General features: G+C 40.2%; 2 protein-coding genes and 1 long non-coding RNA gene across 5 annotated transcripts; 2 read left to right on the top strand and 1 right to left on the bottom strand.

Annotated features, from left to right (window-relative positions):
* Nucleotides 1–13,007: 13,007 nt before the first annotated feature.
* On the bottom strand, nt 13,008–30,588 carry LOC119890694. Of its 3 annotated transcripts, none has more exons than XM_038702068.1 (11): nt 30,379–30,583; nt 29,982–30,239; nt 29,703–29,889; nt 27,932–28,094; nt 26,224–26,317; nt 25,436–25,504; nt 25,134–25,220; nt 24,840–24,967; nt 24,329–24,467; nt 23,936–24,006; nt 13,008–13,510 (listed from the first exon to the last, which is right to left on the bottom strand). In XM_038702068.1, the coding sequence occupies exons 2-11, from the start codon at nt 30,184–30,186 to the stop codon at nt 13,466–13,468; spliced, it is 1,188 nt and encodes a 395-aa protein (XP_038557996.1). In that variant the 5' UTR covers nt 30,187–30,239; nt 30,379–30,583; the 3' UTR covers nt 13,008–13,465. The 3 variants fall into 3 exon arrangements, with proteins under 3 accessions (XP_038557996.1, XP_038557995.1, XP_038557997.1); XM_038702067.1 differs by lacking the exon at nt 13,008–13,510 and adding an exon at nt 14,612–15,508 and having other exon boundaries at nt 30,379–30,588; XM_038702069.1 differs by lacking the exon at nt 13,008–13,510 and adding an exon at nt 14,612–15,396 and having other exon boundaries at nt 30,379–30,582.
* Nucleotides 30,589–31,567: 979 nt separating this feature from the next.
* LOC119890700 (cytochrome b-c1 complex subunit Rieske, mitochondrial) lies at nt 31,568–37,486 on the top strand. Its single transcript, XM_038702082.1, has 2 exons — nt 31,568–31,835; nt 36,370–37,486. The coding sequence occupies exons 1-2, from the start codon at nt 31,625–31,627 to the stop codon at nt 36,978–36,980; spliced, it is 822 nt and encodes a 273-aa protein (XP_038558010.1). The 5' UTR covers nt 31,568–31,624; the 3' UTR covers nt 36,981–37,486.
* A 20,748-nt stretch (nt 37,487–58,234) lies between these two features.
* Nucleotides 58,235–61,372, top strand: LOC119890704. Its single transcript, XR_005442283.1, has 2 exons — nt 58,235–58,264; nt 60,917–61,372. It is a non-coding gene; the product is annotated as an uncharacterized LOC119890704 (long non-coding RNA).
* Nucleotides 61,373–72,089: the final 10,717 nt, after the last annotated feature.

The raw sequence follows: 72,089 nt of genomic DNA on the forward strand, positions 1-72,089 counted from the left end.
CTTTGTTATCAGCTGCCAGCTTCTGACATGACTAATGGATGCCACATGGATACCTTCAGCTGCAGAAAGGCGCAGGAAAACCAGAAACAGTACATAGAAACCATGTCTTCTCTTGGTCCACATTCTTTAATTATAAAGTGCTTATATTCTAATAAACTTTGATCATTTGGTTGAAGTTTCTTAGAAATTACTTCTAATGTATTCATAATTTCCACAAATGACATGAAAATGAATGTCCCATTGAAGATAATAACAAGGACACGTTCCTGTAGAGAGAGATGGCCTAAACCATTCTAATACTAATAATGTTGCTCCATCAGTCTGTTTGTCCACCACTGAAATTCAATACCTATTGGCTGGATTGTGATGGAAGTTTGTAGAGATATTCATGGTGCCCAGACAATGAATCCTACTGCTCTTCTCTGTATTCGCATTACAACCTCATAGAGTTGCTAAAATTGCTTTAGTCTCTTAGATATTCCAGTGATTTTGCACTGAAAAAAACAATGAACATTAGAAAATCCCCATGCTGCTACATTTTCACATATCTATATTGAAACTGAAACCTTAGCAGACTCCATAGTTATGCCTATAAATTCCTGCCATTTCAAAACAGACAGACATATTTCAGTAGGTTGAGGCAGCAGATGGTCTTCTGCATCTGCTGGTTTTCTGAAAATACAAAATGCATGCTCCAAAGTTTTGTATGGAGTTATAAACCCTTGATAGTTTGAAAAACGTGCAGCTCATCTGTGTGGAGGCAAACTTCAAAGAACTTGATGTAACCTCTGAGAAGCCAAATGTAATTTCTGAGAAGCCATTCACACAAAGCCATACCTGCCTTTTATTACCCATGGTTCACTGAGGCTCCAACAGCAGAGATCCAGACTCATCTTTATTTTCTTCTTTACTTGCCTGCAGAGTGGATGAAACTGGAGGACATAGACAAAGAAATGTAGAAATAGTGAGTGAGACGGCAAACAATATGAGCACAAAAAGAAAGCTTCTGAAATGCTCCTTATTTTCTCTAGTATTCTAAGGAGTAAATGCCCCACAGTGCTTTGCTACAGCAGTTAGATCATCTGAGTCCATGTCAAAGTGCAATTACTGTAGTGCTTGCCTGCCGGTTTGGTCACTTAAAATACAGTATTTCACAATGTACAGAAACACTGTGGTGTTGAAATGCAATGTGGCCACCAAGCCATTTTTACTCATTTAAGCCTTTTCAAAACTCAATGCAGTGGGATGATTTGCACCACATTATTTTCAGCTACATTACAGATCCTAAGCATAAGAAACCTGCTGGATGAACATTCAAATCTTCATAAGGTGGGGTTTATTGCAGGTCTGTTGTACTGGATTGTACTGGATGAAGCTGTCAACTCAGTGTACAGCATAGTCAGCCATGGGAGAAAAAATTCACAGAGGGAACACAACACAAAACTGTTGTAGTAAGTGTAATAATAATAATAATAATAATAATAATAATAATAATCTGTAAGCATTACAACAACAAAGTAAAGAGACAAATACTATGAGCATGGGCCATCAACTGTAATTGACAATGATGAAGCAACTAAAATCTGGGACATGCCAATTCAAACTGAAAAAAAAAAAAACAAGGCCAACAGACCTGTCTGTCCTCACTGAAAGTAATGCCTCTCTGAAGACCACAGAAGAACTCTCCAAATATTAAGATCTGGAGATAGAAATTGAAATAATGTGTGGGATGAAAACCACAACAATCCCAGTGATAATAGGTACTCTTTGTCTGGTGACGAAAGGGATGGAAAAATACACCAACAAAGTCCCTGGTAACATTAAGATACAAGAAATCCAGAAGATCATCCATCAAATAAATCCATCACACTCTCGTTGCAGCATCAAGTCCATGGAATGGACTCAGCTCTATGAGTGAACAAAAACAATTGTAGTAATAATAAAGGTTCATAGAAAATGAAAAAATAACTAGAGACCATTTAGTGGTGGCTGGCACAGAAATGCTCACAGACTGATTTACCCTAGCTGTCACAACGACATAATGCAAGGATTTGGGCAGGGACCAGTCCCAGTAACCAACAACATATGTTAAGTTGGCTTTTATGTCAGCAGCCATACCAATGTAAAGCCTGCTACTGCTGAATGGCTGAATCTAGGCAGTTGGGTCTGTATTTGCAGATTGTGAATTTGTGGGTCATGTTAAATTTGTAATTTTGTCCAATGTGTTCTGTGGAGATCTGTAAAAAAAATTACATATATATATATACAAATATCACACAACCAAAAACATGTATTTGTGTTGTGTAAAATCATATCACAAAAATACAGTGCAATTTACAAATATGTACAATTAACTCTGTACGCACATATTTTAATTTCACATACGAAGTGTTATTTACGCATTCGTGGGTCTATTTTTTGCGGATCATATCCTGTCAATTTGCAGGTCACGTTACATTTCTGACTACCTTTTTATGTTGTTTTTTTTTTTTTTTTACAAATCTTCACAGTACACATTGGACAAAATTCCACAAAAATACATAAAAAGGAAATTACAAATGTAACATGACCCACTAACTGAGAGAAAACAATCTGCAAATGCGCAAAAACTGTTTTGTGTGTAGAAGTCACTCTGTATTTTTGTGGATATGATTTTACACATAACAAATGTAAAAATACAAATTTGTAGATAGTGATATATTTGCGCATCACAGTACACATTTGTGGATTGTTTTCTGTGGGATACAAATATCATATAATAAGTCTTATAAAATCCTCCAGCAGTTTTTCCTCTGGTTCTAATAATAAGATCCCAATGTAATGTGCTGCAGGAGATGCATCACCCAGGTGGGTGCCACACATCAGCAGAGGTAGTGTGGGTACATGGGGTCAGCCAACCTAGGGCCCCGACTGGGAAGGGAGCCCCTACATCACATTGTCAAACTCAAGGCCCGCGGGCTGAATCCGGCAGGAAAGGAAAGTGAACACGTTTGTGCTTCAAGGAGAGAAACCGGTAGGCTAGGCTTTTGTGTTTTGAGGCAGTGTCCGTGATGAAGGAGTAGGCTACAATATACGTTGGCATTTTTCCACTCATTAATTGGATGTATGCCCTCTGCAAGCCGTTTGTTTTATCGAATGCCACATCTGTTGTTTTATTATTAGTTCTGCCCCTCCCGTCTGTGAAAAAGTGAAAAGTTAATGTAATAGTTTGATGATATTTGTCTTTGTTATGTACATGAAAAGTACATAACAAAGATTGATGGAGTATTATGGGTTTCTAATCCTGATAAATCCATCAATTTCCGTTATAATAACCGAGAAATGTGCTTGCTTATATTTTTGCATCTGATGGGTTAAATGTCCTTAACCATAATGCTCTTGTGGCCCTTGGTGAAAATGAGTTTGACACCGTGATTCATAAGGTGTAGCACACTGCATGTAGTTGCGCTACACTGTTAAAATTCAGCAGCTCTCATCAAATGAAACAGTCCCTACTCCTGGTTTCAATGGTGAACCACCACAAGAATGACAATTACCAACAAAAACACTATGTTCTAATGAGACACGTTTTAATAAACATAAATCGTAAAGTAACATTTGTATGTCATACAAATGGTAAATTGATGCATCATGGGAATTCTGGGGGGTACAGGCTGCGTGTGCACAGTGGTTTATTTACGCTGTCACTGTCCACTGGAAGCCTCTCAGAAGTGTTTCAGCAGTGGTGCGTGCAGCCTGCCCCACGTTAATGATTTGTTTTTAATATGTCTATTTTGTGATTCTACTACATTCTTCACAGCTCTCTGTGGCCCGCTTCCGTTCCTCGTCTTGATGGCTGCACTTAACATCTACCACAGGAAGCATTTCAAAATAAGAGTGTTTTGCCTGCCGGATTTCGCAGACATATAGATTTTGATGATTTGGTGATTGGTGCTTGCTTTCTGTGCTTTTACTATGATTAAATTGATTGAAACTAGATTGGGGCGGCTGTGGCTCAGGAGGTAGAGCGGGTTGGCTGTTAATCGGAAGGTCGGGGATTCGATCCCTGGCAACCACTGGTTGCGTGTCAAAGTGTCCTTGGGCAAGATACTGAACCCCGATTTGCCCCTGGCGGCTGTTCTGCCAGTGTATGACCCCCGCAATCCTGGGACCGCAGTTCTAGGACTGTAGTTCTTTTGTGACAGCGCCATCTAGTGGAGTGGTGGTGGTAATGCGCATCAACACAAAGGAGGTAACCCTGTCACGGCCGATGTGCGCAGCTGTAGGGTTAACTGGTTGACATGCATATACTCAATATCTTAGGTTTAGGCACACACTCGGTGATGGTTGTGCACTGTAAGAAAAGATACACCATATCTACTCATTAAAAATGAGGCAACAGATTACAAGCAATATTATTAATTAAATTTCACAATGTTTGGTATTGAGTAAATATTAATTAAATGAGACCCTTAATAGTTATCCATTTAATATGAGTAGATTCAAATAGAAAACAGTACAGAATTAACTATTAACTATAACACATACTTAAACAAAAATATTGAGTTGATCTGAAAAAGATAAACTCCTTAATGTGTAAATAGTACTAATACAAATAAATTTAATTATATATCAACGATCTGCGATGGACTGGCGACCTGTCTAGGGTGTACCCCGCCTTGCGCCCGATGTCAGCTGGGATTGGCTCCAGCCCCCCCGCGACCCTGTACGCAGGATATGCGGTTGACAATGGATGGATGGATGGATGGATATATCAATGATATATAATTGAGTATTAATCATCTACACATGTCCACTGCTGGCCATCCAATGAACGTATATGGAGATCCTGCATATTCACTGCATGTCCACTGCTGGCCATCCAATGAACGTATATGGAGATCCTGCATATTCACTGCATGTCCACCTCCGGGCCCCATTCAGAAATGTCAATCTCGCTCCATAGAAGATTGCATTCAAAAACACATGAGTGGAGTGAAAGTGTGTGTAGAGGGGTTGTTTGGAGACATCGCAAATTACTTTAAGTCCATGGACTTAATGGTTCACTTATTAAAAAATTAGGTTATGACTGTATATTATAAACAAATATACTGTATATCTCACTTTTAATAAAAGGTGAATTGTTAGAAGGTGATCTGGAAAGGAGGGAAAATCCGAGGGCATCTAGTGGACGGATGGAAAATGGCCTGGGAAACCAGGATTACCGTCAGAGGAAGGCAGACCAGTGACAAAGTGTCACTGGTCAGATGTGACAAGGGGTAGTGGAGTAAGGGCAGAGGGCACAGAAGACCAGAACTGGACTGGTTGGATCCCTTATTCTGGGCACAAACAGGCAGAAACAAAAGACTTTCCGTCTGCCTCCACTGACGGCAGGTGAGGTTTCTAGAGTGTATCCGTTGCAAAGCAGGAGATAGTTGCATGGAGCTAGTTTGAGAAGGGGGAGACAAGGGCATAAAGGCAAGGCTCGTAAGGATTCAGCCATTACCTAACGAGCCTGCTCGTTTGTTGGACGATTAAGCCACAGTAGAGACAGCTGTCGGTGTAGATGCAGCGTTGACTTTCCTCTGTGTCCAGGTACAATTGGCCCAGCTGCATAGGTTCGACCCCAGGAGAAACCTCTTGCCTCACCGGACCCTGTGAAGTGTTCCTGTCACATGGCTAAGAAGAGCTAAACGGCCCAGGAGAGAGTTTAGTCCGTTGAGGCGTGATGTCACTGCCCACACAGTGCCGCCTCTCTCTCCTTTGCTCACAGAGGCGGTTTCTCTGCATGGGAGATTAATTAATTAAAGTTAGTGGAGTCAGGGTAAGAAACCAGTCCATCTTTAATTAACTCACTCAGACAATTTGAAAAAACAGCTTGCAGAGACTGTTCGTTTCACCCACTTTCCACTGAGAGGGAGCAAAACTCAATGGCATACTTCCCCACATTTTGTAAACCCTGGTGAAGGGAGAAAAGTCTCATAAAGGGCAAATTTACTACGAACAGGATGATCAAATACCTTGCGCATTTCGGTGGTGGAAGCAGAGAATGAAGAGGTGATCGGGGACTGCCTCTCTCATACAGCCGATGGCCACTCCAGAGCTTCTCCTCAGAGCACACCCATCAGGTAAGCAATTCTCGCTTTATCTGTGGAGTACGACCAGGGCTGCTAAACCACACTGCAAAGATCAACACTGGCCCAAAAATGGGTTGATGTCCAGAGTTTCCTTAGTATTATCCAGCAGTAACACTGCTACACTGGCACCATTAGAACTGGAGATACCCCCAGATATGTTTTACATTTGTCAGTGAGAACATGTAGCTTTTTTTCTTTGTGGCGAAGTGAAGCTGACACAGAGAACAGACTGGCCGATGAGAGATAACACAGACAGAGAACAAGCTGCTGGAAATCTGTGCAAAGCCTCAGGGAGATAACACACACTCAAGCATATGCAAATATGCAAATGCTCATACCATGTGTTCATGCTGCCATCAGATCAGCAGAAGGCTGTTCATACCTACAGAGCCGAGCGTCCACAGAAGGCTGTTGTGTAGGCGGTGAAATCTATCAGCCAGAACAACCAAACTGCAGTGTGATCAGACAGCCGTAACACAGGCATGGAGTCAAATCACAGTGAAAGAGACAAAAATCACAAAGATGAAGCAGAAATAAATAGTAGTTTACCTACAACTCTCAGTATAGATCCATTTGAAGTGACTCCATGCAGGGGTTACTCTCTTTTCTGTCTTTCTTTTCCCATAATATTAAAACATGCAGTTTGTGATAGAATCTTCCTCCCTGTCCCTGATTTAACACACTAGCCCCAGCCAGCGAAGAAGACAGATTAATAGTTCATACATACAGGACCATTTACAAGACCATTACCAGACACAAACAAACTAGATCAATAGAATATCCAGACACCAAAAAGACATGCGGCACATGTATCATCAGATATAAAGAACACCATCAACATTCCTGACCAGCTTTAGAGGAAAACTACTGTTTGTTACACCACATTAAGTCTGTCAGCCTGTTTCCACTGATCCTCTCAATGCTCTTGTTTATACTGGAGCTATTTTAGCAACCTTGCAAGGAGATCTCAGCAGCTACTTCGGTGAGTCCAGTGTGATCAGAACAGGTAGTAAAAATGACCAGAGCTACAAAAACAAAACACCATCATTTGGACATTGTATGCCCTTTACCAAACCATGAAAGTATAGTAGGAAAAATAGGTTGGTCTATTTCTACATTGTACACCAGTATCAAAGGCAAAGACTCTTGCAGTGGCTGGTTAGGATCGGGATCCGGAAGAAATAAGCTGATTAGTAGTCATCCAAAACAGGCCTGGAGGCCAGTTCAGATCCATATTAAGCTGTCAAAAGTGGTGCCGAGTTAATGGGCTCTATGCAGCAATTCAAAATGGACTTTTCAGACCCCTGCTGAGACTGGCCAAGTGAGAGATTGAGCTCCATTATCCTATCAATCCTTCAGCTGGGGTTCCTTCACCTCTGTAAGTGCGGCCGGGCTCCTGGGGAGCGAGGGCACCAACACAGCTGAATGCAGCCCTGATAACACGTCTCTGCAGAAGCGCTGCACTCTGCTAATTATAGCCAAGCACGCACAGGAGAACATTCACTCACACTTAGGGGATTTCATTCAAATCACTGATCCCAGTCATTTGGTGGAGCTCTGTCTTCTGATCTGAAGACTCTGGAACCTCAAAGGAGGATGAAGTACGCTGGCAGGTTATTGCAATTATTCTACATTGCTCCATATCATACATAATTCAATTATAAATTAGACATAGCAGTGGTAGTTCACCATTGACCAGCAACATAGAAAAATAAAAATATGATCAGTCCTGGTGTAGGAGTAAAAAATATCCCCACTAACCTCTCCAGCTGAACTGAAGCTTGTCCAGTGAAATCTGAATCATTCATAACCTTCCCTATAATGACCAACAATGGTTCTGAGATGGACTCTCTTTGTGAGATGGATTACACCACATGTAATGGACTCATTCCTCTTTGATTGGACTACAGTAGTAGGTCTGGATGTCTGGATAGAAGAGGTTCCAGAGATGAGCGAGGTGACTGACAGCAGACATGGCTCACACTAGCCTTTTTAGTCATTGGTATTAATAGTATAATAAACGTGGATTTGAATCTTATCTAACAGGGGAAAACTGGTACACAGTAGTGCACAAAACAAAGGGGCAATCTTTATTAAATGGTTAACACTCTAGACACAATTCATAAAAAAGGATGGAAGTTACACACAAAGGATGACACTGCCACGTCCCGCCAGTTGTGAAAACCACTACACACAGGTCTAGGCTCCTAGCTTAAGGCTCAACACTTGGCACACACGCCATGCCATCACCCTGTAAAGAGGCACTGCAACTCATCTGTCAAAGTACTGCTGAACAGGCACTGCAATTTGCAACAACCACCCACTTAAAGTGAAAACCACTGAATGTCCCACCGAGGGTCTTCTGTTAGAGCTCCCTGCCTGCCTTCTCTTCAAAATATGCACTTGTCCTTGAATACTGTGGCCAGGTGTCACAGTGACAATCAATAATGTGTGAGGTTAGACACAAACAGAAGCACTGAAATAAAATGTTCTGTTGCTGTGATTACAGGCAATAGACTTACAATTATGTTCACTCTCTGCGAGGGTTGTTAAAATATATCTTGTCAAAAAAAAGTCCAAACAATTGAAGCCCAGTGAAAAAGACCCAAAGTTATCTTCAACTGAATAATGGAACATTGAACATCTCCTATTTCATGACAACAGTGCCAACTCCATCCGCTGAGGAAGATCATGTCAAATAATTAAAACCCCCACAATGCTACCAGATGGACCTTGAGGTGAGATTATTTAGGTGTTTTGTGAAAGTTCACCACTACCCTGAGAAAAATCACACAAATGGCAGCTACATTTGATTTCTGTTTTGCCTTTAGTGCTATGCTGTACATCATCTACTGAGAGGTGAACTCCTTTCTAGCTTTTCTTCATGACCCATCTTGTTTTAAAGCAGGTGTTTGAACTGATAAGACACAGTTACATATGCTATGTAAATGTGTGTAAAGAAACATTAGAATATGAAAAGACATGGAAAACATCTTTCACGCTGTAAAGACAGGACAGCACATTAGACACTGCCTTCAGATGATTTAATACCACCGCAACAGGAAGAGAGACATCTATTAAACTGAAATGCCTGTTATCAGTGAAGGCCTTATCACAATTTGATTAAGCTGGTTGCGCTAATGTGTCTGTGGCAGAGTAGGTTACTGTGTGGAACTGAGAGAGGGAGAGATTAAAAAAGTGGTTATTATTGCTCCGGGGAAATAATGGCAGAAATATATCTCCCTCTCCTTTCCCTCTTCACCACATCCCTAAACTATGCTGCATGTTTTATTAGAGGTCAATAATGATCTCCTCATAACTTTTATTTTATTAAATATAACATTGGTCTCATTGGGTGCCTGTTTCAGATACTTCAGAATGTTTCTGTGTAAGATTCCAAGCAGTTGTTAAACAGTTGTTAAAGATTCTAGACGTCTGTCTCTTTAAGACATTCATCATTTGTTTGAACAACCAGCTGTTAAGTTTGTATTTCACTCACACTGTGGAAGCTGGTTCCAGTAGTTCAGCTTGCTATCATTAGCACTGATTCCGATTATGATGTTGCTGAGTTATCAGCAGCTCCTGCACACTCGCTGTTGTGTTCGTCCTGCATTATCGAAAGGAGGGAATGTAGCTAGCGTTTGCTGACTATTTTTGATGGGTCGTGGATTTCACGATTCTGTTGCTACTGACGGTGAAGCGATGAACAATCTGAAAAGGTCTGAGGCTGGTGTAGTGGATCAACCAGTGTGATTTAATTATTTTATGCCAAAAGGGAAGAATATCTCACTTTGTGTCCCCTGAGAGAAAGGTGAGATTGGTTATTTTACCCAAGGGGGGCCTCCTCCCAAGATTTGGCCTTTGTGACCTGCACAGGCTCAGCTTTGGGGTGTAGAAATACACCTGCACAAGCTCAAACAGACATAAAGACTACAAACTGTGTATTCTGAGAGACACCCTGACCATAAGGTATCATAGGTGTCACCCCGACGCTCCCCAGGATGAGCCGAATGGCAGGGTAACCATGGCAACCGTGCCCCCCCCCCTTTTTAATTACTCCAAAAATCAAAGAACCCCTTTCTTTCAGTCCTGGTTCTATACCCCACCAAAGAGCCATTAACACGGACTCTTAACCGGCCCCCTCCTTCTCACACAGATATGCGAAACTGATAAGAAAGACAGACACCAGAGAAGGACGCTGCCCCGAATTCCTTTGTGTGGACAAATGAATATTGTCTCCTTATAACTTGCCTATTACCTTATTTAATTAAAGAATCTTTAAGTTACTTAAAGACATGTATGAGACAAGGTCTCTCCACCTCCATTTGAGGAGTTATATTACCATGTTGCTGTTGTTGAAAAGAAAAATCTGCAAGGAAGTTAATTTTCAGTGCTCTTAACCCATTCCTCTGATGCTCCTTTCAATCCTGACTGTCTGTTTGATGTTTATACTAATGCTTTATTCCCAACACTTTGACACTTTCTTTAGAAATGATATGATAAAGAAATGTTATCCTCTGCTACTTGATTAATTTTCCAGCTCAAATTTAATGTTAAATAACTTATTTCCCCAACTCCTGAGCAAGTGATTGTTTTAAAGAAATAATCAGTTATCTTCAGTCTCCTCATGGAACCAGAGCCCAAGAGGACAAATTAAGTATTACATGCCATCTTCTGAAATGCCGCTCCTGCTGTCTAACGTATCACTCTGTACTTATTTGCTCGTAATCTGATGCCATGTTCGTGTAACTTGCTTATATTCTCTAAGTAAGAATGTGTAACAGCCAATATTATCCAGAAAATATTGAGTTATGTCTCTTTCATGTCTCTTTCATTCTGAAATCCTGAAAATGTGTTTAACTGGTAACCATTCTAATCATTACAACGATTAAGTAACTGTTTCCTTTCCTTTTTATCAAATGCTTAAAACTAAGAACGGTATAACTGTTTATGACATTTAAGGTAAGCAGTAAGGAACCAACGGCATTCTGTGGTTGAGTTGATGTCCAAATTAATCCGCCAAATTTAACCTAGTTATTATCATAACGTACGCTTGCTCCTTATGAATCAAATTTTTACCTTGAACACATCATTCTCATTGTTTACATTCTGTCTGTTTAGTCATTGTTTATTTCTTTGATGTATATTTAAACGTATATTTACGCCTTCGATATGACATTGACTGACTGATTACACTGATTCAAGATAATTAAACAATTACTAGTAACTGATCACTAGGAAATAATTGTATAATTATTCAGCTATACTTGAAGTTCCTATAGCCTTAGGCGGACAGCAAATCTTTAGGTTGTGCCCTTAATGAGGATTTATGAATTAATATTTCGAATATTAATATTCATAATTTGTATTAAAAAGTAAAGTAGGTATGCTACACTGGTTAGCACTTCCACAGTAACAGAGCCCAGTTAGAACACTACCTTGTTAATCTCAGGGCAGACATATAGTCAGAGCCTCAGAGTCACTTAGCTAATGCTAAGCTAACTTAGTTTGTTACTGCTGTCTGAGGCCACTTCCACAGGTCACTCTCCCATGCCTCAGCTGGTTGTATAAGTGATATTACAACCTTTCTGTCCACACAGATGTTACACCAATTTAACCAAAGTGACAGTACCAACATCATCAGCTGGCACCAGAAAATCAGACTAAGTATAAGGGGGCAGAAAACTATATAAAACGTCTTCTTGGTAATTACGGTTTTGACCAAAGCACTGTATCATCTGTTTTTACTTTGTGCTTATTTTGCTGTGAATGCATGTTTACTTGTTGCCTTGATAAATTAATTCCCACAACAGTCTATAATAAAAATCTCCACTCAGTTGCTTTGTAATGGATATTTTTACAGAATGGATATTTTTCTGACATGGTGGCTTATGTTTGTGCATTCAACAAAAAGGGACACTTTCCAAAATACTAGAGGTTATTATTCATAGTTATGGTCAGATATGATTTACATTTATAATAATAATAATAACAGCAGAGAAATACCAACTATATAAAGATGTGGCGATGCTGATACCAGATAATTTCCAAGAAAAGAAAAGTCTACAGACACTCTATTTGCTACCATAATGTGACCACACAATACTCAGGTACACATGACCCAGAATATGCTGGAACCAGAGACCGCTGAAAAAAAGCTAAAATGACATCACTTTCAGGAGAAGGGGCACTTTGTGAAGAAATTATGCAGTGGTTTTTGGTTTAGTATTGTTTCCTGTTTTATCTTGTTAATCCCTTCCTCTTTTGTCTGTGTTTAAATCACTTCAGGTGAAGACATGAAGACATCGTCATTAACTACAGGTGGATCTCATTATATTAGAATATTGTGGAAAAGTTCATTTATTCACATAATTTTATTCAAAAAGTGAAACTAGTCTAGATTCATTAAAGTGAAATATTTCAGGCCTTTTTTTGATTTTATCTTGATGATTACTTTTAAAGCTCATGGAAATCAAAAATCTATATCTCAAACATGAGAATAAAGAATGTATAATAATGAAATGTTGACCTTCTGAAAAGTTGAAAAGTTTCATTTATACACTCTACTACTACTTGGTCGAGAAGTTCTTGAATGGGCTTTGCTTGACAATCACTTTTTCCTACCACACTTTAACCTTCCAGTCAACTTTCCATGAACATGCTTTGATCCAGCACTCTGTGAATAGCCAGCCCGCCCAGCAGCGACTTTCTGTGGCTAATTTTCATGGATATTCCAATTTTATTAGTAGCACAAAGAATCTTTAACAAGAGAAGAGAGCACGGGTGCTGCTTCATCTGCATTCTCTTGATCTGAGATGACCTAAGTGAATATTTCCAGAGAAAACAACAACACAAAAGAGCAAACATTTGCACAAAAGAAATTGTGATGTAATGCTCAATTTATAAATTTTTTCCTAGGTAGTCTCTGCCTACTGTAATTCTAGCTCTCTATTCAAATCAAAAGTTATGTAACTCAAACTGCAGTCATAAATGCTCCATGAGGCCTTGATTACAGGGCAAATGTAATTGGTATTATTTTTAGATGAATAGAAGTCTGTGTGTTCAGGAGAGCATGCTTGGGAATTTGCCTGTGAGCTTGTATATGAACGTCAGCCTCTTTGGGGATTTGAATAGACGACAGTTGTGGCAAAGTAGCGGCATGTAATCCCTTTGCTCTCATGGAGTCCAGCTGTGCCCGAATAATACTTCAACAGGCAGTCGGACAACTGAAGCTGGAGGGTCAGAGGTGAAGCTGTCAGCTTTTTAATGTGTTATGCGTTGTGTGGAGGAGCTGGTGGAGCCACAAGGACTTCTTATACATCTTCTAAAAGCCCTGGGGGATTACCTCTTCACAGGATTAGATTTCTTTGGCTGTTGAAATACCCAGACCTATTCTGCAGAGGACGGACAGAGAAGAGGGGATCAGGACCACAGCTCCCAGTGGGACCAGTAAAAAAGTACAGCTGAAGCAGTTCAGATCAACCTTATTGTCACATATACAATTATACAGTACAGCACATGCAAAATCTGTTCTCTGCATTCATCCCGTCCTAATTAGGAGCAGTGGGCAGCCACTGTGCAACGCCCAGGGACCACTGGCAGATCTGGGCCAGTTCCTTGGTCAAGGGCACTGACTGGAGAAATTAACCTAAATATGCATGTTTAATGGTGGGGGAAACCGGAGCACCCAGAGGAATTACACATAAACATGGGGAGAACACACAAACTCCACACAGAAAGGTTCTTTGCCCAGCCGGGAATCGAACTCAGGCTAACCACTGACCCACCGTGCTGTCGGCAGAAGACAGCAGAGATAAGATCCTCTGGTTTTGGTCAGCAGGATAATGTCATTTGGTAACATTTTAGATTCCAGCCCACAGTGTACAGTGGAATGCTTTGCTAAGTTACAGTGTAGTTATTTGTACTGCAGCGCACAGTACATACTGACGTTTACCAGCAAGCGGACAGGATGTGTAGTTAGAAAATAATAAGAGTAATAATTCTAATATTACAGGGTACTGTTTGATCTACTGAGCAAGTGGACTTGTCAATCACAGATAACCCCGCCCTGAAGCATCCTCTGCTTTATAGTCTATTTTCCTCTAAATGGGACCATAATTTACTAAGTGAACATCATGTTGTATTGAAGAAGACTTGAAACTAGCGATTGAGACAATAAACTCATTTTGGAAGTGTTTACTGAGGTAATAAATCAGATGAGAAGTAGCCTCATTTTACCATTATTTCTAATGGAACGGATGTCTTTTTGCAACCAGAAGAGTCGCCCCTGCTGGCCGTTCGATACAATGCAGGATTAAGGGACTTCCGCATTGGCCTCAGTTCTCTGACCGGAAGCTTCCCGCTTGGTTACACAGCATGCTGTTCATTGTTGTTATGGAGTACCTTCCAGTCATACAGTTGAGGCAGGTGTAGAAGATGATTGACTTGATGTCACAGTGTAACTGACATGGACTATAAGGGACACAAACTCTACAGTCATTTAAAAACTTTATAAAGAGTCACTGCACAAAATCAAAATATAATACGACAAGCTGCCGGTCATTTCATAACTTTCATACTCTGCATGTCTCCACTCAGACAAGGTCGGCAGCCATCCAGGATCTTCCTCCGCTCCTCAAGACGGGTCATTGGATTGGTAAAACAGTGATAACTAAGTGATAGCCAATGCAACATCAAAAAAGGCAAAATACCAGATCAGCACTAATCAATTTTAAAAGTGCACACATCATCAAACATATCAGAAATAGCCAATGAATAACATTTCAAAGATCATTAGAAAAAAATTTAATAAATCTGAATACAGACATAATATAATATACATAGTCCATGATAACTGAAAGAAATCTATCTAGAAAAATACCCAGATCACTAAATCTTTAATCAACTACAGAAAACAGGATAAAAAATGCTCTCTCCAACAACAGGAGTAAGAATCAAAGATTTATCAAAATATATAAAAAAGTACAGAAAGAGATTATGCACAGGATCAAAATACAAAACAGTTCATGAATACAAGACAATGTAAGGAGAGCATTACTTGGACTCCCGGTGGTCCTGAACACAAAGCACACATTAACCCAGAGAAATACCCCAAATTCTTTATTTTCCAATCATGATTTCTGTATGACACCTAAAGACTAAGCAGCAGGTTAGTCCTGCATCACGGAGAGTCCCTGCACAGTGACACACAGGGCCAACAGCAGCACTCCTGGTTTGTTTCCTGCCACCATCCCCAGCTCAAACTGCTCTCTCAGGTAATCTTCAGAGGAACAGAGGAACACAGTGAGCCAGTGGAGCTCCCCTCCATCCTGCAGAGGAGCAGGCAGAGACTCAGGCACATGAGCCTGACCACGCTCCTTCAGGCTGCTCACCTGCACCACAAAACAAGACAGCAAGTCGATACGCCGCAGTGGGGCTCTGAGGAAATGCTTTCCCTTTAAATGCGGTGATGTGGATACCAGAGCCCGACAAATAGGAGATTTTTCAGACTGATACCAATTTTTTATCCTAATCCCCTACATCCATCCAGTATGCCATTTTTTTCAAAGATACACTATCAAACATGGATGGGTACAGGAGCAGTCTAGTGGGTGGCACATTTTTAGGATGTTGCTCATAATTTTAACAAGAAGACGTCCCCAAGCAACACAATAGACCTCAGATTTGTGATATCAGATAAATGATGTGAAACGCTCACAAAGAAACTTTTGAGGACATCCGTAATCTTATGACAGAATAAGTAAGTTCTCACAAAGAAGGATGTGAGTGAAGACTACCTCTCGAATACTGACATTTTTGTGTTTTATTAATCAGAATGAGCTTAATTGTAAAGTAATTAGTGTACATATACAAGGAATTTGCTTTGATGGCTGACTTTGACTTGGTGCATGACAAACATAAACTTCTATAATTCCAAGATGCAAAATGTAAAAGAATAAAAAAGACTATGTTTAATATCCCAGTTGTTTACATGTGTATCACATTTGTATGTGCAAACATTTTCAGTTTAAGCTGAATAACAAAGTAGGAAGAGTGTTAACTTATTAACTTAACTTACTTACTGATAAATTTACCCTCCAGCTGTTTATGCATAAGACCGAAGTTTCAGGGAACTTGGGATCGTTTTGTTTAAGCCAGCTAAATATCATATACATTTAGTATACATTTAGTAAGCTTTGAATATAGTATAACTCGTTTATGATTTCTGTAACACTCAATGTTTGGACAGGCAAAATGTGTTTGCGTGCACATTTGTGCCTTGGGACTCTGGCCTGAAATGAACTTTTAGGTGCTTAGATTTGAAAAACAGTGCAGCTAACAGTTTAGGAAAAAGAACAAAATAAAAATGCTGATGCCAAGAAGACAGGATGTAGGCCTAAGGGAGGTTAACCAGAGTTGACAGAAAGGTTATAGGTTAACTTAAACATTTAAATAAGACAAGAATGTTTCTACATGTATTTATTCAGAAGAAATGTAAGGATTAAGGATTCTCTCTATTTAGATGGACAGGTTGCATGTTTAAACAAATGTGCTGGACAAAGGACAATTCTAGGAAATTGGTCACTCAGGAAATTCCAGGCGTGCAGCCAGTACAAAAAGGCATGATTATATAAAGAGTTGATTTATCACTAAGTGTGGACAGTTGTTGGGAAACTTCTATTTGAGCCAAAAAGTGACGGGGTAAATTTGAGCCGTGTGCATTGATTTGGGTGTAAAATGAAGTGAGGAGAGAAAGGGGTCTTCTCTTGAGCAGTCAGAGAGAAGTCTATTCAGTCCGCCAGGAACTGAGGTAATAGCCTATAGATAGGTTAAATTGCCCCAGAAGCAACATCTTTAAGGCAATATTGATTGATATCTGATTTTGGTTACAGTTATCTTTTTTCATACCAAACTTGTTATTATTGTTCAATTTACTGATTCTTAAGCTTTTTGTAATCCATACTAATTTTTTATTCCTGTAAATAAATTATTGTAAGACTTCAGTCTCTATGGTAATTTTCTGATTTATATTTCCATGAGGGAAAATCCACAACATAAAATTCACAACAGGATTTTAAAATCCCCAGATCCAAGATGTAATGGTACAATGACGCTAATGTGCAAAATGACAATTGTTGAATACAAAATGTTGCATTTTAGAGTCTTTGTGTGGTTACAACGCAAATCTTTTTTTATTTTAGCTACTTTGACAAAAAATGTGGTTGTACATGTGAAAGTGTTCAAACTACACTTGTTAGCGTGATCTACGAGTTCACTCACTGATTTCAGAAGAAGGGATTGAGGCATGTTGAAAACAGTCCCCTTTTTCCAGAAAAAACGCCTAAAATTACATACCCAAAATGAATCAGGAATAACTCCTCAACCATTTGGCCTAGATGCATAATTCTGGTCTCAGTCAGAAGCTAAGGAATATAAATCCATTGTGTATTAGTATATTTATTTTACTTTTACAGACAACATGGAGATGCAATAAAGAAAAAATCAGAATTTTTTAGCCTCGCCTGGTAAAAAAAGCTATATTTTAATGCAATAAACCATCAAAACCATCCTGAGGAAGGAACTGAATATCTTCTAATACACCTAGAATGCAATTGTAACTGTAAATCTGATGAAAATAAACTAAAATACAACAGTTATCATACAACATTTTCAAATATACCAGGCGAATTTCCATATTTTGGCAATATTTATTTTGGCAATATTTCATAATAAAATGCTGACTTTTATTGATAGATATCTTTAAAACACTTTTTCAGTCCATACAGCCAATTTCCAAATGACAAAACATTGAAATATTGATAAAAACAGGAGTATTCATCAACATTCCTGTCACCAAAAGCACTCCCACGCTTGATACCCTTGATTTGATGCATGTCTGTATATCTCCAACGGATCGGCCACAAAATGGCAAAAAACACCGTATGTTCTCAAGCGGCATGTTTCCTCTGCAGAAAAGACTAAGCGCCCGCTTAGACTCGGAGCAACAACATCGGCGGGTTTCGGAGTTGATGATGTTTGATTTGCTCAGTTGGAAAAGCAGACACTCAACTAGAAGGTTGTGTGTTTGATCCCATGTCGGGAGAATATTTTTTTTTACTTCTTCAACAAATTGATCATGAAACAACTGTTTCACATGCTCACAACAAAGCATGTGCTGCAGCGTTTGTGTTCCGATGTTTGATCCCCATCCATCAACCTATGAATGCTTTTTCATTTCCCCAGTATCTCCAGGCAGAGGGCATTTAGGGGAATCACATTTTCTGACGGCTCTGTCAGAGGTGTGTCAAGCAGGCTAAAGACTCTTTCAATGTCAGTCAGCTCTCAATTCAACTAAAAACTACTGGACAATATGCCACCAAAAAACGCTAAAACTGGCCAACAACCGGGTAAAACGGCTTCACAAGGCAAAGGGGCTAATGTGGACATGGCTAATGCTAACAAAACACCGCTGGATATTCCCAATGAAGCCAATACACGGGAGGCACCTGAGACTCCAGAGGCACCTGAAACACCAGTGGACGCCGGTGGCACCGAATCCGACAAACAGTGACCTTCTCAAGGAAATTCTGTCGTTGAAAGGTGACATGGCCAAACAATCTACCGACATGCTGAAAGCAATTAATGATATAAAAGGGGATATACAGTTACACTCTCAAAGAATCAACGAGACGGAGGAGCGAATCGCACAAACAGAAGATGATGTAACTTCTCTTCAAGGCAAAGTTAAAATACTGGAGAAAAGAGCAAGAAGACAGGAGCAGACGCTCCAATTTGAGACTGGTTGTCAGAGGGCTCAGATCTGTGTGGTTTTCTGGAGAAGTGGCTCAGAGATACACTAGGTGAAGGTTTCACCTCGCCCCCCATCATAGAGAGAGCACACAGGATCGGGCCTATTAACCCTAAATCTACATCGCCACGGGTGGTAATAATGAAGTTTCTGAACTACCGGGACCAGGAAGCAACCCTGAGAACCGCCAGGAAGATGACAGCGGTACGCTATGAGAATGAACGAGTCGCCTTTTTCCCTGACCTCTCCGTGGAGACAAGTAAACTGCAGCAGCTCTTCAACGGTGTGAAAACCCAGCTTCGTGCACTGAGTGTTCGGTATGGCATGCTGTATCCAGCCCATCTGATCATCACGCACAATGACAAACGCAGGATTTTTAAATCGGTTGCTGAGGCTGAAGAATACATTCAGGAAATAGGCTCGCAGACTTTTGACGACTCCGAGACTTAAAGCTTTGTGCTCACCGCTTCTTTCTTTTCTCCTGCATGGAGCCACTGATGAGTAATGGCCATGAAAAAGAACAAAATTCAACGGATAATTTAGTAAGTTTCCATTTTGTAAAAATACGTTACGGGCATGATTGTCTTAAGATATGTTTCTTTTATTTGTTGTATAACTCATGTAGATTTTTTATTTATCGCGCACTGGGTGCACATTTATGTCCTTCAAGTTTCATTATGGTCCAAACATTTCTACTACAGCTAGCCCATGTGTGGCTATGTTATGTGTGCAGATTTACACGTTACCCACTATGTGGATGAAACGTTTTATATAACCCAAGTTCCTAGTCTTAAAGGGTTTAGCATCACATTTCGTTTGTGGAAATGTGTGGGGTTTTGTGATAAGGGGCTCACTCCATATTCTTTGTGTTTGATGACTGAAATTGTGATTAAGAAGGGGACAACCCTTTTTTTTTTTTTTTCCTTTTTTAATATTTTCTATTATATAATTTATGTTTGATACCTCAGTTATAAATGTGTCTAGTTGGAATGTAAGAGGTCTGAACAAAATTGTCAAGCTTAAACAGGTGCTGGGCAGAATTAAACAAATGAAGAGTAAAGTGTGTTTCTTACAAGAGAGTGGTAGATGAAGATAATAATAATAATAATAATAAGAAGAAGATTAGATCCAGGTGGCCTGGTCAGGTATTCTCCTCTAGTTTTACGACTTATGCAAGAGGGGTCATAATATTGATTCATAAATCAGTTCCCTTTGATCTAAAAGATAAATATTTGGATCCATCTGGGAGATTTATTATACTTAGTGGAACTATAATCTCTACATTAGTTAACTTGGTATGTTTATAAGCCCCCAATGGGGATGATCCTGCCTTTTACCAACATTTCTTTTTAACTATGTCAGCTTATAGTGGCCAGTTCATCATCGGAGGAGATTTTAATTGTGTGATACATCCTGCAGTAGACCGTTCAAATAGCTCCGACACTTCCCACCAACAAGCCAGGAAAACGATTGGAAAATTTATGAATGATCTTAATTTAGTGGAGATTTGGAGACAACTTTATCCGAGCAAGACTGAGTATTCATGTTTTTCTGCTACCTACAAAACATATTCTCGGATAGATTTCTTTTTGGTGTCCTCTGGTCTGGTATCTATGACTCAGAATTGCTGGTATAAGACTATACTACTCTCTGACCACGCCCCAATTATCTTATCAATAAAGTTTCCCAATTATTATTCATCTCCACTTCCATTTCGGTTTCAAGCTAAATGGCTGAAGTCCGCAGAATTTGAGGAATTTCTTGAAGAAAAAATAACGGAATATTTTAATTTTAATAAAGACCAGACCAGTGCATCAATAAAATGGGAAGCATTTAAAGCTTATATAAGGGGGGAAATAATGAGCTACACTCGGCATAAATCTAAAATACATCTAAATATATTGAAAGACATTGACAAGCAAATAAAGGAACTGCAGGACCAGCTGTATTACTGTGATGACACTGAAATATATAAAGTATAAAAAGCTTCTCCTGTTAAAATCTGAATATAATGAACTCACTACCAATAAAATAGCAACTAGTTTACTGTGTCATACTATGATCAGGGTGAGAAGGCAGGAAAACTCCTGGCTTGGAGGCTTAAAAAAATACAGACAAGTAGGGCTATTAATTCAATTGTACTTGACAATGGAGAGAATTTAGTGGATCCAAAATGTATAAATGATGCTTTTGCAGAATATTATGAAAATTTATATAAATCCCAATATCCAGATAATATGGATAAACAGGATCAGTTTCTGGACCAACTTCAATTCCCAACCTTGTCAGAGGAAACTAAAAATGATCTAGATGGAAAACTGAGCATTCAAGAACTTAAGGAGGCACTCACCCATATGAATACAGGCAAAGCCCCTGGCCCTGATGGCCTGCCTATTGAGCTTTATAAGAGATTTTCAGATAAATTATTACCTCATCTACTTGAAATGTATAATGAGTCCTATGAGAAGGGCATTCTACCCCCATCCTTAAGATTGGCAACCATTTCACTGTTAAAACCAGGTAAAGCTCCGACAGATATGGGCTCATACAGGCCTATATCCTTGATGTCATGTGACACCAAAATACTATGCAAGGCTCTAGCTCGGAGGATTGAATCACATATCACGCCTTTCTGTCATTAGATGCCGAAAAGGCATTTGACAGGATCGAATGGTGTTATCTTTTTGCGACACTCAAAAGATTTGGCTTAGGAGAAAAATATTTGAAATGGATTCAATTACTATATACAGAGCCCATAGCCAAAGTTATAACAAACAGCCAGTTATCGAGACCTTTTAGCCTATGTAGATCGACACGACAAGGATGCCCATTATCGCCCCTTCTTTTCTTGTTTGCTATCAAGCCACTTGCTATGGCAATACGTAATTCCCCTGATATTACTGGTATTCAAATCGGAGGAACAGAAGATCGCTTGTCTCTTTTCGCAGATGACGTCGTTTTGTTTTTAACTGATCTAGGGAGGTCTGTCCAGGCTGTCCCTGTTAATGCTGAACAAAAATAACCCTAAAATACAAACACAATTTACACGTACCTATGAAGGCTTCATATACCTGGGAATTAAAATAAATCCTGACATAAAGAAAACTGTATCTATTAATTATGACCCCTTAGTAAAAAATGTATTGGATTCCTTAGAAAGATGGGGTCGGATGCCAATTTCTATGATAGGTCGCATTAATATTATTAAAATGTCCATTCTCCCAAAATGCTTATATCTTTTCCAGTCCATCCCCTTACACATTCCAGCCTCCTTCTTTTCCTCCTTGAATAAAACCTTTACCAAATTTATATGGAATAGTAAACGCCCCAGGTTGCGACTGTCCCTTCTATATCTGCCATATGACCGAGGGGGGCTTAGATTGCCTAATGTCAAGTTGTACTATTGGGCAGCTCAACTTTATGCTGCTACTTATTATTTTTCTACCACTGATACACCATCCTGGATACACATTGAGAACAATACATTGAAGCTACCTTTGACATCTTATCTTTATGCATTTATTTATTAAATATATTTATTAAATTAAACAAAAATACAATATCAATCTGGCACCAATCTCATTATGCCTTGTCGGAGGTATCTAAGCTCTCATGTTTGTCGCCAATTTGGGGAAATGATAGATTTAAACCAGGAAGAGCAGACATGGGGTTTAGAATTTGGCTGAATAATGGCTTGAATAAAATTGGGGACCGATATAGTGAAGGACTATTGTTGTCTTTTGAGCAATTGGGAAATAAATATGGCTTGCCCAAAAAACACTTTTTTAAGTACATACAGGTTAGACGTTTCATCACTACCCAACTAAAATCTACTGTGAAACTCCCACTCTCCACTATAGAGAACATAGCCGTTAACCATCATCACAGTAGAGGCCTGCTTTCCAAATTTTACAACATTTTACTACTTTCCTCAAAAGAAAGTAGTCTTTCATATTTACAAGCATGGAAAACTGATTTACAAACAGAAATTTCAGATGATAAGTGGAACAATTCTTGCCTGTTGGCACAGACGCAAACTATTAACACTAGGTTTAGATTGCTGCAGTATAAATGGTTATTTAGAACCTATACTACTCCTGTAAAACTTCACCATTTTAATTCCAATATACCTGATGTCTGTGTAAAATGTGTGGTATAAGGGAACTGTTCTTTATTGTATGTGGCAACTTCAGATTTTTTGGAAGGAGGTTATTACATTTATTTCCCGTTTGATTGAATGTAACATGCCAATGGATGATAAACTCTGCTTTTACTGCACATTTTTCCTAATGGTTTTAAAATTCAATAAAACTATATATTTTATATAAAAACTTTTAAAAAGCATTGCTGCAAAAAAAGTTCTCACGCTTTTATTTTGTAGGCAAAATCACTAAGGAGGGAGTGATTATGTAACTGTTGCTGCCATGGCTGAGATCTATTTCAAAGGATTTATTTTATTTTTATTTTTTGCCGCGATCAAAGCACCATAATCTTGCTGCGGGCCAGATATTATTGCTGGCGGGCAGTTTTGGCGAGGGTTCATAATCACAGAGAAAACGAATGTGTTTCCCTTGTCCATGTTGGTATAAACTTTATATATTATGTGTTTTATAAAGGACTGTGGTGCAGAAACAGTGACAGTGTTTCACACTCTTGGCTTACATTTTCCACGTTATCTGTCAGTGGCCAAGTCACAATAACATATGGTTTTACTGAATAATTAATAAAAATATAATTTCTTAATACATCTACTTAAAGAAACCTCATTCCTCGACTGACTACTCTCTGCTGTCTCAGATGACGACATCTTTTGTCCTGTGTCAGCCACCATAGCTATCCTACGCTCTTTGAAGTGTGTGTGTGTGTGTGTGTGTGGGAGCAGTAGACTAGACAGTTGGTTGCAAATCGAAACCTCACCGCTAGATGCCACTAAATCTTACACACTGAACCTTTAATTGACTGGGACACTGAGATTCCCGATTTGCACCTGCTAGTAAACCAGTGGACTTACCAGTTGGTTCAGGCCTTTCAGTGTGTCAGGATGGCAGTTGCCTATGAGCGAAGGCACACTCTCTGGTAGTTCTGTGTAAAAAAAACAGAAACTGTTGGCGCATGTGGGCTGAATCAGACAAAATGTCAGACTGCTGCTGCTTATTTTCCGCAAAGCAGTAAAGATCGAACTCTGTTCATGACAGCGCAGCTTCCAAGGTAAACAGACAATTTTCACACCACAACCAATCACAGTACAGAACCGTGTCTGTGTACACTGCAGCATAACATGTGAGAACACACAAACTTTGATTTTGTATGAAAAATACAAATACAAGAATACACCTTCCACACCCAGTAAGAGACAACATGCACACAGCAAGGCAATAAGACACACAGTATACAGCTGACTCACTGTCCATCGCGCTGACCAGCATGTCAACAGCTTCCAGAATAACGTCAGTGTTTTCAGACTTGGTGAGCAGACGCAGCACTGAACAGTCAGACCAGGACTGTGGCTGCTTTGACCGCTCACCTTCACGCCACTGATCCAGCTGAGGGAGACAAAAAGACTTTTTAATCATTCCTACGTGATGACACTTTCAAATATTATTTAACAAAGAAAAAAATGACTGTCTATTTTCAGTTTCGCTCTAAAAAGTTTCAGATCTGAGGGATTGATTTAATAATCAGTCATTGAATCCAAAGCGACTTTCAATTGCTAAGTGTGTCAGAGGTCGCACGCCTCTGGAGCAACTAGGGGTTAAGTGTGGATATGTCACAGTGGTGATCAAACCACATACCACAGGCATGTTTCTTATCCACTTCTCCATCGCCACAAACTAAAACCCTTCCACACATTCCCTTTCTCTTTTCTTGGCTATTTCAAAAACCATTATTTAAAAAGCGACATAAGAAAGAAATACCTTTTTCTTTAGAAGAGCCAGAGCGTCCCTGTCTTCTGGGAGCTGACTGAGGCTCTTGGACAGAGCAAAGCGAGTCTCCTGGGGAAGCTGAGCCAGCGGCTGTAAAACAGCGTCTGTCCTCAGTAACTCTACAGAAGCAGTAACAGTGCTTTCATTAGCTACTGCACCACAGTTTACACAGTCAGTGCCACTTGCATTTTATGCTTTTGGGGTTATCATTTCCACCAAAATGACAGAATTTGCAAAGGCCTGTCTGAGGGAATGACAAATACACTCACAAACACACACTCAAACCTTCTTGCACTTGTTGCATGGTCTCAAAGGTTTTCTCAGTACAGTTGTCAGGTTCAAATGTATCAGATGCCAGGGCTGCTTCGGTTGCTAGTTTAAACACACACAGAGACACACTTCTGAAAAAGTGGCAGTTAAAATGCAATTACTCAATAATTAAACATAATAACATACTAATAATAATAATTTAACATTAAATGGCAGTTAAAACGTTGCTCTTAACATCATGTCACCAAAATGACTGAATAAGCAGGGGCATGTCTGGAGGGAATCAAAGTCTGCACAAATTTAAGACACACTCATACCCTCAAGTGTCTCCGCAGTACAGTTGTCAGATTCAAATGCGTCTGGTCCCAGGAATATTTTTTTGGCAGCTAGTTTAAACACAAATGCACAGACAGAGATAAGAAACGGCTACACTTTCTGATAAAAAAATTGCAGTTGAAACACTTGAAGTAGTTGATGTTTTGAAAAAGTGGAAGAGGCAGTTCAAACATAATTACTAAAAGATTAAACAGCAGTTAAATTGGAAAGGCTGAAAGAAGTTGATGCTGTGTTTTAAGTGTAAGCACTGAAAATAGTGATAAAAGTGTAAGAGAGAGATCGAGCTGAAAGGGTCTTCCGAAGCACAAGTCCTGAAAGGAGTTTACGTGTCAATGGAAGTACACTGAATGCAGATGAAGTAATTGGGCACGCCCTGTGGAAGCTGTGTGAGTTTGAAGAGGTGAAGAAGATTGCTATTGTTTAGAGGTGAAGAAGAGATGTGAGACCTGAGAGGGCTTTAACTGTGAGTTAAAGAGTAAGCAGTAAAAGCACTGAGGTGTCACATAATCACTGAAACTAGATGAACAGGCAGTTATGGAATCAGAGAAGAAATCAGTGAAACTGCCGACATTTAAACACTGAAAACAGAAAGAAGAGAAAGTGTTTCTAAATGTTTCTTTTGGATGGAGGATGATGGGTTGCATTCCCAATGTGCACAGTGACTCTTGTGAGTCATTTTAAAGAATGAAAGACAAGTAAATCTCAGAATTAATAAATTGGCATCCAATCAATATCTTACAATTACAGATGCAGGTGATTTGTTTCTTACCAATCTCTTCATCATTAAATTTGATCTCTTTGAGGCTGTACGCATAAACCTGGCCTGCTGGGACAGTAAAAGAGCTCTCTGTCTTCTTGTTGCCCTAATTAAACAATAAATACCACAGGTAAACACACAGGCGTAGAAAGACATTCTGTTGTTAACACTGTCTAACCAACTTAACCTTAAACGTTTTTCCAGTAAACATGTCAACTGTCATTCTTAGATCACATTTTAGCTTTTCGTCTTATTGGTAATTGTGTTATTTTTCTTTGTTTTTCTACTGATTTGAGACACAACATTTCTTTATGTATTCTCTTTAAATGGATAAAATGAACCACTGCCCTACTGCCACGGGAAGCAAGCAAAGTTTAATTATATAGAACCTTTCACACCAGTAAAAAAGTGCTTCACAGTGAAAAAAACAAAATCAAATAGAATCAAATAATTCAAGCTGAGATAAAATACCATTGAATATAGAAGGGGACCAGAAGACACCATTTAAAACATACAATAAGCTGCTACATGCTACCTAAACGCCTGTTTGAACAGATGGGTTTTATTTGCTTTTCATAAGTGTCCACAAAGTCCAAAGACCTCAGGCTTCGCTATTCTAAAACTTGGGGACTGCTTAGTGGAAAAAACAATCCCCAAGAAAAGCTTGTACCTGTTTAGAGGACCTAAGAGCTCAGCTCCTGGTGTGGAGGTGCAGAGGGTCTATCATATATTGTGGAACCTGGCCGTATATGGCTCTGTAAGTGAGCACTAACATTTTACAAAAATTAACAGGAAACATCTAACAGGCTTTATACAGTCTGAAACAGTGGTTCTTAAGGACCCCCCCCCACCCTGAGGGAGAAGACTGGGGCTAATATTGTAGATATTTTATTCAATATGTTTGTGGAGAGTAGAGGTGGAAATAAAACATCCCTTTGCTGATTCAAATCACTTCTTCAGTTCAAACATTTGCATCACCATTCAAAGGCAATTCATTGTGTACAACAGTAAGTGAACACATCACGGTTCAAAGGCACTTCAGTGCTTATAATGTAAAGGCTCTGCCATACTGAGTTGCTGCCGTCACTACAGTCGCTTCCCCTCTAGCAAACCAATCATTGATGGTTGGCATAAAAAACATCACTACCAGTTTCATCAGTGTGGGAATGTCGCCACAGACACCTGATTTAAAATCTCTGGTATATTGCGAGTGCAGAGAGATTTACGTGGCTGTGAGAGGCTTAATCAGTATTGTGGTAAAAGTCCTGCACTCAAGCTTCAATTAATCAACCTGCCATTGTTATGACATTATCTCCATCCATCCATCGTCACCCGCTCATCTTGCATACAGGGTCGCGGAGTAATGACATTATCTCCAATATTCAAATGTATTCATCAATGCAACCCCTCCAAATGTAAAAACTAAGGCTAAGAGTAGCAAAATGGATTGAAATTTCAGCCCTCATAATTATGCAAACAGCTTCCACTGAATTGCACATATTAGAAAGACAATATACGTCATTTTCAATCATCATTTCATAGTGAACATAAGCACCTTTAAGTCCAAATTAAATTACAATAAATTTGCTGCGTTTTGCAGTCAGGTCACTCTTTTATGAAAACAATTTAACACAAAATTATTATTTGTTGCTGTAGGAAAAAGGCTTCTCCATACCATACAGGTGATTGTTTTCAAGAAACGCATATTTGTCATACTCACTGCCAGTAAGAACTTCACAAACACATTCCAACTTGCTTCACAGGAGCCGTCCACTCCAGTTTTTCCAGATAAGGTGACATCTGCTGTGTTGAAGACGATCTTATCTACAAAAGCCAGCACCTCTCCCTTCTTCAGTTTGGGTATGTAGCCAGTGTTAATCTTCCTAAAGGTGAGACAGGAAGCAGAGGGTGGGAAACAGGAGAATCTTTCTTTGGGCTTCAATGTAATTTGGTTATTGAGAAAGAAAGACATATAGATATTACAGTCAGCACATCTGGAGGGACAGAGACATGGTTTAACAAAGTGTGAAATACAATTTCACAAAAAACTTTCAGATGTCTTGCCACATCATTAGACATTAGAACTACCTGAGTTTGTCTTTGGTATAACCTGTATCAAAAGGGTTGACAAAGATGTTCTCATCAGGTCAACATTTGAATGTGTCCAATACTTTGGTTTAGGACCAAATACCTACACAACTAATGACATACAGCAGTAGGGGAGAGCGGGGTAAGTTGTGACGTTGGACGAACTCCAACACTAGAGGCTCTATCTGAAAAATCAAATGGACATTTTGTGTGACTTCTTGTTCTATGTTCAACTTCCTTTTGATACTTCAGCTGAAGAACTATGTTGGGCTAACTTTGAGATTTAGCCAACATTAGCATATGTTTCTATTTGGGGCAAGTTGTCTTCATGACTTTGGGGCGAGTCGTCACATGTGAAAACTTGCCCCCAGTACAAATAAACATGTAGTGTGTTAGTAGACACAAACACACATTACTTCATACAGTCATTAATTTAGTTAGGCAACAAAGGTAGTAGACAAATAAACCTGTATACTCAGGTAAATTCAAATGTGTTTTTAAGGAAGGAAGAAAGATCATTAGAAATTATCAACAGATGAGTACACCCCCTGACAAAATGTTAAAGGCACTCAGGCAGGTGAAGTTAAAGAACAAGTCAATCAGAAGTACAGCCAATGATTTTTACATAAATTACCTTACTCTGACTCTGTATTGTGATTTGGTAAAGCAGCTTGTTGATTATATTACTAGGTCAGCTGACTTATCTTTTGGCTTCATCTGTGTTGGATCCATTTGCAAATAGTATTCCAAAGGAGATGTGGTTTCAGTGTGTGAAATGCAACAAATGGGCCAACGATGCTCACACCTCAGGCCAGGCAATTTATGTGTGCCAGAGGTGTGACTCTGAATAGACAGATACATATGTATGTCGTACAAAAATGCACATTAGTTGCATTAGTGTTTTTAAACACCACATCTGTTTTGCTAAGAAGATATAAATTTAAGCTAGTTAACTGAAGCATTCCATTCAATTACCATAGAAACATTTGATTTTAAAGTTCAAAGAATGAGGTTGTGCCACTTAATGTGTGCTCTGCCAGCATTTTTGTTTTGAATTAAATTATTTATTTTCAATATTCTCTACTAGCTACTACTTTTTTACAATACCCCATAAGTGCATTTGACATGACCATGACGCACTGAGCAGGGAGCACCTGACCATGATCTGCATCGCGCTGCTGTGTTCGTGAAAACCCGGCCCAGAGAGAGACAGAGAGAGAGACAGAGAGAGACAGAGAGAGAGAGAGAGAGAGAGAGAGAGAGAGAGATACAGAGAGAGACAGAGAGAGAGAGAGAGAGAGAGAGAGAGAGAGATACAGAGAGAGACAGAGAGAGAGAGAGAGAGAGAGAGAGAGAGAGAGAGAGACAGAGAGAGAGAGAGAGAGAGAGAGAGAGAGACATACTGGCCACAGTATTTCTCCTTCAACTTGACAATGTCAGCTTTCTTCGCTTTAATGGAGACAGATGAGACTTTTTGTTCACTGTGTGCTTCTCCTTTGACGCCTGCTGAGTCCTTCCCAACACCTCCATGTATGTCAGCTTTCACAAGGTTCTGGCCACTGTACTGGTAATCCTTGATGACTGTTTCTTCTGGAAAGCATGGAATTTACTTCAAGTCCAGCACTGTGACTGACAGGTGTAGATTTGTTTGTGTTGTGTTGTGTGTGCGTCTGTGTACATACCTGTATACTCAGAGAATGAAGCAAATTCTGGCAGAAGATGAGCAAATGTAACATCCATCACCTCATAATCAGTGGAAAATAATGTGTTCTTCTTCTTCTTGACCAGTGTCAGGAGATCCACCTTCTTTATTAAACTTCCATGGTAGATGAAATTCGCTTCTGGGTCCACTTGATGGAGAACCTCTTTGATATACTGCTTAAACATCTCCTGTCTACACACGGATATACAGTCCTCAGTAAGTCAGTACGCACCTAGAACTTCAGAAGGAGAAAACTAATATTAATCAAATGCAAAAACTTTGTACAATGCAAAAAAACTTTATTGCACTTTTAACTACCATAATGACACAATACCCTTCCTGTAATGACAAAGATAGAAGTGGATTTCATGCCTTACCGTGCTGAATTCTGCAGCTAAAGCAAACCCTTTGACTGCAACACATCTGAAGTGCTGTGTGCTCGACAGCTCTGCAAATTTATATACAAAGCAAAATGAAAATGATAATTACATGTTGACAGGGAATACAATGGGAGTGATTACCTCACTGGAAGCTTTAAGAAACAAAGAGTTCCAACGAAGTTCCTATAAAACACAGACAAAGCACTGATAGTAGATAACAAGCACGGACTGGAAGAATTCCAGGAATAAAAACAAAGTGAAAACAACGAATCACTAAGACCTGGGCCCTGTTCCAGAAACTCTGAGTCGATGCTTCAGAGAAACAACACAGAAATCTGATTCTTCTACAGTGTTTCTGTCTGGATACCTTCATGATATCTGAAACCTTTCAGCTGTTTAGCTGTGCAGCAATTTAGTTTCCAAATAAACAGATTTACTCCAATAATCCCAGTAGAAGTCAGGGAAAACATTACCACAGTTAAAGGGAAAGGTTGCTGCCTTGATCTGCTAACAGAAAATGTTCTGTTACACATAACATAGAAGAAACATAACATAAGAAACATAACACAAGAAATCCAATACTGTTTTAGATATCACATGAATTTTGTTCAAGATAAAAGGAGCTGGCATTAAAGTTACCTTCATGTTGGTATATGATTGCGTTGATTAAGTGTTCAGTATGATACTTTGTGACTTTTTTATTTGACTTGTCAATGTTTTAAATGGATTGTTGTGAAGCACTTTGTTACCATGTATCAAAAAGTGCTATACAAATAATAATAATAATAATAATAATAATAATAATAAATTATTATTATTATTATTATTTATTATTATTATTATTAGTAGTAGTAGTAGTAGTAGTAGTAGTAAAAATAAAAGTGTCTTTGAGTTTGTCATAACAGCCATTGTTCTTCAATATTTCTCACTTATTAACATTCTATGTTTTTTTTGTATACTTTTGCATTTGCTGATTAATCTACATTATTATTTTGCCCTTAACCGTGCTAAATCAGCTGTGCTGATTTTCATAAATAAACGTAATAAGAGATAAGATGAAGAATTTTATTGTCACAACACACAACACAACAATGTCAGGATTCAGAGATTTTTTTCCCACGGATGTATTTTGAACGCTATTACGTAACTCTACGTTCAACGTAATTACGCATTTCCTTACGTCATGTCGTTGCCTGCCCAGTCAAGGCACACAAGGTCGTCGCAAAAGTAGTTCGGCGAAAACATGATGTCCCTTGCTGCCCGGTCAGGGGCATTTTCCCCTTACATGCAGGCTACGGCTTTTGCGGTTGCTGGTCCCCTGAAAGCTCTGGTACCTGGTGTTGTTGTAAAGGGAGAGAAGATTTTGTTAAACCCGAAAAAACAGTTCCTGTGCCGCGAATCGCTGAACGGTCAAAGCCCAAAGACAGGGCCTGCTGTGACGGTTAGCATCAATGGTAAGTCTGTCATTGAGTGCTAGCGTTAGCTTGCTATGTCAACTTTCTGTTTTAACATGTGCATTGACTCTCAATGTCGAATACAATGGGCTATCTGTGTACTGAAAAGTCACATTTATCATCGATAAACACAACCCAGTGAATAGATCGTAACTTAGTTAGCTTAAGTTAGTTAATGTTAACAGCCGGCTTTTCCAGGTTGTTAGCTAACACTCGCTTAGCCTGGGTGGCTGAAGAGCGGCCTACACCTGAGGTCAACATCTAGCATAGATAACGTCGGTCTTATTCCGTGAGTTTGCGGCTGACAGCATCTTTGTGGGTTGGAACATACTGAACTTGGACAGTCTGCCTCCACCGACCTTATCAACCAGCGTTAGCCGTTTCAAAGACATTATCAGTGTTGGGTTCCTTCAATGTCCCCATGTCACCACTGTGACTTGATTAGTATTAACATTAGACTTAGTATGTTTTGCAAGTGTGCACCCATGTTTTCCGTGTAAATTAGGCGCATAAAGCTGTTCACGTGTTATTCACCTGTCCAGTATTTTACAAACGCTGCAGTCATGGCTGTCATCAGACCAGATTTTACTGTCGTCTAACTGTGTTAGCCAGAGGGATCTCTGGCAGCACACTTTTTTCATCTACTCTGCCCAGTGTGTCCTTTCAGAGTGTCTTTTTGACGCTTTGTCTCACTAACTACATTACATGTAAGTTTTCCAGCAGCCAGCCACCATAAGGCTTTATTACGAAGCAGCTAAATGTTAACTCATCAGTGTATAAAAATGGGTCTAAATACACGTTTGGCACGTTTTGTTTAAGGGTGGATAATTTCTAAAAGTTACAAGGAGAAATATATAGAATGCTACAGTGTGCTGACTGAGGAGATGAAGAGGAAGCAACAGGCTCTGACTGCAAGTCAAATCACCTGCCATATAAAAAGCGGCACAAAATTTGCACCAGCCAAGTGCTGGTAAAATATGCAAGTGTCTGATAGATTTCACTCACCAGCCAACAAACAATGGTACTCTATTGAATGGCTGGTAAAATTGGAACAATCACTAACCATTTGGCTTGTGGACAAAAAAGTTCATTTTGCACCCTGGGAAAAACCTTTTTATAAACCTTCTTGAACAGTATAAGTAGAATTTGGAACAGATTTCTTGGTATAATCTGATGAATCCTTTTTATACAAATCAGTCAGGTGTTACACTGCAGTGTGCACATCCAGCTGCATCTCAGCTCAGTCACAGCTGCGTCGTGGTTTTAATGTCCACTGAAAGGTTTCAAAAGTGGAGCATTTGTTCCTCAGGGGAAACATTATATAGTTTTGATTGTTTTATAGATGAGTTTTATGTTTTAGCTTATTTAGATGCTTTGTTGCTGTACTTGAATAGGACAACTTTTGTTGCTTCTAACTTTCTCTGTCATTTTAAATGTCAGCACAGCTGCTGTCATTAAGCTGTATTCTTGTTTATATTGTCTGACGAAGTCGTGATCGTATAATTATATCTGCAGCTCGGTAATGACTGCATGTCAGTATTTTGCCATCACACTTCATCCTTGTTCAGTTGTCTGACAACAGAAGCAGAAACATCTGTAAATGAGAACAACTAGGCCCACATGTAGAATTGAGCTGCATTTGAATGCTGTGTGCGTGACCACAGAGCAGGAGACTGACCACCTCCCTCACTTTTCTCCTTCTCTCTCTCTCTTAAACTACAAACATGAGAAAAGTAGTCAGAGAATAAAATGCATCCATTAAAAAGGAATTTGAAGTCAAGTAGTAACGAGTCACTATCAGGCGTTGGTAAAACGTACGTGTGGCGCGTTCAGTTTGGCTACAGCGCTGAGAGACGGGCTGGATGCTCAGGTGGCAGCCTGATAGTGTTAAGGGTGTGTATTGTGTTTGCAGCTGCAGAAGTAATAAAGTTCCTGTTTACAGTAATGCTGCAATGATTATCAATTAGTTGTCAACTTTTAAAATAATTGCCTACTATTTTGATTAATCGGTTTGAATCGTTTTGAAAGAACCAGCTTCTTAAATGTGAATATTTTCTGGTTTCTTTACTCCTCCCTGACAGTACACTGAATATCTTTGTTGTGGACAAAACAAGACATTTGAAGATATCATCTTGGGTTAGGGAAACACTGTTCAACATTTTTCATCATTTACTGACCAAACAACTAATTGATTATTGGAGAAAAGTAATCGACGATTAATTGCCACTGCCAATAATTGTTGTTGTTGTTGCAGCCCTGTACACATCACTTCAACATGTTCATACAGCCGAACATTTTAGGTTAGTTTGTGTAATTTCTAATTATACTTTGAACTTTATTGATCCCGGAGGGGATGTTGCAGCAGCAAAATTCACACAGATGACAAAAACTTAGACCAGACCATAATGTACAAAATTTATGTTAAAAAATATATTTACAAATCTAAGATGTGTATATTGTGCAAATTCAGGATGTGCAATTTAGTGTCACTCTCTAATATTGAGAGTGTCTAGTATGAAGTAGGTGTATGCAATGTGATGTCCTTTATCATTCACGTGTTGTTCGGTCTCCTCTCCCTGCTTAGAGGGGAGCTGTTGTCTATTGTAATGGCACCTGTCTCAGTCCATGCTATAGTGAGATGTGGGAGGTTTTTAAAGTGCAGTGGGAATGGTTTTTTTACGGTACAAAATTAAATTTTTTCTTGCTACCATCCTTCGTCAGCAGAACGGTGCGGACTGTTAGGTACCAGCTCTACGTACTTTACTAAGTAAACCGTACTTCCTCCTGCGGTAGCACAACGCCGCAACTTAGTGTGGAGAAAGGTCTGACATTACAGCTAAGAGCCAGGCTAAATTAGTGTAAGAAACCAGTGCACTCCCAAATATAGTTTCAGGGCCAAACAGCTGGAAGATAATGCAGGTGTCAGCATATTACAAATCTACAACAACTAATCACAATGACACTTGTTTTATCTTGTGTTAAATCCAGCGGAGCCTTTCCTCACGGCACCTCACGATTCGATTACGATTCAGAGAGCTGCGATACGGTTATAAAACGATTATCGATGTATCTTGATGCATCATTTTTTCTATATGGAATCTCTGGATAATTACTAAGCATTTAATTTGTGCATTAACATCCAAAAGATAAATCTCTTAGCTTAAAGGGACTAGTTTGCATCCCTAATGTACTTCACTCACCTCAGCTCCATGGTCACCACCTTCATTTCTTTAACAACCAGTTGTCAGACTCCTGAAAACTGAAATATAATTATCAGGATGTACAGTATGTGTACAGAACAGAGCTGCATGCCAGTTTAGTCTGAGCTTGTACCTGATGATCTCAACCATTGCTAAGTAGGTATGTTAGTAATGACATACAGCTAATTAATATTACATTGTTTCTAATTTAGCCAATGTTGCATAACAGCCAAAACGTGCTGTACAGGGGAGATGTTAGCTAGCGCTTACAGCCTTCACTTGTCCAGCAGTTTGGGAAACTACAGACTTTTATTAACAGACACACTGTTACTTACACTGCACGTTTGCTACCAGACAGAAACTTAGTGCATATATTTTTTCACCGTCATGTTCTGCTGCTTGCTCGCTCTCATTCAACCTCACACACCAGATACGCAGCAGTGTAGGGGCTTCTCATGCTGCCTGTTTTTTATATTAATGTCTACAGATAAATGTCAGAAGCTGTAAAATGAAGACACAAAAGGCAAACATGAACAGTCGTATCTACAATGATTCTGAGGTCACATTAACAGGGTTTTCCTGCTTAGGGGTGACGCCCAAAACATGCTGTGCCATCACTGTAAAATCACTGTGGAGCAACAGAACCAACCAAATTACTTTCTCCAGATCTAAAGGTTGGAGTTCCTCCAGTAGACCTAGTAGATCTTTGGCTGTTTATTTATCTGCTCCAGCATTTCCAAGTATTTGTTCAGAGATATGGTAAAATAATGGTCCAATATGATGTGAAATTACATATTTTACATCGGAAAACATAAAACAAAAAATAATCGATTTTTTAACATTTGTTAATCGAGTCAGAATCTTCCACGTCCACATTGCGATGCATCTAAGAATACATTTTTTTTTCTCCCACCCCTATTATTGGATTTATACTTTTCTCACCATTAGTTCAAGTCACTGCCTCTCCCGACAGAACATCACTGTTGCATTTCAGCGTTATTACGTAAAGAGTTGTCGTCAACTGGAGTACTTAACTTGTCACCTGCTCTGCTCCACTAAATTAAAGTTAATAATATTGATTACTTTTTCTTATTTCTCAAGCTATTTTTGATAATGCATAAAGCATTACATTTTAAAAGGTCAATAAATGCGTGAGGTTTCCTGAGTCGTGTTAATAATTGTGATTTAAATTATGACCAAACTAATCATGATTATGTTTTTTGCCATAATGGAGCAGCCCTGGTATGCAGTCTAAAGTGCAATTTATACTTCTGCGTCAAATTGATAGTGTAGCCTACGCATTTAACTGATGAACCATTTGTTTTTGTCTGCAGGCTGTGCAGGAGTCCGATTTGCCCACACAGACGTCAGGGTACCAGACTTCTCCGACTACAGGCGCCCGGACGTGGTCGACCCCAACAAGTCCTCCCAGGAAAGCAGTGAATCACGAAGAGTCTTCTCGTACCTGGTCACCGGGGCCTCAACCGTGGTGGGCGTCTATGCCGCCAAGACGGTGGTCTCTCAGTTTGTTTCTTCCATGAGCGCCTCGGCCGACGTCCTGGCCCTGTCCAAGATCGAAATCAAGCTGAGCGACATCCCCGAAGGCAAAAACATGACCTTCAAGTGGAGAGGCAAACCGCTGTTCGTCCGCCACCGCACAGAGAAGGAGATCGCCACAGAGGCCAACGTGAACATGGGAGAGCTGCGCGACCCTCAGCACGACAAGGACCGGGTCATCAATCCCAGCTGGGTCATCGTCCTTGGGGTGTGCACGCATCTGGGCTGCGTGCCCATTGCCAACGCTGGCGACTTTGGAGGTTACTACTGCCCCTGCCACGGCTCACATTACGACGCCTCAGGCCGCATCAGGAAAGGCCCCGCCCCCCTCAACCTGGAGGTTCCCTACTATGAGTTTGCAGACGAAGACACCGTGATTGTTGGATAAATACCACTCCTCAGACTGAGCTCTCACTGTACTACAACATCAAAGATGTCCTCAATCCAGCGAGGAAATGTTCAGGTCTAATAATGCTGTGTTCATGTCTCATTGGCTCTGCCAGCTGGGGAAAAGCTCTTACCATCAATTAGGACTGGTACTGGTTTCCTCTCTGCAGCATCTCTCGCTCAGTGTCACAATGTTCCCAAACATGACAGTAAATCTACCAGTGTTGGTAGTCCTCTCTACCTGCTGTATCAAATGTAATGCACTCACATGCTATTTACACACTGAAACAAGCAGGAGCTGCTGTGTTTTCTTTAACCTCTGTCTGTGAATGCAATAGAATCTGGTGAACACTGGGAAGATGTCATCCTCTCTTTTCTCGTCTCCTGAATATGGCATGAACATGACATAAAAACACCTGCTTAAGTTATAGTCCATCTCATTAACAAGGAACCATTGTTATTTTCCGGTCTGGTTAATAAAGATTTTATTGTATTTGACAACCTGGACTCAGTGTTTTAGCCTTTCTTTGCTTACTATACTTATTTTGTTTAAGTTAATGAAGTACTAATTATTGCTGTTTATAGCAGGACTTTAAAGTCATGTTGTTGTGTAAGATTGAGGACATTGAGGCGCTGTTTCTAGTGCTGAAGAGGTAAGGTACATCTGAGTAAGACAGGATGTAGAAATCATGGAGCTCAGAAGTCGTATGAGCTCTAACCTGCAGGATGCATGCAGGTTTGGTGGCTGTGAGAGTGGAGACGGCGATGATCACGCTGCAGATACAGCGTGTCCAGTATTTGTTCACCTCCTGACAAGGCTGTCTAAAAATAAAGTGTATACTTATTGAACAATAAAAGGTTTCAGAAATGGATTTAATGAGTAGAGTTATTGAAATTGATTATCTCAGTTTTTAAAGTTTATTTCTGTGACATGAAAACTGCATATTTGGTTTATTTATTTATTTATTTTTTATCAACCTTGAGTATGGATGGATAGTTCTTTTTAGCTCTGACAATAAGTAATAGCCAGTTCCATATTTATTCTTGTCCAGTCTCTTGCTCGGTCCCACTTTTCTCTTCCTTGCTTCCCCTGATATGATACCCAGACTGAGAATACCGAGCTAGCTTCTTGTTAAAGCTTGTTGACGTGCCGTAAAGCATTACACCGTTGTTGTGAAAGGTTTCCTGCCCAGGCTTCCAGCTACATAGTGCAGTACCAGGTGCTCCAAGTGGCAATGATAGAGACACCATTATCCCTATTACAAGTCGGTGTGACACCGAAATGATTTTGAAGCTTTTTAAGATAAAAATACTTAAATATTCTGGCTCCACATTCTGTCGCTGAGCAGCGGCTGTAACCCCAGAGGCTGACCTGTAAATTAGCAAAATAGAATTACAAGAAACATATTAATTGCCAAATAGTGGCTGTGCTGTGGGATTGTTTCCAGCTCCTGTGATCCAAACATCTTCAATAGGCTAACTTGTTGCATTGTACAGTCCAAAAATCTAAATGAATTGAAAAAAGATAAATGTTCACAACAAAATTCACTACACGTTTTTATCTGATGAAATATTCTGCTTCAGTTCATGTTTGTTGGCCTTTCAAAAACATTTTCACTGTGGTCACAAAACAGTTTGCCCTCCTGCTTGTCGCACACAGGAGAGGCAGCACCTGTATTAACGGGGCGTTCCTGCAGCAACCTAACGGCACCATAACTGAACAGATACATTCATTTGGCAAGGCAACTTTATTTGCATCGCACAATTTCACAACAAGGCAATTCAAAATGCTTTACATAAAAGCAGCATAACAGGCAATATAACGAGGCATTTAAATATGGCTACAGAGTTAAATAGAAATTAAACACTAGATAAAACAGGAGAGTGAATGTTACAGTGCAGAGAAAGATATTGATTAAAAGCCCCACATTTGATTTAATAAAAAGCAAAGATCTTCAGCCTTGATTTAAAAGAACTGAGAGTTTCAGGCGACCTGCAGATACAAGGTGCATAAAAAGTGAACGCTGCTTCTCCAAGTTTAGTTTTGACTCTGGGGACAGAAAGCAGACCTGATCCTAGACGACCTGAGAGGTCTGGATGGTTCATAATGTAGCAGAAGATCAGTAATGTATTTCTGGCCCTTTGTAATTGTCTTTACATGGCTGTCCACCAAGATATGTGGAATTATGTGGCTCCATAAACAATTACTTCAGTTTTATCTTTGTTCAATTGAAGAAAATTCCGGCACATCCAATCATTGATTTGTTCAATGCACTTACTCAGCGCTTGGATGAGATTAGAGTCCCCTGGTGATATGGTGTTTGTGTGTCATCTGCGTAATTATGGCAACATTGATTTATTAAAAAAAGACTAATTCCTTTAATCCGATGAATCACTTTATTCAAATTAAGGATTTTGTTTGAGGATTTTTTTGGGGTGATGATGTCATAAAATATGACAACAGACATTCAGAGCTTCATTTGAAAATCTCAATAGAGGCGTGGAATATAAAACATAATGACATTTGGTACAGCACTAAGTGAGCTGACTGCATATTACACACACAGCATTGTAGGCTAGACAATGTCATATGGCTTCTATCAGCAACAGCTCAGCTTTTACACACAAATACCGTCATTTATCATATCCCCTGGTGAAATGTCAGGGAGGTATGAAAGATGGCCCGAGCCTTATATACTGACGTCCACATGAAACCAGACAGACACTGTGTACATCGGGTGGTTCGGTTATTGTTTGCAACCGGCAACAATATATGCTTAATAACTACTTAGTTTGTAACTAAATCAGCTACTAAAATTACCAAAAAAACACAATTACCTGGGCAGAACCTAACTAGTTTGGACATAAAGTCATAACTAAGGCAAGAGAAACATCAACGATCAAAGATAGGAGGTCCATCATCATGGTTACCGAAATGTGATATTTTAATTTCCATCTAGCTCAGAAAGCGAAAGTGCAATTCGCTTTCTGAGTTGGATGTAATTGAAATATCATGTCAACTAATGAGGTCTCTACTGGACTGCTGTGTTGCAAAATGACATGCAATTAATGGAAAATGATCCTGTGGGGCAGAAAAACGGCTGTTTAACATTAATGAATCTAATTCTGTTACATTTTATGTTTGTGCCCTAAGGCATGTATTTCGTTGTTACTTAGAGTTGACTTGTAATCTCTTTGATGCAACTGCTTTTATTTAGTAATACTTAGTGATAATTTACGTTATATCTAGAGTACCTTTGAACCTACACACAGTTGGTGCAACAGGCTGCTGGTCTAATAAACTTATCTGGCCTTGTTCTTAAGATCTCTAAAAAGGTTAAAAAAGCCCCAAAAGACTCTGGCCTTACCTGCTATTTAATCCTGTTGTTGACATCGTGCTTATATTCATGTCTATGTACTGTGGGAGACAGAGAGGCCAGTTTCATGATCAGGATCATAGAAATCAATAAGTAGTTGCCATGGGAACAACACTGTCTGCACTTCTGACAAAAATCTGGATGTTCTCTCATTTGAAAAAGGGTTTTGCTGTTCCTTAAAAAAGAACATCAAACAAAACATACTCAGTGTGTGTCTGCTGTATGGACAGCAGGAGCATCTCCCACTGCTCCCGTGTGTGTTTAATAAACTAACCACAGACTCGACAGTATAGCCCTCCGTTGCAGATTGGAAGGTAACAACTTTCACAAATACTGTATGTTTGAATAACCACATAGTTGCTTCAATTGCCAAATAATGAAAAAAGTTACTCAAATGAATCTGCCATGGTTGTATGCTCAATCGTTTCTGTTATGTTGGGGAAAACACATTGTTACCTAACCACCAATGTTAGTTTTAGTGAAGCAAGTAGCCCAAAGACAGAGAGAGACCTCAGGACAACAGCTAGCAATATGAATTACTAAGTAAAGAAAACCTTTTTCTCGCTCCGGGCAAACTGAAATAATGAATTTCAGGGGTGGGCCTTATGCACCTGGATGCCAGTTTTAAGAGCTTACACCCGCCCCAAAGAGAATAAAGTGACTTCAACTTCAACTTAAATGCATCAGCTGTACATTTCTGTTTCTGTGACCTTTAAAGGATCAGAAAATAACCGTGTGCACGAATGTACAATATGACTTTAATCATGAATCACCTAATTTTAGAAAACGTTTATGTACAATAACATATTATTTATAGCTGAGCCTTTAACCTTTCGTTAACAGGTTGTTAGAATATTCTAACATAAATGATGCCATAGAAAAATGGAAGAGACTGTAAAGTGTTTCAACCAACCCCACCCTTACAAAAATGAACCATAGTATTACTACAGTATACTTTATATAAATTGTATAGTGTCCTATAATAAGTCTGTATTCTACAGTATTTGTCACCAGCTAGCCTATGATATTACTATAGATTTTTCTGTAGTGCTATTTTAATAGCTATACTAGCCCTGTAATATTTCAATAGTAGTACTATGTATTTAGATGTTCATAGTATTAATTTGTTTCTGTAGTGTACACACTATAGACACATTCCTATTGTATTACTATGATGTTATAGTAAATGTATACTATAGTAATTTTCTAGTGCATCTGAAAAAAACATATGGAAAACACTATAGTAATACTATATAAACAGTATAGTATAACTATCACCATAACTTCACCATAGCCAAGCAATAGTATTAAATTAATTTAGCAATTTACTACTGTGAGTTAAACATATAATTACTATGGCAAAACTGATATTACTTTTTGTTTTTTTTATTATTTCTATGGTATTTCTATAGTCTAGGGGTGTCCGCGACTAAGAATTTAAATAGTGGCTTATTGTTGACCCTTTTTTCTCTGCTCTGCTCGCCTGCCATTCACCGATCTTGTGCCGAGTGCATGCCTGCTGAGAATTTCATGCACCTCATGGCTCCTCGCTGGTCTGTTCCAAATTCCAAGTACTGTTTGTTGTGGAAATTAATCTATTTCCTTGGGGAGAATTGAACAAATAAATGAATTACAACAAACCGTTGTCTTGTGGTTGATTAATTAAATGAGAATTTAACAGAGAAGTGGACCAGAGATCCACCAACTAGTGCCGTTAGTAACATCTGGCCCCGAGCAGAGGACAAACATAACATTCATAGCAGGGAGGCTGCTCCCTCACGCAGTGGCCTTGGAACGCTACCTCCAATGGGAATGGAAAGGCATAAGACATAACAATTTCACAGATGTTCTTAAACACACACACAAACCCTTGCATGCCCTGGACAGTATAATGCCAAAGAAGGTGACTTAAGTAACCAATGGTAGATATATAAATATCAGCATGAATTATAAGAGAGATACATTTTCTGCCACCACACTGTTTAAAACAATATAATATTTTTTGTGTGGTTCATTAAAGCTGAAAAAGAATTTGAACGTCCCGACTGCACAACTCGGCTCACTGACACACTGAGTACCCCCATTAGGCCCAAATGGCACAATGACTCATGTCATAACACCTCTATGAAGATTGGACTGTGAGATCGGCAGTCAAATCAGGCTTCTATCGAAGCATCAAATCTTCGACTCTTTGGGGTCATCCCTACTGTAGTCATTTTTTATTGTAATACTATAATGTTTTTGGTCAGGGCAGTCTATGCCTCAGCAGACAGACCTAATATCAGCACACTGCATGTCACACCAGCAGCTTCACAGTCAACAACAGGTACTAATGCATGAGAACTGCAGAGATGAAGACGGAGAGGCAGTGTGTGGACAAGAGAGAGATGTGACCCACAACCTGTTCATCACAGTTTCTAATCATGCAGAGCAGAGAGGGTACAGACGTTTCACAGAGACATCTGTCATTGTTACAGAGACTCCAGTCTGCAGTGGAGTTCAGACACATTTTACTGATAACACACAATTGTAGGGTAACATTAGGCTTCATGAACACACACATATACACACACACGCATGCGCAGTGTCTTCTTCTTTTATTTCTTTTGTGGTAGTAAAATAAATGCTGCCTTGTGCAAAGTGACTTGGCAGGGAGGATGAAAGGCCACTGCTTTCTCCACGGCAGTGGTGGGTAGAGAACTGAAAATCTTTACTCAAGTAAAAGTACAGTCGGGGCACTTTGCAGTCCTGCATGCGTTGCTAGGTGTCTCCCCAGAGACAGCGACCATCGTGCTGGAAGATGTGGCAGACATTGACATCCAGGAGAAATGTCACCACATTCAGATACTTTGTCTCAACTTTACTCATTAAGCTTACTGTAGCTGATTGCTCCATGAAGAAGGCAGATGGTGACAAGAAATGAGACAGTGAGCTGACAGAGGATCAGAGGGCAGCTGTTAACCAGTTGGCATTATCTTGGGACCTTCCCACGCCTGGCTTTTACAAAGCGTGCGTTAAGCTCAGACGACCAAAGAAAGGGAACACTCTATTGTGGTAGGATCTTCATTCATCGTCATCCGACACCAAGCCTTACTCCTTGAAATAATTAAACAGTTCTCTCTCCTATCTATAATATATGTAGGTGTTCAGGTTTTTGCAACAAATTAAACAGCTGAGGCAGGGACCGCAAAAGTCAATGTTATGACCACTGTCAGAGGCCAGGCCAATGGCTGAATGCAGTGCTCAGGTGTTCCATTCCATGTTATCAAACGTTAAAAATGTTATAAATGTTAACAAATTAATAAGTTTAACATTTAGACGGCTGTAGACAACATCAACTGACCTGGGGAAGGGGAGTTGTTGGCAAACGAATGCAAATTTGTTTGGCAGTTTGTGGGGAGCGGTATACCATAAAAGTTCAATTAATAGCCCCATTAATAGTCCCAAATGTCCGCCTACCCTGTTTACTGGCCTGGTGTGGGAGCACATTTTGACAAATAAACACAGGTCCCCATTAAATGCCTGCTCTGGTTTTTATATAAGTTCTTTGGATGTATAAAACCTCTTAAACCTGCGGGGTCGCCCGCTTTAGCTGCTTCTAAGCTGCTTAGATCCTTAATACAAATATTTATGTTTAAATGTATGATCAATATGTCAGTATGGACATGCTGCACATCGTTAGATCAGTTAGATTCTCCACAATTCAACAATTCAGTTCATTTAACGGAAACAACAAGCCCCAAAGTCTAATTCATATAGATTTACTGTTGAAACCAGCACGGTACAAGAGATGAAAAGTGACGACTCCCTGTTACCTTTGAAATGCTCATTAAGTCCGAAAGTGTCCGTTCCTTGATTATTTATATTCCTTCTGACTGTAAGGGTCCACCGATCAAAAGAATTAAAACAGCTCTTCATAAAAATTATGTGAAATCCATCGCTCTCTGTCTGCTAACTTCTGCCACACTTTTCTCATCCTGCACCGTGTTTTGCACAAGCCGTCTGTCGGAGCTAGATCAAATGAATGACATGTATTTCATATTACTGGATCATTTTTATACAAGTAATATTCTTTTTGAAATAAATAAACTGTTTCATAGTAGTAGTTTCAGTTTTGTGCAAGAGGAATTAAAAGCCTGTCCCATATGGAGGCCTGTCCCGAATATAGGCAGGGACAATTCAGTGATTGTTGCAAATAAAAGCCCGGGCTATTAATGAAAGTTTTCCATATATATTGTTTTTGTGCTCTCCCGGTTGAATGCATTGAGAATTATTAAGGAACATATCGAGAACAAGTGGGAGTGGGGGTTGAACAGTGAATGCCACACTAGTAAAATGAGTTTGGTCTGTTGTCACTGAGTGTAAACAAATAGTGGAATTTCTCCCTCTATGTTGGGGCAGGAGTGTGCGCAGCTGTCGCATCCTGTGTAAAAAAATGAATGGTGAATGGACAAATGTAAATGCATGTGTACACATGTGGAAATATGATTGATTATTAAATAATGTTAGTAGCACAAGCGCCAGTTCCAGTGTTACCAGTTCAGAGCTACAGTATCCTAGATGTCAACTAGCAAACCAAGTTAACATTAGTAATGGTTAAATAATTAAAATATAAAACTTAAACTTAGCCACTATGCATGAAAAGGTTTAAGTTCCCTAAACAACAACCAATAAAAGGTAACTACACAATGCCCATGGCTTTGTTCAGACTGCAGGGAAATCAGATTTGTTTCTCATATTAGATCTTTAAGTTCAACAATGTGCAACAGTGCGTGACAGGTTTCGAGGCTGTTGATGTTTTTTCTCGTTTGGCGGGTGTGTCAGTGGTGTTACCCAATCAGCAGTGATCTGTATGTAAACATAGCCATATTAAAAGGGTATTGAAGTGAAGTGCGCTTGTGTGCAATGCGATTAAATTCAATATTATTTATATAGTGCCAAATCACAACAACAGTTCTCAGAGCGCTTTTCATAAAAGATGGGGCCTACAAAATATACAGACAGAGGTACAGACAGTAAAGTTAATGTTGCTATAGACTGAATGAATAATGGTACAGATATTCATAGTAATGTTAATGATAATAAAACAATATCAATAGGACTAGTAACAGTAATTGTAGCAGAGGGTGCCGAGCAGGAACACGGGGGCAGCAGGTGACCCGCAACCACAGATCCAGACTCCACAGCTCCAGAGCCAGAAAACCTGCAGGAAGTGATAGGAGGAGAGAGGAGAGGGACGAGAAAGCACAAGACTACCAGAAAGGGGAGAAGTTGTGTTAGTAACATGCAATAATGGGATGAGGTTGCATACAGAGCGAGAGAAAGTAGAGGAGAGAGGAGCTCAGTGCATCATGGGAAGTCCCCCGGCAGTCTAGGCCTATAGCAGCATAACTAAGGGATGGTTCAGGACTCACCTGAGCCAGCCCTAACTATAAGCTTTATCAAAGAGGAAAGTCTTAAGCTTACTCTTAAATGTGGAGATGGTGTCTGCCTCCTGAACCCAAACTGGAACCTGGTTCCACAGGAGAGGTGCTTGATAGCTGAACGCTCTGGCTCCTAGTCTACTTTTGGAGACTCTAGGAACCACAAGTAACCCTGCATTCTGGGAGCGCAGTGCTCTGGTGGGGTAGTAAGGTACTATGAGCTCTTTAAGATAAGATGGTGCCTGACCATTAAGAGCTTTGTAGGTAAGAAGAATGATTTTAAATTCTATTCTGGATTTTACTGGAAGACAGAAATATGATCTCTTTTCCTGGATCCTGTCAGAACAGTGGTGGCCCAAAGGTTAGAGAATCGAATCCCCGGACCGGCAGGATTAAATCTGGGTGTGGAAAGTAAACCAAGCAGTACTTGCCCTTCCTCACTTACCACCACTGAGGTGCTCTTAAGCAAGGCCCATAACCCCAACAGCTCCAGTGGAGTTGCTTAGTGGCCAGCAGACCAGGCTGCGGTTGTACTGGGCAGCTTCCAGGTGTGAATGTGTAACCATGTGAATGTGATCAGGGTCTTCCTGCAAAAGAGAGGCTTCCTCTCAGTGAAGTTCAATAAAGATTTAACAACAACAAAAAAAATAGATAAACCTGTGCCTGATAATAAGGAATTGCATTAATACAGCCTAGAAGCAACATATGCATCATTTTTACAGTTTTGCAATATTATGTAGAAGAAAAAAGGCAGTCCTGAGATTCCTCACAGTTGGTGCTGGAGGCCAGGGCGATGCCATCAAGAGTAACTGTATATTTAGATAATGCATCACAGAGGTTCTTGGGCTTCATCTGAGTTTAACAATAGAAAATTACAGGTCATCCAGGTGTTATAGGTCCAGTGTGTAATATTTCTGGATCTGTAGACAGTATAATATAAGATCCATAACTATGCTTTCAGTGGTGTATAAAGACCTTGCATAATGAACCATTATGTTTTTATAACCTTAGAATGAGCCATTTGTATCTACATAACCACGGGCACCCCCTCCTGTGGGGGTCGCTGTATTTTTTTGCCATGTTTCTACTGTAGCCGTCAACGCGCTCGTTTCGTTATCACGGCATTCTTCTGCTTGTGTAATTCCGGTAGCGTAGACGCTGTCACTACATTGAATAGGTACAAAGAAGAGGGAATAATAGTTATATACAGTCTCTGAGTAGTCTTCTGGTTTATTAGAAGTAAGAAGAGAAGTGACATTTGGACAACTGAAGGAGAACACGTGTTATTTAGCACGAGAGCCGACAGCCAGACCGTTTTACCACAAGCTGAAATTATGGCTGTCAGTACTACTTTGTGTTTTTGTTGTATTTGCAGATTGCTTATCTAATAAAGCAAAGCGAGAGGAGCCTTGATTCTCACCAGCCAATGCCTTTGTAAATTTCATGTATTATGTGGTTTATAATGGGCTGTGGTGCAGAAACAGTGAGTCTTACATTTTCCTGTTATCTGTCAGTGGTCATACTTGATGCACTAGATGTGATAGTGTTTGAGAATTTCTTCATTTACTTTGGTATGTTATTCCAGATGAGCCAACCCTCCCAATATGTAAAATAATGTATTACAGGAGTATGAGACATCATGTAACACTTCATTTCTTCATGTGGCTGTTGTTTATTAATGAAAAAGTAACCAAGTAGCCATTCAAGAAACCTCATTTCTTGAATGGCAATCTCTTTTATCTCATAGATGACACCTTTGTCCTGTCAGGCAATTCGCAACCCCCACCACTAGATGTCACTAGAACTTACACACTGAACCTTTAACATCCTGAAGGCACATTTGAAGTTCAGCTAACTGATGAGTTTCATCTGGCTTGATCGATAGATATAATTGAGTATCACCTGATAATATTGCCTAAAGGAAGCATATATAAAGTGAAGAGGATTGGTCCGAGCACAGATCCTTGAGGAACTCCATGACTAACTTTGGCGTGCATGGAGGACTCATCGTTTACATGTACAAACTGAGATTGATCTGAGAAACAGGACTTAAATCAGCTTAGAGCGGTTCCTTTAATGCCAATGAAATATTCCAGTCTCTGCAATAGGATCTGATGGTCAGTGGTATCAAATGCAGCACTAAGATCTAATAAAACCAGTACAGGGACAAGTCCTTTGTCTGATGCAGTTAGGAGGTCATTAGTAATTTTCACCAGTGCTGTCTCTGTGCTATGATGAGCTCTAAATCCTGACTGAAAATCCTCAAATAAACTATTGCTCTGTAGAAAGTCACACATATGTTTGGCAGCTGCTTTCTCCAGGCTCTTGGAGAGATATGGAAGGTTAAACATAGTAGGGCTGACCCCCAATAGTCGAAGATTTGATGCTTTGATGGGCGGAGCCTTTTGCAGCAAAACAATTTTACACAGAACTACCAGTTTTCTGACAATAAGTTAATATACAGCCTATTACAATATACAGTTTAATGTTTAATGCTGTAAATAAACATGTAAAATGAAAAAAACTTTCAAGAAATGTTTTTAAAAGTGCTTAAATAAATCCAAAATTGTAACCCTAACCCTGGATTGTCAGTGCGTATGTGTAGGCATGGTGTGTGTGTGGTGGCGGAAGAGGAACACTTGCTGAAGATTCACAGTGTTGTGCCGAGTTGTCCGCACCTCGCGGGAATTTCGGATATTTATCAGCGTTGATGAACCACACAAAGAATATTTTATCGTTTTTAAATAGCCAGCTACTTGAAATAGACCCGCAAGGAACCGCGACGTGCATGCAGTTGTCGACAGCACGGAATGCACGCTAAACTCTGCACAAGACCGGTGAATGACAGTTGAGAGAGAGAGAGAGAGAGAGAGAGCGCTTCTAACAGCCTCAGTTCAGTTGGAAATTTACAGTGTAAGTTGACTGAATAGACTGCAGCTCTGCAGCTTCTCAAGATTAAAGCGGAGCTACCGTGTGTAACCCCCCTCCTCCCCTGCAATCACCGTGCACAAAGACACACATGATTCAACTATCAGTTGACTATTGGCAGGACTTGATGATTCTGATTTGACTATGTAAATCCTTAGTTGGGTACAGCCCTAGTCTATAGTTTGCTAAACTAGAAGAGCTTTAATTACAGCTACTTTAAAGCACTGTGGTATATAGCCTAGAAGTGCTGACTAAGGGTAAAACTTCTTTAAGTTTGAGCTGTGGCTGAAAGAAACCTGGGGTTGTTCCTATTTTCCTCTATTAATGACGAGTAGTACGCTGCTCTGGCATTACGGAGGGCGTTCCTATAAGTTTTAAGACTATCTTGCCAAATTAAACGAGAATTTTCCACTTTGGTGGAACGCCAATTCCTCTCAAGTTTCCGTGATATTTGCTTTAATCTGCGAGTTTCAGTATTATACCATGGAGCTAACCGTCTTTGTTTTAGTATTTTCTTTTTTAGAGGGGCTACAGAGTCGAGTGTCATTCGCAGCGAGCCTGCAGCACTATCAACAAGATGATCGATTTGGGAGGGACTGAAACTAGCATAGGAGTCCTCCGTTACTTTGTGACTTGATAATGAATTTAGAGCTGATGGAATCGCATCCTTAAATTTAGCTACAGCACTATCAGACAGACATCTTGTATAGAAATTTTTGCCCAATGGCGTGTAGTTCAGCAATACAAACTCAAAAGTTATCAAACAGTGGTCGGATAAAGAGGGATTCTGTGGAAACACTACTAAATGTTCAATTTCAATACCAATACAAGGTCGAGGGTGTGGTTAAAACAGTGAGTCGGTTCATGAACACTCTGAGAGAAGCCAATGAAAGCTATAATTCTCAAAGTCCACATGAATATTAAAATCCCCTACAATAATAACTTTGTCCGCTTTAAGGACTAAAGTTGATAAAAACTCTGCAAATTCAGATAAGAATTCAGAGTACGGACCAGGTGCTCGGTACACTATAACAAAAAGAATTGGTTGCAGTGATTTCCAACTTGGGTGTGAAAGACCAAGAACAAGACTTTCAAATGAGTTATAGTTTAGTTTAGGTTTAGAGCTGATTAGTAGGCTAGAGTCGAAGATAGCTGCAACTCCACCTCCTCGGCCTGTGCCTCGAGGAATGTGAGTATTAATATGACTGGGAGGGGTGGATTCATTTAGGCTAACATATTCTCCATCACCCAGCCAGGTTTCAGTAAGACCAAATAAATCAATATCATAATCTGATATTAGTTCATTTACTAGTACACCTTTAGAAGAGAGAGATCTGATGTTTAAGAGTCCACATTTAATCTCCTATTCGTTTGCACTATTGCTCTTGTGGTTTTAATTTTTATAAGGTTTTTATGCACAGCTCCTCTTCTGTTTACCTTTTTAAATAATTTCAATGGTCGGGGGGCAGACACCGTCACTATAGGATTTTCACTAAGTAACTCCTGAAATGGAGGAGCAGAGAAGTGTGTTAGACTGCGACTCTGCGTAGGGTTTTGGGTGGGTAACTGCTGAAAAAGAAGGGCAGAGAAGTGTGTTAGACTGCAACTCTGCCTCCTGGTCTCAACTCTGGATTATCATGGATTTGGTCCACTAATAAACTTGGCCAGATTTCTAGATATGAGAGCTGCTCCTTCCCGAGTGGAATGAATGATGTCTCTCGGAGTCCGACCAGGTCTTCCCCAGAAAGTCTGCCAATGATAAAGACAAAGAATCTGTGTGAAAGGATGGATCAGCACACGCAGGTAGCAGGGATCATCTATGGAGAGTAAAAAGTGTTTTGCGGTGAAAAAAGTAGCTGCCTGCTCTCATTGGCTGGATGTGGATGTCGAGTCAGCAGACTCTTTCAGATATTTGGCATGCTAGATATCTGGCTGGCATCGGCGATGTGTCAGAAATGTATCGGGGAGCCGTTTTGATGCGTTGTTGAGTAGTTCACACATAATGACTGCCGACCGCAGATCGATCGCTGATTTACCCCTGATCACAGCCTGACGGTCGCCGAGCTCTCCAACCGGCAAATCAGGCTGAAAATCGAGTAATGTGAACTAGGCTTTACTGTATTTACGTTTATCCTTAGCCAGCAGTTTCAAATAAGACTCAATGTCGCCCGCACTGGTCCCACTGATGCACTTAACTATGGCCGCTGGCTTTGCTAACTTCACGTTTCTCAAAATGGAGCTGCCAATAATCAGAGTGAACAAATTAACTACACTTGTTACATGTACCATCACCGCTAAAGGACGCAGAGAAGCAACTGAACATCTGACACACCGAGCAGGAGAGCGAGAAAGTTGTGAGAGGGAGAAAGTTCTGCTTGTTCAGTTGTTGTTACACAGTGAATCTCATTCCACTTTGAATCCTGGACTTCCTTCCACTCTTCCTTGGAATTGTTGTTATAATTAATTATATATTTTGAAATTTACCAGATTCCATTTTGAATAGCAATTTATTTTTGCAGTCCAACATTTGTAACAAGTGTCATTTCTTTTTGTGTTTTTTAGCTCGATCCATTCAAGGGACTTATAGTCAGGATGTGTCGGCCTATACTGCTTTGACCATTCTGTTTCTCAGATAACTTAATGCCACTTAGCTACTTTAATAATCTGAGATAACAGATAACAATGAAAAGACCTGAAGGAGGTAGATGACCTGACCCGCAGTCTCCTCCTGAATGTCAGCAAGAATTGGGAAGAAGCAGGGGACGAAGTATGCCCCCCTTAATATCAGCAGGTCAGTGGTGAAGATGGAGGACAGCTTCGAGTACCTTAGTGTCCACATAATGAGGACTTGAGCTGGGTGCTGCATACTGACTCTGTGGTGAGAAAGGTAAGCCAGAGACTGTTTCACCTCAGATGCTTGAGGAAATTCCAGGTAGCCCCTCAGATACTGAGAAATTTCTACTCCTGCACCATTGAGAGCGTCCCGACGGAGAACATCCCTTGATATGGTAACAACACCAAAGATTTAGTTCTGTTAGTGAAAAGTTCACCAACTTCACTATGTTGGCAAAAGAGAGGCCTACACTTCATTCATTAGTTTTCTGCTCTGATCAAGCACCCTGTGGTGTGAAGTGATCACTGAGACTAATGGCGTCAGTAAGCAGCTCTACACAGTTCATTAACAACATTTAATACACAGGAGTTATTGGAATCTTTCACTGTGATTCCACAGAGTCCAGACAGAGAGGCCAATGGAGACGTCCTCTCTGTTCTCACTCCTGATCATGTATGAGTTCAAGAGCAGCATCATCTCCACATCTTTTGTAGTGAGTGTGTACATACAAGCCTTCTTCACACTGGAAGCAAAAAGCTCACTAAGCAGCACATCTCTGTGATGTGAAAGAGCTCAGATTAGAAACCATCTGTAGAACCGACCTTTTCAAGGCGACAGCTGGAGTTTTGATGGAGTGAGTCCTCCTGCCTCCAACTGTGTACACAGTAACACAGTGCTGCACATTGAGATGAAAATGAGAGCTCAATTTAGCCATGACAGCCCAATAAAGTTTCTCTTCTCTCTGCAGTAGGGCCCTTTTCATGCTTGACACAAGCAGCTGCTGATGTGTGAGACATACGTAGTCTTATTAACGCAGCCAGTCATGATCAGCACAATGAAGAGATCCTCCTCACGGTGAAGACTGTAAATGAGCACACACCATGGAGGCCCCGTGGCTCTGAGTACACATTCACTGTCCTTCATTATTTCCTTTCACACCCAGTTCTTTTATATCTACAGGTTGATTTATACCAGTTCACTGCACATATCACACACACACCTTATGAATATGGTTATTTCTGGGTTGGAAGGATGTGCTGTGTATCTGGACGATGTGCTGTGTATCTGGACGATGTGCTGTGTATCTGGATGATGTTGTTATCTATAGTGATACATGGGAAGAACATTTGGTTTGTATTAAGAAGCAGTTTGAATGTCTGGCTGACGCACGGCTGACAGTTAACTTGGCAAAGTGTGAGTTTGCTAAGGCTACCGTCACATACCTTGGTAAGGTATTAGGGCAGGGGAACGTGCAACCGGTACGGCCTAAAGTGACTGCAATTGAGCAGTATCCAGTGCCTACAACTAAAAAGGAACTCCAGCGGTTTCTGGGACTTGTGGGTTACTGTCGCAGTTTCTGTAAAAGCTTTTCAACTGTGGTATCACCTTTGACAGATCTACTAAAAGGAAAAGCTAAGTACATTTGGTCAGCTTCTTGTCAACAAGCATTTGAAAATGTTAAATCTGTTCTTTGCTCACCTCCTGTTCTTGCAGCTCCATGCGTGGACGAACACTTCAAGCTGCACATGGATGCAAGTGATGTGGGTGCAGGTGCTGTTTTGTTTCAATGTGACAACAGTGGTATCGAACGACCCGTGAGTTTCTACTCAAAGAAATTTAATTCCTTTCACTTAAATTATTCTGAGAAGGAGACTCTTGCACTCATTTGGGCATTACAACATTTTGAAGTCTATGTTGACTCTGGTAGCGTTCCACTGGTGGTCTATACAGACCAATTCAATTCAATTCAATTCAATTCAATTTTATTTATATAGCGCCAAATCACAACAACAGTTATCTCACAGCGCTTTTCATAAAAGAGCAGGTCTAGACCGTACTCTGTGATGATATTTACAGAAGCCCAACAGTTCCCACCAAGAGCAAGCACTAGGCGACAGAGGCAAGGAAAAACTTCCTTTTAAGAGGCAGAAACCTCGAGCAGAACCATGGCTCAGGGTGGGCGGCCATCTGCCTCGACCGGTTGGGGTGAGAGAGAGAGAGAGAGAGAAAGAGAGAGAGAAGAGAGTGAAAGAGAGAGAGAGAGAGAAAGAGAGAGAGAGAGAGAGAGAGGGATGTAAGGAGAGAGAGAGGGGAGGGAGGCAGCCTACACAATATACACACAGAGGTACAGACAGCGAAGGTAATGTTGCTATAAACTAAATGAAAAATGGTACAGATATTTATAATAGTGTTAATGGTAACCATCGTAATGTTAATGATTATAATAACAATAAGACTAGCAACAATAGTCGTTGCAGTAGAGGGTGTCGAGCAGGAACACGGGGGCAGCAGGCGACCCGCAGCCACAGATCCAGACTCCACAGCTCCAGAGCCAGAAAACCTGCAGGAAGTGATAGGAGGAGAGAGGAGAGGGACGAGAAAGCACAAGACTACCAGAAAGGGGAGAAGTTGTGTTAGTAACATGCAATAATGGGATAAGGTTGCATACAGAGGGAGAGAAAGTAGAGGAGAGAGGAGCTCAGTGCATCATGGGAAATCCCCCGGCAGTCTAGGCCTATAGCAGCATAACTAAGGGATGGTTCAGGACTCACCTGAGCCAGCCCTAACTATAAGCTTTATCAAAGAGGAAAGTCTTAAGCCTACTCTTAAATGTGGAGATGGTGTCTGCCTCCTGAACCCAAACTGGAACCTGGTTCCACAGGAGAGGAGCTTGATAGCTGAACGCTCTGGCTCCTAGTCTACTTTTGGAGACTCTAGGAACCACAAGTAACCCTGCATTCTGGGAGCGCAGTGCTCTGGTGGGGTAGTAAGGTACTATGAGCTCTTTAAGATAAGATGGTGCCTGACCATTAAGAGCTTTGTAGGTAAGAAGAATGATTTTAAATTCTATTCTGGATTTTACTGGAAGCCAATGCAAAGAAGCTAAAACAGGAGAAATGTGATCTCTTTTTCTGGTTCCTGTCAGAACACGTGCTGCAGCATTCTGGATCAGCTGAAGAGTCTTAATGGACTTTTTCGAGCAGCCTGATAATAAGGAATTGCAGTAATCCAGCCTAGAAGTAACAAATGCATGGACTAGTTTTTCTGCATCATTTTTAGACAGGATGTTCCTGATTTTCGCAATATTACGTAGGTGAAAAAAGGCGGTCCTTGAAATTTGCTTAATGTGGGACTTAAACGACATGTCCTGATCAAAGATAACTCCAAGATTCCTCACAGTGGTGCTGGAGGCCAAGGCGATGCCATCCAGGGAAACTATATCTTTAGATAATGCGTCACGGAGGTGCTTAGGCCCCAGAACAATAACTTCAGTTTTATCTGAGTTTAACATAAGAAAATTACAGCTCATCCAGGTTTTAACATCCTGAAGGCACATTTGAAGTTTAGCTAACTGATGAGTTTCATCTGGCTTGATCGATAGATATAACTGAGTATCATCTGCATAACAATGAAAGCTTATGGAATGTTTCCTGATAATATTGCCTAAAGGAAGCATATATAAAGTGAAGAGGATTGGTCCAAGGACAGATCCTTGAGGAACTCCATGAGTAACTTTGGCGTGCATGGAGGACTCATCGTTAACATGTACAAACTGAAATCGATCTGATAAATAGGACTTAAACCAGCTTAGAGCGGTTCCTTTAATGCCAATGAAATATTCCAGTCTCTGCAATAGGATCTGATGGTCAATGGTATCAAATGCAGCACTAAGATCTAATAAAACCAGTACAGAGACAAGTCCTTTGTCTGATGCAATAAGGAGGTCATTAGTAATTTTCACCAGTGCTGTCTCTGTGCTATGATGACCACAATCCAAGAACCTTATTGCATTCTTTGCATTGCCCAAACCGCAGGTTGATGCAATGGATTTTGTTTTTACAGTCCTATTGTTTGGATATCCGCCACATTAATGGCTGAGAACATCGTGGCAGATGCTTTGTCAAGAGCACCTTGCTCATAAATTTTGTACTCTACCACCTAATATCTCTGGCTGTCTATCTCTCCTCACTTTAGCTCTTAAATGCTTCTCCAGGCGCCAGAGTTGCTGGGTTGCAGGGTGGAGATTGACAGACTGGGGGTGACACTACAGGATTGGTCAGTATTAAAAATAGTATTAGGATTAAAAGTAGTAAGGTTTCAAATGTAATTACTTATTCTGTTTGTTTACTTGGTTGTAGTCTGCCGGAATTCCCGGTGGGAACCCCGTTTATGTGGTTCTGGGAGGTCATCGTCAGCGGCATGAGTGCAGCTGTTGATTGCATTTGTGTTCGTACTGACATTCCACACCCACACACTGACATGACTGATCCTGATTTACACGTTATTGTAAAATAAATTGTTACTTTTTACATGCAAGCCCGTATAGTCTCCCATCTTTGTCGCAGCCAAAGAGCCGGGCTGTGACAAAGTAGCGCAACAATTCTTTTTTTCAGATCCTCAGAGTTCTTTGCCATAAGGTGCCATGTTGAACTTCCAGAGACCAGTAGCGATAACACCAAATTTAACACACCTGCTCCCCATTCACACCTGAGACCTTGTAACACTAACGAGTCAAATGACACCGGGGAGGGAAAATGACTAATTGAGCACCAATCTGGACATTTTCACTTAGGGGTGTTCTCACTTTTGTTGCTAGCGGTTTAGACATTAATGGCTGTGTGATGTGTTATTTTGAGGGGACAGCAAATTTACACTGTTATACAAGCTGAACACTCACTACTTTACATTGTAGCAAAGTGTCATTTCTTCAGTGTTGTCACATGAAAAGATACAATCAAATATTTACACAAATGTGAGGGGTGTACTCACTATAAATGCATTTAACATATCAGTTGACTGGAGCTAACCTAAAATGACACTCTCCCCATTCAGCCTTATTAATTATGAATCTCCATAAGCACTTTGTGTTATCATACTGTTTACCTTTCCTGCTACCTTTTTTGCATCAAGCTTTGTTGCATATGTCTTACCTCCTTTCAAAATTAGGCTCTATGTGTAAAGGAAACAACAAAAAGAAAAACCATGAAACAAATTTCTAGCACAAATAGCACAAACATTACACACTTCAGTTATGAGCTACACAATGTCTGGGGGTAATTTACTCTGCTCATCTCTCTCATCATCCAGCAGCAGCTGCTTTCAGAGAAAAGCCTGGAAAAAGCTACTGTTCACTGCCTGCTCAGCAGCAAACAGCAAACAGACACAGTTAGAGACTAGTTAGTGAACACAGTGGAGCAGTTAGCAGCTACAAAGACAGCTACTTCCCTCAGGAGCTGGTGGAGAACAAAAACAGAGCTAAAAGAGAGAAATCACATTCATTCATCAGGCAGACACCTGCTAACTGTTTGCAATATCAACATTAAAGGTAATGACATATCAGTATTGTGCTGCCCCCTATGTTGAAAATTAAGGTGATAAGCTGACTATAGAACTACTCACTGATTCCCACATATTCCACAGTGATCCTTGATGGCATCATTATGTTTGATGCCTGTCTGGTGAACTGTGTTGAACTGTTTGGTGTTGTGTTTTCTTCACAGCACATGTGGTACTGGTAACATGACGGAAATGTCATACTGTGGTAGGTAGGTGTACAGTAATAATAAAATTAATAATCTGTGATGTAGACAGCTGTCCCTGAGCCTGGAGGAGCAGGACCGGATGCCGTGGTCTACAGGACGGCAGAACAGTCTGTGGCTGGGGTGATTGGGGTCTCTGATGATACCATTGACCTTTTTCCTTCATGTGGTGTAGAGTTCCTCCATGGATGGCAGCTCCTCTGTAGAGCCTTATGGTTGAGGGCGGTGTAGTTCCAGGTGGTGATGTAGCCTGTAAAATACTTTCTTCTCATCCAACATGTGGTCTGAGATAAGGTTTTTGAGACAGGTCTGAATTAAGGATACTCAGCTATCTAACAATAAGAAATCCAGCTAACCTTTCTATACACAGGTTGTCTTGATGTTCAACTGAACTTAGATTTTTGTATAACATAAAATGAGTAAGTTATTAATTCACAGAATTAACCTCTTGTTTACCATCTGACAACACTGCCGTTTTGGGACCAATGGACAAATCTCTGTAACAATCACCATTAGCAATCTTTGTAAAATTGTAACTATCATAATATTATATTATGTAGCGCATACAAGTATTAGTAGGGTGACCACATGTCTCTTTAGACAAAAGTTTCACCCCAAAAGTCCTCCTCCTCTGGCTAACTGCACTGCCTTTTAAGTTTTAGGCTGGACCTCAGCCCTCTTTGAGCTCACATCTTGTTTTTGTCTTTCTTGAAGTTTTGTGCCTTACCTAAACAAATTTAAAATATTTTCTCAACAAGCCTCTGAATGAAAGTATTAAACTGGAAAAGTTGTTCTGTTTTATTTTTGTCTTGCAAGGTGATAGTGTCACGCTCTGCCAGGTGGCCATCCTTTGTGTTGCACTTTTGAGTTTAGTATCTGCCTTAGTATGTTGAGTTTTGGGTTCTATCCTGTCTAGTGTCCAGTATCTGCTATATAGTCTGCTTGTCATGTCAAGTCTCTCTGTTTTCCTCTGCTCTCTCTCTCTGCCTCGTTAGTCTCATGTCTGTCACCTGTGTTGCTCCCGCCCTGCTCGTTAGTCCCTGTGTATATATACCTGGTGTTTCTGTCTTGTCCTTGTCTGGTCATTGTTCATTTTACCCCCCAGTCTGTCGTGTGTGTACTCTCTGCCTGCCTGTAACCAGCCTTGCTTGTCTTTTGGATTTCTGTTATTCAGCCACTCACCAGTAAGTGTGCTCGCTTTTGGTTATATTAAAACCCTTCGTTGAACTATACCTGCTCCGCTCTGTGTCCTGCGTTTGGGTCCTCTAACCTGCTTCCACACCACGATCGTGACAGATAGCATGCCATTTCTTAACTTTATCTGACCAACGTAACAATTAGACTAGTTGAAGTTAGTGCCAAATATATTTTATTTGACATATCAAACTTGTAACCGTGTACTTGTTCTCCTAGCGTAACCACAGCTGTAGCTGCGCGCATAGGTGTCATTTACACTGGGGACATGTCCACACCACTTTATGAAATGGCTAATTTTGTCCCCATCACTTTTTAAAGCATAATTTGTTTAAAAAAAAAAAATTCTGAAATACAGGTGCTGGTCATATAATTAGAATATCATCAAAAAGCTGATTTATTTCAGTAATTCCATTCAAAAAGTGAAACTTGGATATTATATTCATTCATTACACACAGACTGATATATTTCAAATGTTTGTTTCATTTAATTGTGATGACTAAAACTGACAACTAATGAAAATCCCAAATTCAGTATCTCCGAAAATTTGAATATTACAGTAGAAATGTTGGCCAACTGAGAAGTATGAACATGAAAAGTATGAGCATGTACAGCACTCAATACTTAGTTGGGGCTCCTTTTGCCTGAATTACTGCAGCAATGCGGCGTGGCATGGAGTCAATCAGTCTGTGGCACTGCTCAGGTGTTATGAGAGCCCAGGTTGGTCTGATAGTGGCCTTCAGCTCTTCTGCATTGTTGGGTCTGGCGTATCGCATCTTCCTCTTCACAATACCCCATAGATTTTCTATAGGGTTAAGGTCAAGCCAGTTTGCTGGCCAGTTAAGAAAAGGGATACCATGGTCCTTAAACCAGGTACTGGTAGCTTTGGCACTGTGTGCAGGTGCCAAGTCCTGTTGGAAAATGAAATCTGCATCTCCATAAAGCTGGTCAGAAGCATGAAGTGCTCTAAAACTTCCTGGTAGACGGCTGCGTTGACCTTGGACCTCAGAAAACAGAGTGGACCAACACCAGCAGATGACATGGCACCCCAAACCATCACTGACTGTGGAAACTTTACACTGGACTTCAAGCAACGTGGATTCTGTGCCTCTTCTCTGTTCCTCCAGACTCTGGGACCTTGATTTCCAAAGGAAATGCAAAATTTACTTTCATCAGAGAACATAACTTTGGACCACTCAGCAGCAGTCCAGTCCTTTTTGTCTTTAGCCCAGGTGAGACGCTTCTGACGCTGTATCTTGTTCAAGAGTGGCTTGACACAAGGAATGCGACAGCTGAAACCCATGTCTTGCATACGTCTGTGCGTGGTGGTTCTTGAAGCACCGACTCCAGCTGCAGTCCACTCTTTGTGAATCTCCCCCACATTTTTGAATGGGTTTTGTTTCACAATCCTCTCCAGGGTGCGGTTTTCCCTATTGCTTGTACACTTTTTTCTACCACATCTTTTCCTTCCCTTGGCCTCTCTATTAATGTGCTTGGACACAGAGCTCTGTGAACAGCCAGCCTCTTTAGCAATGACCTTTTGTGTCTTGCCCTCCTTGTGCAAGGTGTCAATGGTCATCTTTTGGACAGCTGTCAAGTCAGCAGTCTTCCCCATGATTGTGTAGACTGAGAGACCATTTAAAGGCCTTTGCAGGTGTTTTGAGTTAATTAGCTGATTAGAGTGTGGCACCAGGTGTCTTCAATATTGAACTTTTTCACAATATTCAAATTTTCTGAGATACTGATTTTGGGGTTTTCATTAGTTGTCAGTTATAATCATCAAAATTAAAAGGAATGAACACTTGAAATATATCAGTCTGTGTGGAATGAATGTATACATTATACAAGTTTCACTTTTTGAATGGAATTACTGAAATAAACAACTTTTTGATGATATTCTAATTATGACCAGCACCTGTATAGCTTGCAGTTAAATGACAAATGAAAATGCCTTTTGAAAGGTTTATTTGCACAATAAGAAAACATGCATTGCAATTAAAATATAGAAGAAACAAATGTGCATTGTCCAAAAAAAGTAACTTAAGCTAAAAAAAAAACAAGCTACTGATTATAAAATGACCCAAAAACATGCATGCACCAATCAGTAACTTTAACAACTTCTTGCCACAGTTTCTTTTTGGCCAAGTTTTCCGTTCTCTCCCTGTGAAAGGAGGATGGAAAACTAAATCATGCCTACAGTAAATATGTGCTGCCTCAGCAGGGATGATATTATGAGAAGATCTACAGGAGAAATGGATCTGAAACCAACACAGAATGACTAAGAGCTGCACTCATATTCTGTTATGTTTATATATTTTGAAATGTCACGTGCTACCTGAATTTTGTTTCCTTTTACATAAGTATAAACATTTCCATCATAAATTAGTGCAGAAACCTTCACCAGAATGCAGCAAATGAATTAAAGATCAAAATTTCATGGAGGAGGTCCCCCCAGACCCCCCACTCATATATCACGCCATTGATGATATCTTTAAAACACTGTTTTAGGATCTTTTCGTCTCGTTCTCATGAACCTAATATTGCTTATCGTGATGTCTCGCTAGCTAAGTGTCTCTTAGCCAGCTTTGAAAGTTGTTAACTTTCTGGAAAGTAACTTGTTTTGTGTTCGACTGCAATGAAGGTTAGAACAGAAGAAACATTGAATCCTGCATCTTCCTGAGAACTGTGCCTGCAAAGTCTTGGCTTGGATCTCGACCCTGAAACGAGACTGCCGGACCAGCTGCTCTACAGGAATCACCAGGGAGCGTAACTGCACCTCCAACACCAGTGGAAGCATCTCGTGTTTTTTTTTTTTTTTTTTTTTGCTGTGATATAAGAGATATAAGTTGATGTTGAATAAAATAGATAAATTCCCATTTAGGAGACCAGGTCAATTTATCATAATTAAATTCCTTCTTGAGAGACTGATCAAAAGAATAATCAACTTTTAATTTGGTTTCATTTCCATGTTATTAATTCAGTGGTGCCCCGATAACAAGTGTTTGTTAAAGTAACGTTTCTCCTACAACTGTAATATTCAAAACTACTAAAATAACATCTAAGTTGTAATAAACTGGAATTATCTTTGAGGACCATATGAAATTGTGGTGTGCATTGAAATTCATGACACATTTAACTTTACACTTTGAACCTTTTCTACTTGGACACTCCTTTGCAGCCACCCTAAGGCTATTAACTTTGCAGACAACGTACTGTCTCCCACAATCTGATGAGCAGATTGTTGTGGAATATTCTGATCACATTCCTGCTCTCCATAATATGAACCTATTTTGAGTCCAACCCTCAGTACAAGTTCAAAGACCAGGTAACTGTCAGTATGTTGTCTTCTCCACCCAACACTGTGTAGTGTAATGATAATCTTTATATACAGAGTGATGAATATTACACCTCTATAGTAACAACTTATATTTAGTTGTTACATATGCATGCTTCTCTGTAGTTTAACATACTTAGCCATTGAATTATTCAGATTCAGTTGATTTACACATAATTGTATGTAAACCAGTTCATAAAGACTCATCTGACAATAACTGTACAGAGACACACTGACATAGACATCCACCTCAGATGGGGTGAGGGTGTCACCTTGAAGAGGAAAAATCTATTTCAGAAAGCTTTTAGGGCAGGTGTGGGCGTCTCTCACCTGCTCCTCAGATCCATACTGCCACTTGAGGCTACAAGGTGCTCTGGTCAACGCCATCCAACTGAAAAATGCTCCTGTCATCCCGTGTGTGTAATTTCTACACATACACAGTGTTTTGTCAGTTTTTTTTTTTTTTTTAGGAGAATAAAAGGAGCTCTAGAACATGTATGACTTCTTTCCTCCTGCAGAAACACCATCATCCCTCAGCATCACATCACTGCAGAACAGAAAACTGTCAGCACATGCCTCCCAGTATAACACGAGTCTAATGACTGAGTAAACGTCTGGGTTCTATTCATGGTCTATTGTATATCTTCATTCACCCTAGTGTAAATGGGTCGCCCACTAATCATAAGGTCGGCAGTTCGCTCCTACAGTCTGCATGTCGAAGCGTCCTTGGGCAAGATACTGAACCCCAAATTGTTGAAGACTAGAAGTTGGTCTGTACGAGCGAAGTGCAGTCCATTTACCGCTCTCCCCTGTAGCAAGTAGGACTTGAACTTACTATTTACTACTTACTTGTACCACTAGTAGCCGTACGTATTGTTTTAAGAATTTTTTCATAATGATAGCTAATCTCTTAATTAAATATTTGGTAGGTTTAATAATAGTTTATTTACAGCAGGTACCATTAACACAGTCCTTTAATTAAACCACTACCTGTTACCTTTACATGTTGTTATTTTAGTATATTTGATAATTTTGAAACAAAAGCTCCACCTAGTGGGTGATTTTGTACAGAGCTTCCTTTTGGCCAGGGACAATGCTGGTCCAGCTATCATGTTAATCAAACTGACCCATGTGGAGATATGCATCACTTTGACCGTACCTACAGCAAGTTCTCGGAAGTAGTTATAGACGGTTGATCAGGGAGTAATAAAACATTCACAAAACCAGTATGCATATGGTGACACAGTGCTTTTCAGACTAAAGAAGGAAACACTTCCAACTTAGAAAAGCACCTCAAAGACAGATATTCCGATTTATTTATAGACTTCAAGGTGAGTGAGTCTCAGTTCATGTTACATTAACAACGTATCCAAAGTGTTAACCTTGTTATGTTGTAATCCTCAAATACATGTTAACATTACTTTTGTTTGAGACAGCTGGCATTGCTGTGACACCTGGCCTACTGTGTTTAGGCTAACGTAAAGTAACCATAGCTCGTAGCTTTAGGCTCCCAGCCTTACCGTTCAGTCTGTGTCATCTGTCATAATGTTGTTAGTGTTTTAAATAAATATTTCTGAACTAATGGTCTGTAACCTGTAAAATGTCAGTAAATTTAAACTACTACTGCTTGCACTCTGAATTAAGGTGTGTGTGTGTGTGTAGCCTCTGGTTGTTGTTTTTTTTTAGCTATAACTGCTAATTTATTAAAGCAGTGTATGTTAAAGTACATGGGTTTTTTTTTTTTAACGTGGTATCAAATTGGGTTTTGAGAATCATGGCATTTCACTGGTATTGGTATCGACTACCACATTTCTGAGATTGTGACAGCCCTGGTATGTCAGGCAGTGCTTCCAAAACTTTGTGTTGCACTGGTGCGGTCTTGGATCCAGTCATATTGTTAAGCATCCTGCACTGAAAAATAAGTCTGGAAATGTTTTTTTTGTAGGGCAGAGATGTGAGCTTTCATGCATAGGATTATTGTGTTCTGAAGCTTGTTGACCTCGAAGAATGATTTCAGGTTCTGAAATGAATCTGTTATTTCCCTCCTTAAACTGCTGCTCCCACATCTCCAGTTTTCTTGTGAATTATGTGATTTTTGCTCATGTTTCTGCAGATTTAGTTTGTTGAGTTTCTGAAATATGTCACTGAGGTATGCAACTTTCATTAGGAAGGTCTTTATCTCATCTCGCAGTTCAAAGATCCTGGATAAAACCTTCCCTCATGACATCAGTCCTCGCTATGGAACAAAACAACTGTGTGGTCGGAGCCCATTGCCTCACACAATGCATAACTTGAGTCAGTGTACACCCCTCTGCTTTATGTGTAGATAGATGGGAGCCCTCTCACAAACGTCTCAATCTTATGCTAGCCCCCCTGAAAAAGCTTTGGCTCGCCCCCCCACTTTGGGAAGCACTAATGTAAGGTGATTGAATGTGCAACAACAAGCCAAGACGCACTTACCTCGATTACAGCACCACCTGCTTCTTTTTGCCACCTAGCCACCTATTCTTTGTAGAGCCTCGGTGGAGCATTGGAAGGTAATGTCCCACGTTTTGTGTTAATCAGACTGACCTATGTCATGTGGGGATATGACATCATTTCCTATTTTGACTGTCACCGTTTGAGGCCGTCTGCGGGAGCTCCGTTTCCAGAGGGTTAAATGATCAAGCTATTATGGTGTATCAGCAGACATAATTATGTTTTTCATAGACTTCTTCATAGACATAGCACAGTAATTGGAGTGGAACCATTTGGTGAGATTCAGTACTTTTGGGCTTACTGACAGCCAGACAAAAGTTAGCAGGATTCTCATGTCACTTTCATTTTTATACAACCAACATGTCCGGAAAAACAGCATATGCAACCTTTTAGTACATGTGCACCATCTACACATAAGGCTCCAGGTGGATGGCAAGAAAACGCAATGCTTTAAATCTACATGCAGCCCACTTGCATAGCAGTGTGTATCGAGTTGCACTCTTTTACAAGCAGCAATCTTTGCAACTCGAAATGTGTTGCTGTGCAAGCAAGTCTGCATGTAGATTTAGGCTTTGTGTGTTTGTATAAGCCTACAATGCAGTGAAAGGAGTATTTTAAGGGTGCATTAATATATATATTGCACATTACTGTGGTTTCTCCACTTTTGTGGCTGCTTTTTGCCTATTTGGGAATCCGGATTTCAACTTTTTGTGTCCTGCTTTCATCCAGTGTAAAGTGGATGTGAATACCTAAGAGAATGTGGTGCATTATATGGGTCCATACAGGCCACAGAATAACACAGTTTCTTCAGTAGGGAGGTAGCTGGTTAGTCTGGGTCAGCGTGGCAGGCTGCGCGGATGTTTGACGCAGTCACCCTTCCAGCCTTCTGGTCAAACCACTGGAAGCATTTTGATTGTAGTCTTGTCTCCCTTTCTATCTCATGACACTACAATTGAAAAAGGTTGAGTAACAAATTTGTGATATGTGACAAATCTAAACAGTGATTAATTCATTTTTATTTAAAAAAAATTACTTTATTAAATTATGGACAGAATTTTGATTTCTGCACTTGAACTAGCAAGTAGTGCCTGGCACATTCCTGACATACAAGTCTTCAACTCAAGCAGGAAGCTTCCGGTCAAAGAACTGAGACAGATGCGAAGTCCCTTAAAACTGCATTCTATCGAACGGTGAGCAGTGGATGACTCTTCCAGTTGCAAAAAAAAGTGAGGCTACTTCTCAGCTGATTTATGTAGTCAGTACTCAGTAAACACTTTCAAAATGAGTTTATGATCTTAGTCTCTAGTTTCAGGTCTTCTTCAATACAACATGATGTTCACTTAGTAAATTATGGTCCCATTTGAGGAAAATAGACTATAAATAGAGTATGCTTCAGGGCGGGATTATCTGTGATTCACAAGTCGTTATCAGGCTAGAGTGACTCGTACCCATGGCGCTGTGTAAATTTAACCAGCACCGTTGAAAAAGCTTATTAGGAGTTGGCTGTTCACTTTCTCTGGTGAGTACTTATAGTTTTAAGACGCTAGACAAAGTTGTCAGCCCTGTTAAAATGACAGTTAACGTGAATTACAGATGCACCTAGCTAATTATATATATATATATATATATATATATATATATATATATATATATATATATATAGTCACATCCGGAGCCACCGTTTGCAAAAAATCAACATGGAGGCGCCTTTTCGGCCAAACTCGAGTCTTCAAAACTAATGGGTGACGTCACAATGAATACGTCCACTTCTTTTACAGTCTATGCTTCAACCATGATCTAAATATTCAGGGCTTGAAGCTGAAGGAAAATTGACAGGCCTGTGCTGCAGTGTGGAGTGTGTGTGGAGTGTCCAGTGTGGGCTGCCAGGTTGGAACAGTATATAAATACATAGAACTGATGTGGATATCTTTATGTGCATATGTTAAAGTGAACAATAATAAAGTGTTCCAATGCAACTAGTTCCTGTACCAGCCCTTTGTTTTCATCATGTAAGCTATAGTCCAATTCAACTCTTCACAGCATGATTTGGTAGATTCTGAGTAGCATTATGACAAATAATTTGCCCCCCACCCCCCTCTTCCCCAGTTTCTCCTGTTGTCCTGTCAAATTTAACAGAATGCAAAAATGCAGAAATATAATCCTTAAAATAACAGAGTGTGATACAAATTTCTCACTTAGCCTCTTAGCCATTCGAGGGCAGCTAATGGCAAACCCAAAAATCCTGACAACATCATGAAAACACCAGAGTGGGAACGCCACTGCCCACGCTGCAGGAGATGAAATGTCTGCTGTGTGTAATGTAATGCTGCAGAAAAGCAGACCTTGTTGCAGTGAATTCACACCAGCCGGGGAACAGCTTGTAGGTACAGTTTCCCTGGGATAAAACTGACCTTTAATTGCATTAGGGCTGGTGTGCACTCACCACTGCAGACACACCATCTGTGTGGCCTTTCCTCACTCTCCATGCCTAACCTTGAGTTGTGGAGAGCAGCTGTCTGGAGGGGAGCAGGGTGCGCACGGTCTGAACGCTCACATTGTTTTAAAGACAGAGGAGGACAGAGGAAGCTCCTCACCTGAATCCATAGTGACAGCTTCCCTCCAGGGCAGAGGGATATGCACGCTGACTGGCCTTTCTTCTCTGGGATTTTTCTACTTATCTGACATCTCTTGTCATCTCTCCTACAGTATCGACCCTTTCACTTGTCATATTCTGCTGTCTGACTTTCAGCATGGTGAACCATATGTTAGGGTGAGGGGGGTTATCCCAGGACTACTCCCACTACTTTTTTTTTGAATGCCGTGGAGCCAAAAGGCTGCACTGCCCTGCTGGTGCTCATTCAGGAACATACTGTTTACAGCATCATGTCAGTAATCTATTGTATATGTGCTCGAGCTTTGGTTTCTGTTTGTTCATTTGATTTGATGTGTCACTCTGGATTGATTTAATTCCTGATTATAATATTGTCAATGTGTATTATACATTTCATTAACAATCACAATATTTTGTTTCGATGTAGTCACACAAGGGCGTAATTTCCACAGCGGATCGGGGAATTGTGTGTCATTACTCTTTACAAGCAGCAGAAAACTCCTCTGTGAGTCCTTGATGTATAGCTGCATGTCGTCATTCCGCCGCTGGTTGTCGAGGTGGTGTCCAGCAAACGATGTGGGCTTTGTAGATCATTGGCAGACTTTCTGGGGAAGACCTGGTCTGATTCAGAGAGATGGCATCCATCCTACTTGGGAAGGAGCAGCTCTCATTTCTAGAAATCTGGCCAAGTTTATTAGTGGACCAAATCCATGATAATCCAGAGTTGAGACCAGGAGGCAGAGTTGCAGTCTAACACACTTCTCTGCCCTTCTTTTTCAGCAGTTACCCACCCAAAACCTTACGCAGAGTCGCAGTCTAACACACTTCTCTGCTCCTCCATTTCAGGAGTTACTTAGTGAAAATCCTATAGTGACGGTGTCTGCCCCCCGACCATCGAAATTATTTAAAAAGGTAAACAGAAGAGGAGCTGTGCATAAAAACCTCATAAAAATGAAAACCACAAGAGCAATAGTGCAAACGAATAGGAAAATTAAATTTGGAATTTTAAACATCAGAGCTCTCTCTTCTAAAGGTGTACTAGTAAATGAACTAATATCAGATTATGATATTGATTTATTTTGTCTTACTGAAACCTGGCTGGGTGATGGAGAATATGTTAGCCTAAATGAATCCACCCCTCCCAATCATATTAATACTCACATTCCTCGAGGCACAGGCCGAGGAGGTGGAGTTGCAGCTATCTTCGACTCTAGCCTATTAATCAGCTCTAGACCTAAACCAAACTATAACTCATTTGAAAGCCTTGTTCTTAGTCTTTCGCACCCAAGTTGGAAATCACTGCAACCAATTCTTTTTGTTATAGTGTACTGAGCACCTGGTTATTTACATATTACATATATACATATTTCTGTCTTAGCTTCTCTGCATTGGCTTCCAGTAAAATCCAGAATAGAATTTAAAATCATTCTTCTTACCTACAAAGCTCTTAATGGTCAGGCACCATCTTATCTTAAAGAGCTCATAGTACCTTACTACCCCACCAGAGCACTGCACTCCCAGAATGCAGAGTCTCCAAAACTAGGAGCCAGAGCGTTCAGCTATCAAGCTCCTCTCCTGTGGAACCAGGTTCCAGTTTGGGTTCAGGAGGCAGACACCATCTCCACATTTAAGAGTAGGCTTAAGACTTTCCTCTTTGATAAAGCTTATAGTTAGGGCTGGCTCAGGTGAGTCCTGAACCATCCCTTAGTTATGCTGCTATAGGCCTAGACTGTCGGGGGATTTCCCATGATGCACTGAGCTCCTCTCTCCTCTTCTTTCTCTCCCTCTGTATGCAACCTCATCCCATTATTGCATGTTACTAACTCGAATTCTCCCCTTCCCGTAGTCTTGTGCTTTCTCGTCCCTCTCCTCTCTCCTCCCATCACTTCCTGCAGGTGTTTCTGGCTCTGGAGCTGTGGAGTCTGGATCTGTGGTTGCGGGTCACCTGCTGCCCCCGTGTTCCTGCTCGACACCCTCTGCTACAACAACTATTGTTACTAGTCCTATTGTTATTATTGTTATTATAATCATTAACATTATGATTGTTATCATTAACACTACTATAAATATCTGTACCATTTTTTATTTAGTCTATAGCAACATCACCTTTACTGTCTGTACCTCTGTGTGTATATTGTGTAGGTTGCCTCCCTCCCCTCTCTCTCTCCTTCCATCCCTCTCTCTCTTTCTCTCTGTTTCTCTCCTGCTCTCTCTCTCTCCTTCACCCCCAACCGGTCGAGGCAGATGGCCGCCCACCCTGAGCCATGGTTCTGCTCGAGGTTTCTGCCTCTTAAAAGGAAGTTTTTCCTTGCCTCTGTCACCTAGTGCTGCTCTTGGTGGGAATTGTTGGGCTTCTGTAAATAGCATCACAGAGTATGGTCTAGACCTGCTCTTTTATGAAAAGCGCTGTGAGATAACTGTTGTTGTGATTTGAATGTCTTTCCTGTAAGAAATAATTTAATGTCTCTAATTATTAATAGTCAGTATTCTTTAAAACAAACTGAACATCAGTAAAGGACAGAAACAAATCAAACGTATCTTCAACCAGTGGTAGCTACACCATGGCAAAACAGTTCTGAAAATGTTTTTTAGATATTTTCTTCCTAGTGTTTTCCTTGTGACTAACCTTTGTTTCATGTATCTCAGCATCACCACCAGCTTCCCAGCCTCAAGTGTGCCTGACAGCTGGCAATACTTCCCACTTCCTATTGCCCACACCATCTTATCTGCTATTATTCCTAAACTTCCTCCAACAAATCTCCAACCCCAGTCATCTTTCCTTACTCCACGTGTTAGTTCCTCTTCTCTCACCTGTATTTTATTTTTTCCTTGATTTTTATCTTGCAAAAGTTGTTTGTGCAGAAATTCTTTGGTTCTGCAACCGATTGCTGCAGCAGCTGTCCGGGTGGCTGATCTCAGACGATCTTGGAGGTGAAGATGCTGGATGTGTGTGTTGTGAGGTTGGTTGGATGTACTGCCAAATTCTCTGAAACGCCTTTGGAGACGGCTTATGGTAGAGAAATGAACATTCAATTTATGGGCAACAGCTCTGGTGGACATTCCTGCTGTCAGCATGCCAAATGCTGGCTCAAAACTGCTACAAAAATGCAACATCTGTGGCATTGTGCTGTGTGATGGAACTGCACATTTTCGAGTGGCCTTTTATTGTGGCCAGCCTAAGGCACAGCTGTGCAATACCCATGCTGTCTGATCAGCATCTTGATATGCCACACCTGTGAGGTGGATGGATTATCTCGGCAAAGGAGAAGTGCTCACTAACACAGATTTTGACAGATTTTACAAGATGGCACTGCTCAGGGTAGCCATGGTATTTTGTTTGTTGCTCTCTTTGTTTTGTTTATGTTTGTTAACTTTGCATTCTGCTGTGATACCCGAAGCACTTTCACCAGAGAAGAGGTCATAAACATCAGGGGAACAACACCAGCTGATTTAATTCCAACTTTGCTCGTGTCATCAGTGGAATTTGACATTCTGGTCATGGCTTCACTCTGTTGTTTATGCGGTGAGACACCGGAGGAGAGGGAGGATGTCCGGTATTATGCCGAAGAGGACACCGCACGCCACTAACGGGAATATTTCTCTCCAATGTGCAATAAACTGGACGAACTTCAGCAACTGGTGGGGAAAACAGAGACTTTCATCCATCTTCTGTTCCGTGCTTCACTAAGACGTGGCTGTGTGGATCAATACCAGACTCCTTAGTTATTGTTCTTGGTGACTTTAACAAAGGAAACCTCAGCCATGAACTCCCCAAATACAGACAGTTCATAAAGTGTCCAGCCAGATAAGAGAACATTTTGGATCACTGCTGCACCACAGTAAGCAGTGCCTATCATGCCATCCACCGCGCTCCACTGGGACACTCTGACCACATCATGGTCCACCTGATTCCTGCATACAGACAGAAACTAAAACTCTGTAAACCTGCAGTTAGGACATCTAAGCAGTGGACCAGTGAAGCTGTAGTGCACCTACAGGCGTTTTTTGACTGCACTGACTGGGATGTTTTCAGGACTGTGTGAAATAGGTTGAGATCCCAGCGCTCTTTAATAACCAAACAATGGCTCACTACAGCCATGGAACTGTAAGGTACTTTCCAACTGCATAACACAAATGAGTATAATAACCAAAAGAGTGTCAGGTACTTTCCAACTGATTGTGTAGAAGTACCGCATGTAGTGTATTGATGTAACAACTGTAATGTAATCAACTAAGAAATGAAAAGAATATGATTAACTACAAAATGAAATGAAGAAGATCTAGATTTTTTTTTAGTACTGATTAAAATATCTGTGTTTAAAGAATAAGAGAACTGAAGGAACATCTTGAAACATGTTGAGTTGACTGTGAAATACTGAGATGGATGTAACGGTCTTATGACTATGAGTCATTGGGAGAGAAGGGTCAGCAAGGGGAAAGGAAATGGCCAAACAAGGACATCTCTGGCCCAACTGAATTAAAGAATGGTCAAGCTATGTGACAGTAGTCACGTAGACAGGAAAAGGGTTGTGGCTGATTTGACAAAGAAACTCAGCTACGGACTAGGATATATAAAGAGGAGTCAGAGAGAGATCGGGGTTATTCCTCAGCAGATCTCAGAGGCATCGGACTCGGAGCAAGACCATCACCGCACCGGACCCAGAGCCCAAGACAAGAGATGGGGATTTGAACAGCAATCAACTAGAGAACACTTCAGAGTTTTCTTCGGTGGACTTCAAGAGATTGAGCCATAGAGGGTAACCACGACGACCAAACCAACTGAAGAATCATCGGACTCTGAAGATTTCCTCTCACTCAAACTGCAACGAAGACTGAAGACTTCTGAAGACAATTTGAGGGCTTTGGACAAAGCCTCAGGTTTCAACCAGAGTCCACATCCCAGCAGCGGAGGAAGGATTTCACTGCAGGACAACTCCTTCCCCTTCCTTTCTCTCCAAAAAGAAGACATCATAAATACTGAAGCTCAGCTATCACAATCAGGTTTTGAATTTTAGAGATTTTATCATTTTATTTAGGTTTTAATCAGTTTTAAGTTGTATGCTTGCCCTTGTTTAATTTTGCAATAAAATATATAATCACTGCATTTAAAGTACAAGTAGTTTAATGAATTTATTTCTTCACTAAGGCAGTAATTAATTAGGTAAAGTGTGTTTAACATCTTTAAGTTTCTTATAGGTTGCTCTAGCCAAAGAAATTAACTTATCCTTGGGGCCTATTTTCCTGGCCACTAAACACAATCCTAGCAACTATACCAAGTGCACTGATCAATGAGAATAGAGCTGTGGTTAACGGGCGTGGCTGGGGTGGTATTTGGCTCTAGGGCTATTCAGTCAGGTGCCAGTACAGTACAGTAAGCAGGGTAGGCGTTCG

The sequence above is a fragment of the Micropterus salmoides genome, unplaced genomic scaffold, assembly GCF_014851395.1.
Source record: "Micropterus salmoides isolate LMB-PRFRI ecotype aquatic unplaced genomic scaffold, ASM1485139v1 Ms_hic_scaffold_6, whole genome shotgun sequence".
Classification (NCBI taxonomy): Eukaryota; Metazoa; Chordata; class Actinopteri; order Centrarchiformes; family Centrarchidae; genus Micropterus; species Micropterus salmoides.

Bases quoted from the DNA above. Each gene is read 5' to 3' on its own strand.
- LOC119890694 (XM_038702067.1), bottom strand. From the start codon at position 30,186: ATGTTTAAGCAGTATATCAAAGAGGTTCTCCATCAAGTGGACCCAGAA. The intron at 25,221-25,435 runs GTATGAGTGTGT...TGTTTAAACTAG, and splicing joins TACTGCGGAGACACTTGAGG to CAACCGAAGCAGCCCTGGCA. The intron at 24,968-25,133 runs GTTTGAGTGTGT...CTGCTTCTGTAG, and splicing joins CATGCAACAAGTGCAAGAAG to AGTTACTGAGGACAGACGCT.
- LOC119890700 (XM_038702082.1), top strand. From the start codon at position 31,625: ATGATGTCCCTTGCTGCCCGGTCAGGGGCATTTTCCCCTTACATGCAG. The intron at 31,836-36,369 runs GTAAGTCTGTCA...TTTTGTCTGCAG, and splicing joins TGTGACGGTTAGCATCAATG to GCTGTGCAGGAGTCCGATTT.